The sequence below is a fragment of the Primulina eburnea genome, chromosome 3, assembly GCF_022965805.1.
Source record: "Primulina eburnea isolate SZY01 chromosome 3, ASM2296580v1, whole genome shotgun sequence".
Lineage (NCBI taxonomy): Eukaryota > Viridiplantae > Streptophyta > Magnoliopsida > Lamiales > Gesneriaceae > Primulina > Primulina eburnea.
In genome coordinates this window covers 20,608,026-20,679,148 of record NC_133103.1, presented here as the reverse complement: position 1 = coordinate 20,679,148, position 71,123 = coordinate 20,608,026, and the positions used below count along the sequence as shown (strand labels likewise).

Sequence of the window (71,123 nt, the reverse complement as noted above, 5' to 3'; positions counted from 1 at the left end):
AAACAGGTTTAACCGGAAAAAACCGGTTAAAACCCGGTTCAACCGGAAAAACCGGAAACCGGCCGGTCTTCAGGAACCGGCCGGTCTGTGAAATTATAAAAAAAATTGCCCAGAGATCGGCGACGGTTATTTCAAAAACCGTCGCTATATAGCGACAGTTAAGGAATAACCGTCGCTATTTAGCGACGGTTTTTTTAAAACTGTCGCTAAATAGCGACGGTTTTTGCAACTAGAAACTTTTTTTTATAAGAAACTTGATGTTTGCTACTGTTTTTATAATTAATCTTGATGTTTACTTGGGCACTTAAACTTGGTCATCACTATTTGGTTACATGTTATGTGTAATTTTGATTTTTGAATTTGAAAAGTGATGTTTATTTTGATATTTGTTGTAATTTTCATCTTAAAAATTAAATAAAAACTATAAAAACATAAATAATCAATATTTTACTATTTTATTTATTATATAAAATAAATAAAATATTAATTTTATTGATCCTGTTCGACCGTCCGGTGGAACCATTTTTTAAAGCTTGATCGGTTCGATTAACGGTCCGGTTATAAAAACACTGATTTCCAAAAATACAAGCACCCCCGGGTGGGCATAAGTTTCTGCCCGGGGCGATGGCTTGCGCAGATTTGTTTTTCACTTTTTCTTTGACTCGCCCGAGTGGATATAAGTATCCATCCGGACGGATGACTCTAGCAAAAACTCCTTCTCCCTTACCTTGTAGGCGCCTGGGCGGACATAAATATGCGTCCGGGCGGAGGTCTCTCGAATTTCTTCAATTTATGCACGAATTTCCTGTATTTTCACCAACTAAACACATGAGCAATAAGAAAACATAAATTATGCTAAAATAACACATAATGCATGCAATCTAAATGATTAAAGGCAACAAAATGCGACATAACATGATATGAAAAACAAGTAAAATCCACCTATATCACACACCAAGTATTATTGAATTGATGACATAATTTGAGACTTTTTGTGATTTTTATTTGATATTGAAACAAATGTTAAGTGATATAGGCATTAATTGAGTTTCTTTGGGCCCATTTAAATTTGTATAACATATCATTTCAAGCTCTTTGAGTCTAACAAAAAGAAGATGTGTAATTGAATTTATTTTAAAACTATCATATCATTATTTTGATGCACATGGTCGGTTTGTATAAGTTGATTAGTGAATGAAAAGTAGTCTAAAACTTGGTTTAACACTCTTCGAGGTGAATACAGATATAATGTGACTTCGGGATAATTTAGGCGATTTTTGGGTCGTTTGAGGACTCCTCACAGCTTACCACTAAAGAGATGTGTTGAACCCCATATTAGTTATAGAACCAATTCCTATAATTATGAAACACATATGTGATCCAGAGGTTTCGTTCGTACATTTTTCTTTGTCTCATGTCAACTACCAAAAATCTTAAGCCTATAAACTAATTCATGCCTGAATGTGAGATAAATGAACCTCTTTAACGCTTGTAAAATGAAAAGAAAAAAAAACTCGTGGGAGAAAAGAGAGTAAAATAGAAAAAAGTGTTAAGAAAAATGAAGAATGTAGAACATGAGAAAAGAAGAAACTGTAGATGAAAAGAAAAAAAAAGGTGAAAAAAATCGATGAAAGGTGGAATATGAATGAGGGAGAGTTGCCGAAAAAAAATTGTTTGTTTTCTCTTATCTTTGATTTACTTACCTTTATTGAAGCTGTGAGCCGTAGTCTAACGATATAAGCTTACAATACCTATTAACTAAGTCACACATATCTAATATACTAGTGGAGAAGAGTTGTTAAAGTTAAGTCTATGGACAGTTCAGAAGCATTGTCAACAAGTATGGAATTCGATCATTTACACATACACATCATGACATCATGTTACACTTTGGTATGATTCTCTTTTATATCTTTTGAACCAAATGTTTAACCAAAAATCCCGGTGATCTATGTGCTAAGATAATTATTTTCATAGATGATAGTTTGAAACTTGAGTTAAACATTGTATGTTTCTATGAGGTAAACTTGAAGCTTAAATCTATAACTATGTTGGGTTGGGTAGATGAGATTGACGATCCACGCATACATGAACTGCTAAGTAATGGGTGTATGCATCGAACCTGAAAACTTAGACATGTGATATTTGAGGTCATAATGATTACTCTCTTCCATCGTTTGCGTTTAGTTAATTTCCTAGTACAACATTGAATGTAATTTTTACAATTTTCTCGGGACTAGCACCCGACTATTAAATGAGGGAGTGGTGATTCCTCGAGAAGCGCCTAAGTCATCCTGGTACTCGAGCATGAGATAGATCAGAAAGATAGGAGAAGTCGGGGTAAAAACCAGCCCAGCAGTGCTCTTTTTTAAACCACCACAAGGTTTGCAATAACCAGAGAAGCTGATCAGACCAGCGCAAGCTCAAGTGAGCCTGGACTCTCAGATTAACTCAAGCAATATAAGAATACTTAATGGATCAGGATAAGTGCTTCGGATTTGTTAAAATTTGCTTATTTCATACTTGTAAGAGTTTTCAAAATTATAATAGCAAAGAAAATTACAAATCCGAAATCTAAAGCAATGATTAACAAATCCATCCGTCCATAACATTGAATTATCGGAAAACATATATATGTTCAGGAAAGATTATGAGTTACAGGGTTGGGTGCCCAACGAAATCCTTATGATGTTAGGTTAAAAACTGAAAATGAAAAACATACGTGAATTGTGGTATTTTGCTTACACAATAATTAACGTATTTAATGTATAAAATAGGTAGAGTATTATAAAAAATATTCATTTTATAAAGCAATGAAATATTTATATCCTTCATTGCCCCCGATGAATAAAGTGATGGAAGAACGTTTGACAGAGTGATATCAATCATGCGATATGATTATCTTTGAGCCATAATTAATTGATAGCAAAAACTTGTATGAGACGGTCTCACGGTTCGTATTTTTTGAGACGGATATCTTATTTAGGTTATCAATGAAAAAATATTACTTTTTATGCTAAGAGTATTACTTTTTATTGTGAATATCAGTAGAGTTGACCCGACTCACAGATAAAGATTCGTGAGACCGTCTCATAAGACACATACTCTTGATTGATACGGTGTGACCAAATGAACCATTAATGACTTTTGAGAGAGGGCTATATGTCATCTCGAATTATTCATAAAATTTGAAGGGATTCACAGTATCACAAAATATAATATCAAGCGAGAATAGTGTCACAAATCATGCAAAAGAAATCTGAGACGACACCAAAAGTTATGCATGTTACTGACAATATCTCACATCGGTTGGATTACATATTTGAAAGTTTTATACATGAACTTGGATAATTCTCTATCTGAAGTAAACTTTTGAGATCGAATTATGTCTAAATCTCAATTTTAACATGGTATCATAGCCAAAACCACTGTTATGCGTTGGACTGTTCTATAGGTCACCCGATAATGTCTTGTAAAATTAACGTTCCAGATGTTAATTTTTGGATGCATTGAGGTGTGTTAAATGTCTCAGCTTGATTAAGTTGATGAGGGTTGTATATATAAACTTAGACGATTCTTTTTTTCGAGCAAGTTTTTGGTTGAATTAAGTTCAAGTTTCAATTTTAACATGTTATCTAATGTATTTTATTATGCTGGAATTTTTTTTATTTTTTTTGACAAACAGCTAGATTTCTCTGGACCAAAGTCGATTTTATGTTCTAACATAAAGTTTCAAACATCAAGCTCAAGCTATATTTCATTTAAGTTTCAAGTTGACTACCCCATGATTCATGGCTAGTCGACTTGAATGCTAGGTTGTCATGATATTTGATGTCACGTCCAGAAACCGAGACGTGCCATCGACGTTGTTTAACAATTTAAAATCGTATAAAAACAAGACACATAGTACATCAAATAACCAAAAGCCAGTCTATTACACAAATCAATAATCGTCTTTACAATGCGGTTAAAACGAAATGCGGAAACGTAAAACACGATAAAACAACTAAAAAACCGAATGACAAGATTTTTCTTGCATTGAATTAGCTTCATCACCATCCCCAAAAATATTCTTGTCCTTTATCTTCGATTTGTTTCTCGTTCTTATCTGGGCTGGTAATGTAAGAGTGAGTATTTGAGAAATACTCAGTAAATGGGGGCTATCGGGCATAACAAATATCAATGTTATAATTATACGAATATGTTATCATAATTTCAATCATAAGCATGTTGAATTGAATACGAACAATATACAAATATAGCACTGAAAATCATATCCTTTTCATAGTTTACTGATCAGTCCCCTATATGTTACTCCTCTAAGGGACGAGGCCAAAAGAACGGCTATTATATCCCATCGCATCAGGACCTTAAAAAAAAAATATCAAATATCAGAATTTCCTTGTCATTTCTATTTCGAATCATTACAATGTATTTCAAATATTTCAAACATGCTTTCAAATATTATAACTAATATCCAACAACAAATTGTTCAAGAATATTTATAACAAATAGGAACGAATATATCATGCCGATCGAATTTCAAGAAACATACAGAACGTATTTTACGCATATGTGGACATAGTTATAAAGAACAAGTATGTCGATATATATATCAAGTAGTACACTTATGAAATGCAAGTGTACATAAGAGTATAGCAAAAACTCACTTACTTGAAAGATTGTTTCAAAAATCTTGGAATGAACAAGTTGGAGCTCGACGCCGAAAAACCAGTAACTTTGCAAAAATGTTTGCGCATAATTGAACCGTTGGATCGATCTGAATTTTAGTTATGTTTCTCAAAACACATGTAGGTGTATTCTGAACAGTGAAGATTAGATTTCGATGTGTAAAACTATGAGCAAAACCTTCTGAAATTGTGTAGAATATTTGGTACTCGAAAATTGCAACTTTTGGAGATAACTTTTGATGTTGTTTTGGTGTGATTTTCATTCATTCCTTTGCCACTATTTATAGGCACCAATATGACTTTAGGACTTACTCCTTCATGCCAAAGGTTGCATGATTTATGACATGTAATTTATTCTCCTCTATGCCAAAGGTTGTGTGGTTTATTGCATGTAATTTTTTTTATCCTCCATGAAATAATTCATCTCCAATGCATAACTAAAATCAACTTGCACTTTGTCTCTTGGTATAGTAAAATTTTGGGTCTTCACATCCTTCCCTCATTGTTTAAAGTTTCGTTCTCGAAACTTGAATTAGTTTAATCTTTGAAAAGATATGGGTGATATCTGCGCATTCTTTCTTCAAGTTCCCAATCAGCATATCTTTTAGTATGATTAAACCATTATACTTTGACATATGGAATGGTTCGTCGCCAAAGTATTTGGTCTTTGGTGTCCACTAGTCGAATAGGAACTTCTTAATACTTCAGCTCCTCGTTCATATTTCCTTCGATTAGTAGCAGTGCAACTTCAAGAATGTGACTTGGATCTGAGACATACTTCCTTAGCTATGAGACGTGGAAGACGTTGTGAATCCTTGACATGCCTGGTGGTAAAGCCAACGATAGGCTAGGTTTCCTACTTTTCCCAGTATTTCGAAGGGTCTGACATACCTTGGATTTAGCTTTTTATATTTGCTGAATCGAATCACTCCTTTCATAAGAGAAACTTTAACATAAGCTTTCTCACCGATTTCAAACTCTAACGGTCTTCGCTTTAAATCAGCCAAGCTCTTTTGTCGATCTTGAGCTTTCTTGAGTTTTTTCTTGATAATAGATACTTTATCAACAATTACTTGAACAGTTCAGGTATCATGATAGCTTTCTCTCCTATTTTTATACTTTCATGATAATTATTGTTATCGGCAAATTCAATTAAAGGGGTGTTTACTTCAATTTCTTCTTAAGTCTATGGCACATGTCCTAAGAATATTTTCAAGATTATGTATTTTTATTCTCGATTTGTCCATCATTTTGGGATTGACAAGCAGTGCTTAGAGTGATCTTGGTACTCATGGTTTTCTGAAAACATTTTCCAAAACCGGGAAAAAAAAACTTTGGGTCTCTGTTGGACAAAATTCTTGTCGTAACACTGTGTAGTCCTTTTGGCTTAGCGCATTATATATCTTGTTATCCTTATGTCATAATCTTTCAATAGTTCTATCCACCATCTTTGCATCATGTTTAATTCTTTGTGTGAACAGTATTTGAGGCTTTGGTAATCGGTAATATCTCATTTGATACCAAAGAAGTTGATTCTCCGGATACTTGGCACAAATATAATTTTGGCTAATTCAGTATCATGTGTTGGATAATTTTGCTCACATGGTTTTAATTTCCTCGATGCATATGCAATTATTTGTCCCTCTTGAATGAGAACACATCACAATCCTCTTTTGATGCATCATTGTAAATTGTGAAATTCATGCCTCATTCGGGAAGTACTAATAATAGCGTAGAAGCGAGTTTCTTTTTTCAGGATCTAAAACTCTTCTCACATTCTTCACTCTATTTGAATTTAGAGTTCTTCGGAGTGAGCGGGAGAAAATCTTTCAACACATTTTCTTAATAGCCAACTCATCCCAGAAAGCTTCAAATTTCTATTCCAGTTTTCAGTCAAGGCCAATCCATGATTGTCTCCACCTTCTTGTGACCCACTGATATGCCCATTTCAGAGATTATATGACCCAGGAATGTTACGCTTCTCAGTCAAAATTCACATTTCTTACATTTAGTATATAGTTATTTTTCTCCGAGCATCTGCAGAGTAAAACCAAGATCTTCCTTGCGGTCTTTCTCACTAGTTGAATATGCAAGAATGTCATTACCACAAACTTGTCGAGGAATTTTTTGAACATTTTATTCATGAGGTCTATGAATGCTGCTGGAGCATTGGTCAGACAAAAAGGTAATATCGTGAACTCATAGTGTCAATACCGTGTTTTGAAGGCTGTTTTAGGAATATCCTCTGCCTTCACCTTTAGTTGTCGTAGCCTGAACTTAGATTGAGCTTTGAAAAGATCTTAGCTCCTTTTAACTGATTGAAAAGGTAATCTATTCTTGAAAGATGACATTTTTTCTTGATCTTATTGAGTTTGTAGATCGACACACTATTTTGTACCTTCACCATTTTTCTGTACCAATAAGACTGAAGCTCCCCAAGGAGAGGCACTTGGTCTGATTCGTTTTTGTCTAACAAATCTTGGAATTTATCTTTTAGCTCCTTGAGTTCAACTGAATAAGTCATTCGCGGGTTCCTTAGATATTGGTGCAGCACGAGCTATCAAGTTACTTTCGAATTCTACTTAATGGTCTGGGATAATTCAAAGTAACGCTTCCGGAGCTCTCGTACCACATGAATATTTTATATCTTGAGCTCAATTCCTTCTTTTGCTTCTCTCATTATTGCTAGTTAGACTTCTTAGCCATAATACATGGCGTTCTATGTCTAAGAAGCAGAAAAGAAGGATTTATGTTCCTTATCCTTGCCATGAAATACGATTTATTCTTGGATTGGAGTTTGGCATTCTTACCCCGACAATCTACCATTGCATGATTCTTGTCCAACAAATCAATTCTCATAGTACATTGAATAAAATAGACACTGATTATATGCGTATACACATTGCATGATTCTTGTCCAACAAATCAATTCTCATAGTACATTGAATAAAATAGACACTGATTATATGCGTATACACACTTATTTTATCATGATTACTATCCCTAAACTTAAAACCAATATAGAATCTTAGAACATAACTCTTAATCAGCCTATTCACCCAAGTCCCAAGAATTATAACCTAATTAAAATTTCTTTCAACTTTGTACGGAAGAAACTAATTCTTCAAACAATTCTTCTATTATTAAATCTTTGTTTTTTTTTTCACAACTATGAGCCTAGCATGCTTTAACACAAACAAGTTTCGTTGGATGTATTTCTCCTCAAATCTTCTCCTTATTTATTATTATTATTTTTCTGTATATAAGGAGAGTCAAAACTTATTATGCATGTTACACTTTCCTCGATGTCCGCCAATATCTCATAACTCTCTTTATTTACCTAAGGTAATTATCTTAATTTCTTAACTTAAGTTATTGTTTCTTACCTTCATTAAATATTCCAAAATCCTACATATTTAAATTTATCGCTTAGCATCCCAAATTTAATGTCCATACCGTTAATTCTACATCTGAATATCAAAGCTTGTATAATTTTTATATCATATTTCCATAAATAATTTATTATCCCCGAGTCAAACATTTCATCTTAAGTCGAAAGCTTATCTTCGATAGGTAAATTCCCAAAATGTAAGCCAACTTATATCAGATAGGTGTATTCCCAAAATTACAAGTCAACTTATCTCTGATAAGTATATTCCCAAAAATATAATCAACTTATCTCTGTATGTTCCCAAAGAAATGTTACACTTCTTTTTTTTCATATCATATAACCGTAATACCAGTCTAGCCTACTGCTCTTTTTCCACTACATCCATATGTACTTTTTCTTTCACATTTTCCACGACAAGGTGCATATAGTTATTTTATTCTTGCAGTCTATGCATAGCGCCATGAAGCTTGGCGATATAATGTTCTTATTTGCTAGCAAGTTCTTCTTGTTGATGACGGGAGTGGTTAGCAAGATCCTTCTCGGTTTCAATCCTTACTATAAACTTTCGGTTAGGGGAAACAAGTCATACCACATGAGATATGTTATGTAGGATTAGGAAGAGCTGGCTCTCTGCTCGATTAAAATGATGGGTGAGACATTGTACATCAATTTGAAGCAGATTCCTAATCTCCAAGAGTTCTTGTTTCTCTTGTTTTCCTCTATCGAGTTGAGCTTTTAGGGTTTCATTTTTTCATAGTTTTCAATAGTAAGTTGAAGCATGCGAAGGACGACTTGATCACGAGTACAAGGGGTGGCCATTTCCAATACACATCGAATGAAAAATGGATCAAAGTTTCATTATCAGAAAAGCAATGTATTTGGATCGAACAGAATGAGATTTTCCAAAAGTGGGAAGAAGTGGTAATTTCGCACAGATTGAAAGAAATTGACAAGATTGAGTATCGAGAATCTATGCGAAAGTATAAGCCATCCAATTATGATGACAACTTAAATTCGAAGATTTAAAAAAACGAAGATGATTGTGATATATCAGCATGATTTGGATGGGAAGGCATGCGCTTTTGCCAAAATTTGACTTCGCCAAATTTTGTCTATCAAACTCTCAGTCGGATTATGAACCTGGTGGCTCTGATACCACTAAAATGTCATGTCCCGAAATCGAGACGTGTCATCGGCATTGTTTAACAATTTAAAATCGTATAACAACAAGCCACATAGTACATCAAATAACTAAAAACCAGTCTATTACAAAATCAATAATCATCTTTACAATGCGGTTGAAACGACATGCAGAAACGTAAAACATGATAAAACAACTAAAAGACCGAGTGACAAGACTTGTCTTGAATTGGATTAGCTTCATCACCATCCCCAAAAATATTTTTGTTCTTTATCTTCGATTTGTGTTTTTTTTCTTATCTGGGGTTGGAATGTAAGGGATGAGTATTTGGGAAATACTCAGTAAATGGGGGCGATCAGGCATAACAAATATCAAGGTTATAATTATACGAATATGTTATCATAATTTCAATCATAAGCATATTGAATCGAATACGAACAAGATACAAACATAGCACTGAAATCATCTCATTTTCATGGTTTACTGATCAGTCTCCTATATGTTATTCCTCTAAGGGGCGAGGCCAAAAGAACGACTATTATATCCCCACCGCATCAGGGCCTTAAACAAAACATATCAAATATCATAATTTCCTTGTCATTTCTAATTTGAATCATTACAGTGCATTTCAAATATGACAAACATGCTTTCAAATATTATAAATAATATCCAACAACAAATTGTTCGAGAACGTTCATAACAAATAGGAACGAATATATCATGCCGATCGAATTTCAAAAACATACATAACGTATTTTTAAGCAAATGTTGATATACTGACAAAAAACAAGTATGTCGATATATATATCAAGTAGTACACTTATGAAATGCAAATGTACATAAGAGTATAGCAAAAACTCACTTACTTGAAAGATTGTTCCAAAAATCTTGGAATGAACAAGTTGGAGCTCGACGCCGAAGAACCAGTCACTTTGCAAAAATATTTGCGCCTAATTGAACCGTTGGATCGATCTGAATTTTGGATATGTTGCTCAAAACACGTGTAGGTGCATTCTGAACGATGGAGATCGGATTTCGATTTGTAAAGCTATTAGCAAACCTTCTGAAATTGTGCAGAATATTTGGTACTTGAAAATTGCAACTTTTGGAGAGAACTTTTGATGTTGTTTTGGTGTGATTTTCATTCGTTCTTTTGCCACTATTTATAGGCACCAATATGACTTTAGGTCTTCCTTTTCCATGCCAAAGGTTGAACGATTTATGACATGTAATTTATTTTCCTCCATGCCAAAGGTTGTGTGGTTTATTGCATGCTATTTATTATCATCCATGCCAAAGGTTGCATGATTTATTACATGTAATTTTTTTATCCTCCATGAAATAATTCATCTACAATGCAAAACTAAAATCAACTTGCATTTTGTCTCTTTGTATAGTAAAATTTTGGATCTTCACATTTGAGACAATGATAAGTCAGCTTCCTAAAATAGATTCGTTCATTCATGAGCGAGCTCAACTCATCATGATCCATGGGCTAGTTGACTTGAAAGCAAAGTGGCCATGATCTTTGAGATAATGATGAGTCAGCCTTCTTAAAATAAAATAAGCTCGGGCGGTCGTTAGTGAGCTCGACTCGTCATTATGGAAAAACTTTATGTTATATCGAGTGTGTTTCATCATATCCGATGTAACATACATCATTCATTTGGTGTCGTGTAGACCCTACACCAAATGAATAACCTATAATCCACCGAGAGATATACACCCGTACGTGGAGCATAGCATTTCCCATACTTGTGGTGGTCCTGAGTTTCTGAAATACAGCAAACTTAAACTAATTGTTAACGAACACTGATTTAATTTGTACAGGACAACCCGTACCAAGAAACTAGACGTTAAATACATTTGGAGAGATGTTCACCAAACTTTATTTTTTCATAGAATAAAATGTATGCCACAGTGCCAAATAATGTGGTTATTTTATAGCAGTACAAGATATCACCTGTAGTACCAGGTTTCGATAGTTATGCCACATAAAACGGTCAGATAAGAAAGTATCCAACCAAGTGGTTACTCAATGAGCCAGTCCAGAGTAAAACACTCTTCAGGGACATGAACACTTAGGCCCGGTACAATCTTCTCCATTTCTTTCCACAGCCAAGAAACATCTTCATCACATATAACACGTCGTAGAGACTGAAATCTTGCCAACGACGTGGGTAAATTCTTCATTTTTGGGCACCCGCTCATATCAATCTTCTCCATACTCGTACAACCACCCATTCCCTCAGGGAGCCCTTCCATGTTCACACATTGGGAAATATCGAGATACTTCAAAGAAACCAAGTTTCCGGCTCCTGAAGGAAGCCTCCTCAAATTTGGGCAAGCATTAAGTCTCAAAATTTGTAGGAACTTCAGTCCACCCAAATCAAATGGAAGTTCTTGAAGACTGTCACAATTGGTGACACTTAGGCTCTTGAGTGTGTGCATTCTACATATGCTTGAGGGTAAATGGATCAAGTTGATACAGTGATTCATTGCAAGTTCTGAAAGATTTGGGAAGAGACGAGGAAGCTCGACTATAGAACGATCAAAAGCATTGCTTACATCGCATAGAATTAGTGAAATCTTTTTCAAGTTTTTGAGGGGTACAGCGGTGTCGGGCAATAGAAGGTCCGAGACCAATATCTTTTCAATCCACAGGCTTCTCAAGTTAGTTAAGCTGCTAAAAACCGATGTATTGTGAAGAATTGCTGTTGATGCGCTGTAGTTTATTAGTATAAGTGCCCTGAGTCTGGGCATGTTCTCAAGAAACGGTGGTAGGAAGTACTCATTTGATGAAAAATTTAGTACAAGCACTTCAGCTTTTGGACACTGGATCCTTAACCAGTCCATCTCTCTCATTTCACCTAGAACCGAACATTCAGTATAAGTACTTTTTTATTCCTTTTTTATATGTATGATGCGTGAAGGTTACAATACCTGTATGTGCTGAAATAACTCGAGCATTGAACGGCTCATCAACTTTTCTCCCCCATTCTTTAGGGAGGCCTGCTTCACTGCTTGGCATAAGCAGTCTTCTTCTTTTAGTTACGCAATCAAGATTGCTTAAATGTATAGCTAGATCCCTCAAAACATCATGCTGATAGACTGAAATCTCGTAGTAACTGCTATACTTATCTCCAGCCCTACAAAAACCACATCAAGAACACTTTCACAAAACGATTTAAAGATTACAAAAATTTATTTTCAAATTTGAGGAGCATAACCTTGAATCTTTCACAAGCGTCAAGAGATTTTTGTAAGAAAGCTCAACTAAGATGGCGAAAGCCTCGTCTTCCTCAATATCATGTAGTTCCACCCACATATTAACAAGAATGTCGAGTGGAATTTTCTTGTCTTCGGGAAAAGCACCCAAATCGAGGAAACACTCCCTCTCCTTCTCTGATAGATAATCGATACTTATTTTCATCCGCTCGAGTAATTGAACTTCATGGGATTCACAAAAAGCTTGGCTTCGTGATAACCGATTTCTAGCACTAATCCAAAACATCTCGGATTGACCATTTAGTGAAGCTCCAACCACCTTAAGTGCCAGTGGAAGCCCTTTACATTCATCCACAATCTAAATACATTCGAATTGGTTATCAAAGAATGGCTAACAAATAAACAAAAACACGTGTCAAATCAGTTTTCTCCCGTTACCTGCTTAACTAATTGTTTATCAGCACCGAGAGGTATGGAAGTTTGTCCAAAAGCGGAGTAGCAAAACAAGGAAATGGCCTCATTTTCACTCAACAACTCTAATCCATAGGAACGCTGTACAATCGATGGAGGGAATTTAGAACGCGAAACTACGAGGAATTTGCAACCAGGAATCTTGATGATCAGTTGTTCGAGAACTGATTGAGACCAAACATCATCAAGGACAACGAGTGATTGCACAGGATTCTCAGCATCAAGTTGTAGTTTTGCTTGGGGAAACATTTCACCATAGCCCAAAATATTGAATCCTGGTATCAGACAGCATATACTTCTTCTCAATTCCTCCACATTTGGAGATTGAGATACAGTAAGGAAAAGGACCCTGTTCTTGAAATAACCTGGAACATACAGTATCAGAATCAAAGTTCATGTTTCTTCTTTATATCAAATCTAAATCTTTTCCATGATCCCATATCAAATAAGATATAATTGACATAAAGGGCTTACTCCTGATTTGATCATCTCTACAAATTTCTCTGGCGAGGGTAGTTTTGCCGCTGCCACCAATTCCATGAATTCCGATTACACTGAAACACTCACTTCCCACCAGCAGCATATCTTTCAGTTTTCGCTTTCCCAGCTCCAATCCCGAGCCACACGTATTGACAAAATTACATTCCCACCACCTTACCTCGTCCTCCACCGTTTTGACGGCGGCTCCCAACCACCCGCCGTCCCTATCCACCCCAATCTTCATGGCTTCCAGTTGCCTACCCACACGATCAAATCCCTCATCCAACCCCACCCTGACATGATGAACGTCGGCTAGCACGTGTGCAGGTAGGAGTCCTTCCATGAATCTGGAGACGGTTTTCTCGAACTTCTCCATTTTTCTCGCCAGGTTAAATTGTTGGTACACGTTCCAACGGGAAGATTTGAGGACCTTTGTGGCTAACTGCTGGCCGTTTGATAGAATCTGGGAGAAGTTGTAAAGCTGGCGCTGACGGTGCTGAGGTAGCTCGACTCCAGAGAACTTGATTTCCTGGATGATTGGAAGGAGTTCTTCGATGTAGTCGACGAGTAGCAGAGCGCTCGAGCGGCAGCTGATGCATTTCTGGGATATGGCTATGAGTTGTTTGAGGAGTTCGGTGACGACTTCTCCGGCAAAGAAGTCTGTCAAACCCATATCCACGGGGAGAAAAGGGTCCGCCACCGTAGAGTACGAGAAGCTGAATAGCAGAAGTTAAGTATACATACTAGCAATTGTCCCAAATGGAGTTTAAAAAAAGCATTTAAAATTTTTAAAGCAAGAATTTTTTAAATAAAATTTAAGAATATATTTTATTATTTTTAATATATTTTATAATTCAATTTGTAATTTTCATTATACATATATCAATTTTTCACCACTCACTGCCACATTTACAATCCCCTTATGTCCTTTATTTATATATATATATATATATATATATATATATATATTATATATCTATATTTATATATATATATATATATATATATATAAATCATGTTTTTATATATATTTAAGTCTGGAATCAAATATTATTTCGAAGTTATAAATCATGTTTTATATATATTTAAGCCTGGAATCAAATATTATTTCGAAGCTTTTATATATATTTAAGCCTCGAATTAAATATTATTTCATGTTTTTATATATATTTAAGCCTGGAATCAAATAATTATTTCGAAGCTATTATATATTTATTTATATATATATATATTAATATATATATATATATATATATATATATAAATATTCATGTTTTAAATATATATTTAATCCTGAAATCTAATATTATTTTAAGGTTTTTTAAAATAATTAACTTCAAGATCGAAGAGAAGATTTCTTGTGAGATGATCTAACGAATCTTTATCTATGAGACGGGTCAATCATACCGATATTCACAATAAAAAATAATACTTTTAGCATAAAAAGTAATATTTTTTTATGGTTGACTCAAATAAGATATATGTATCACAAAATACGACAAGTGAGACCGTCTCATACAAGTTTTCGTCCTTAATGAATATATTAAATTTTAAAGCGATTCCTAATATATATAAAATCTTTTTGAGCTTAAATTCAACTTAAAACATTTTTTTAATTATTTATGTTCAATTTTTTTTAAATTATTTGCAGCTGTCCATTCAATTTTATCATTACCACAATTATAAAAAAAAAAAAACAAAAAACAAGGGACAATCGTAGTATCATTGTCTAATCAAGGAGGGGAGAATCAGTATTCTACACGTTTTCTTCGCCGAGTCGCCTAACATTGAATAATAGGAATTGTCACTGTGATTTTATTTTAAAGCATGATATTCGTATATTAGTGTAAACACGTCATATCTTTTTTTAAATTAAATTTTTAACTCAAATTAATTCATAAAAAATATATTTTTTAAACCAAAATATTGTTTTTTTATGATAGAGGGGTCAGGTCGACATATCTCATTGATATAAATATTTAAACGAACCCACAAAAAACGTACTTTTTTTTGAAAATATAATCTAAGAATGAATCCATTCGAGTTTTTATTACAGACATAATCGATACATTAAATTAAGAGGATGAAATGATGTGTGGTGTTCTTAGAGAAACCCGATGTTGACCGACGTTGGACTGATGGAGCCGTAGAGGACACGGCGTCTACGAGTCAACCAGTGAATATAGACATGTAGGCCCTTTTATTTATCAATTTTTTTATATTTTAAAAATTATTATTATTATTTTTATATAAAAAAATATTTTGAAACATTTCTTAGACTTTAAATAATAATAATAACAGACACAATTAAATTAAATATAAGAATCCAGTTTGCAGAACACAATAAGCTTATCTAATTAGAATCCAGCTATGCATAACGGTATAAAAGCAATTGTTCGATCAAATGACAATAATGAACGTTGCAGCAGAGCTTAAAGTCAATACGTTCAAGAATAACTGTCAGAAAGTACAAGACACAAATTTCAAGGAACGAATTCAAACTGCAACGAACATATTTCACAAGTTTTGATGTACGGTCACATTGCTTCTATAAATATAATATCAAACCATCAACAAGGGTGTGAAGAAAAGGTGTGGAAAAAAGGTGTGGAAAAACAAGTGTGCATATCAGCTTACAAGAAGCAACCTAGCACAGCTTTGAGGGAACACTTCAACGTGTTAACAGCTTAGATTAGAAGCATAATTCTCTCAGTGTGTGAGAACACTTTTGTGTTGTATTCATAGATCAGTTTTCACACATGCACCCACCATCACTCACATATACACATAGAATCGAGCGTATTGAAATGCTGAGTGAGTCTTGTACAAAGACATTAAACATGTGTATGTAGTCTTTGACACATAGACGTTAAACAAGTGTTGGCTGAAAGGTGCTGCCTTCAGTCTAGACTAGGAGATCATTTAGGCAGTAGCGTAAGTCCTAAGCTGTGTCGATTTGTACAAGTGTTGTATCAATCAAAGTCCTCCAGTGGATCCTACCCGAGGAGGTATAAGGGGTGACGTAGAAGCAGTTGAAGTCTCCGAACATCCATAATTATATCTTGGATATTTAACTGTTTAACTATTGTTTCAAACTGATTTGATCAGTTAGAGCTGATTAAGAGCCCAACTGACTAGTTCAACTGAATCAGTGAAATCAGTTTAGCTGACGAGCCAAATCAATTCAAGACCAGTTCAACTGACTAGTTCAGAGCATCAGTTAGGAGCCGATCAGTTTGCAAAACACGATAAGCTTATCTAAGTGGAATATAGCTGCGCACAATGGTATAAAAGCAATTGTCCGATCAAATGATAATAATGAACGTGCAGCAGAGCTTAAAGTCAATACGTTCAAGAATGACTATCAGAAAGTACAAGACACAAATTTCTAGGAACGAATTCAAACTGCAACGAATATATTTGATGGATCTTGATATACGGTCACATTGCTTTTATAAATTCAAGATCGAGACCATCAACAAAGGTGTGAAGAAAGGGTATGAAAAAAGAGTGTGGAAAAACAAGTGCGCATATTAGCTTACAAGAAACAACTAGCCCAGATTTGAGGGAACACTTCAACGTGTTATCAGCTTAGAATAGAAGCACAATTCCCTCAGTGTGTGAGAACACTTTCGTTTTGTATTCATAGATCAGTTCTCACACACTCACATATACACAGAGAATCGAGCTTATTGAAAAGTTGAGTGAGTCTTGTACAAAGACATTAAACTTGTGTATGAAATTTTTGACACATAGACGTTAAAAAAGTGTTGGCTGAAAGGTGCTGCCTTTTCAGTCTAGACTAGGAGTTCAGTTAGACAGTAGCGTAAGTCTTAAGCTGAGTGGGTTTGTTCAAGGTATTGTATAAATCAAAGTCTTTTAGTGGATCCTACCCGAGGTGGTAGAAAGGTTGACGTAAGAGCGGTTGAAGTCTCATAACATCCATAAACATATATTGTGTATTTAACTGTTTAACTATTGTTTTAAACTGATTTGATCATTCCGAGCTGATATCAGTTCAGCCCTCACCATAACGAACTGATATAAACAAGAATTGATTCACTTGTCTCAGTTAATCAGTTGACAAAAACTAAAAGTTTTAAACAGATCAGCTTTCTTAATGAATTGTTATTTTGAGTATTTTCTACTTGGTTTAAAACTAAATTCGATTTAATTAATCGGTGTTTACATTCTTAGAACACGAGCATTGTGTCTCATTGATAATATTGTGTTTGAAACATCTTCGTAGGTGCTCATAATCGATCCCATCAGTGTGATTGTACTGTGCGGAACAATCTATAAAACTCGGTGGATACAACCTGACGACACTCAAATCAAAGAGGTAAACTGTTTTATTTATTATACGGAAGAATGGTGTGCCATTTAACAGAAAAAAATCAATCATTTGAAACATGATATATAGGCTAGAAATCTTGTTTAGCTGCATATATTTGGGCTATATGTATTTAAGAACATGCTCGATAGGTATAATAATGTCACATGCCATAATAATGAAGATTGATGATATTTTTGAAAATTTTAAATGAGTAGGGAACTCAAACAAATATTTGTAGAAATAAGAAGTTTGAAAAAAAAAATTATATTTGATGAAAAACAATTATTAATATCATGCTCTAAATTGATTTTTTTTGTCAGAAGCTAAAAAACAACTAAATCGTGTAGTCTTTGAGAGGAAATCTTCCTCATCTAAACTAATACCTGCCTGAACGATATAATGCAGGTATCGGTTTACGTTGGGCTTAACAGATTTAGGCCCACATTCTAAAATCCAAGTAAGAGGCTAGTGGGCTGATTCCATGAATCAATACAAAACAAAATTTAAATTCACAGGTCATTCACATGATTAATAAAACGGGTCAATATGATATATGTTAAGTGGTGGAGCCAAAAATCCGACATTCGGGTTAGAATTTTAAACTCTAAAATCTTTTAATATTTAAATTGATCTACCCGAGATAATATCCAAAATTATAAAAAAAAAGTTACATATAAAAAAATTTTAATTTTTTTTTGGAACAAGCTCGGATGAAAAATGGTGTGGCTCCGCCTCTTATATATTTAGAGAAAAATTAATTATTTTAACGTAAAAAAAATATTTTTATTAGATAGTCGACTTATAAAAGAGATACGTCTGACAAAATTATGTCATATATACCCACATAAATGTAATATTTTTGTGCAAAATTACTGTGGATTGAGTTTGGCACGTTTAGAATATGAAGACGAAGAATGCGCATTGTCGATTGTGTAAATTCATGAAATAAATCGAGCGGGAACATTCATTCATTCCCTTTGACAACGACAACATATTCCCAACACCACCAATCACATTGACCATACATTTCATCAAATTTGTCAAGAGAGTTGGGCTGCTTTCTATTTTCTTCTTTCAATTTTTCAAATTTTAATCTTAGTTTTGTAATTTTGGTTTTTCATTTGTTTCAATATTATTTCATTAAGGACTTACACTACAAAAAAAATGATTTTTCACAGCACGTTACCAACAGCGTGCATTAAAAGCACGTTAAATATTACTTTTGACGGCGTGCACCCATATGTGCGCTGTTAATATTGTTGCACTTGACAGAAATAACGGCGTGTATTAAAAGCACCCTGCGGATAGTAAAAATATAATTTTAAAAAAGTTATACAACTAAATACGTACAATAGTGATAAAAATTACTCCATTAAGGCTACGTTTGGTTGGAGGATAGAGTAAACTAATGATTAGTACGTAAATGATAAAGAAAATGATTGTGATAGGATTGTAATATATGGTGTAAAATAATATTATGTTTGGTACGATTTTTAAGTGTAGGATAATTTTGAATTTTTTGATGAAAAGACCAATTTGCCCTTCCCCTTTTTTGAGCAACCGGCAAACCGTCGCTATCAGCGACAGTTTATGAAAAAACTGTCGCTATTAGCGACGGATTTGTACAAACCGTCGTTATTTGCGACGGATTTTTATAGCAACAGTTTTTGAGAAACCGTCGCCGATCTTATTAGATCGGCGACAGGTTCTTGCAAACCGTCGCTATTAGCGACGGTTTATGAAAAAACTGTCGCTATTAGCGACGGATATTTTTACAAACCGTCGCTAACCGGTTGGCCGGTGGTCAGCCGCACGGACCGCCTACGGCGGTCGTGGCGGTAAGTGGTGGTGAGTTTGAATTTAGGAGAAGGGTACAATTGGAAAAATAGGAGGTATTAAGAATGGGATAAGTTATCACACCTAAATTATCAGTATTATTTGTCCAACAAATTGTAGCTACAGTGCGGGCTTCTTCCTATTATCACGGGCCCTCTGATTTGATAAAAATCCAACCAAACAGGTGATTAGCCGGGATAAAATAATCTATCCCGACTAATCACCCGAACCAAACGCAGCCTAACTGACTAAGCATGATTTAACAAGTAATTAATTATTAGAAAAGAAAACCCTTCAGGCCAGAACTCTCGGTCACGTACTGCCTCACCTCACTCGCTATCACATTCCTCATCCCATCCCAGAACTCCGGAGGCATACTGCCCGGAGGAGCCAACGTCAACGTCGTCATCGGATCGTACGCATCACAATGACTGCTCTCGCAGCTCTCATATTTCTCAGTAGTTCTCCGTTCACCTGCACCCTGTTTCTGAAATCTTCTCCTCAGAGTGGAATTCCAGTGATTTTTCACGGCATTGTCCGTGCGCCCAGGGAGCAGCCTGGCGATTGTAGCCCACCGGTTCCCATACTTGTCGTGAGCCGTTAAGATGATCTCATCCTCCTCCGGGGAGAAGGGGCTGTGCTCCACGTTTGGGCTGAGCTGGTTACACCATCGCAGGCGGCAAGATTTTCCGGACCGACCCTTTATGTATTTACTTATCAGAGACCAGTTTCGAGCTCCGTACCGCTCCACCAATCCAGTCAGGATCCTGTCTTCCTCGGCACTCCACGGGCCTTTGATAGGAGTTCTATTGATCTCCGAAGAATCGAAGTACGAATCGGAGCAAGAAGAACTGGTTGGCGAACACCTATTAAATATGTCCATCGTGTCCTGTGGTCGTTCAAGAATTGAGAAATTGTTGCAGAGGGCGATCGAGCCAGTTGGTAAGTAAAGAATGAACACGAGTATTTATAGATGAAATTCTGTATGGTTTTTAAGCAGCTGGTCTGGTTCTTGGAAAGTGGCTCGTGTAAGGTTGGTGGGGTATTAGAGCATTTCAAACTATTAATTGCATGTGCTTATTATGGTTTATGTTTATGTACAAATTTATTTATAATATCACATATATTTATGCTGTGTAATATTTACTACATATCTCACATAATTTCAAGCAGACTTGACATGGGATCGACATTTTTAGCATTCGATCAGATGGATTTTTCATACTATATGGTTAATTGGTAGTCATTGGATGATCCGCACGTGATGTTCTTGGATGCAATAATTGTCTCGTTCGAATAAAACAATCGAAATATATCGTTAAGGTTGGTGTACTGTTTACAAGATTTAAGTTCCACTGTTCTCACCAATTATAATTTTTGGTAAAATGACAAGTGTTCGATATTACAAATTCTATTAAAATTTATGAGTCTCACATAATCTAATATGACCGAGATACGAAGAAAATTTATTACCCATAGATGATAAACTAAATCCTCAAATCTTACTCAAAATCGATAAGATTAATTACTCAATTCAGTGCAATAAATAATTCTTGATTTATTAAAAAAAAAAAAAAAACTTGTATCCAATTTTTATATTGAGTGAGTGTAATGCCCGGAAATTTAATCCTAGTAATCGGTAATTATTGATTTATAATTTGATATGATTACGAAAGGATTAATCGGGACACGAAATAAAAATTATATTTGAAGGGTGCAATTGTTGGACAGAAACATTGGCGCCCGAGCAGTAAGAAATGACCGCTCGAGCGCCAAAGTCCAATAGGAACACATCTTGGACAGAAGAAGTGGCGCCCGGGCGGTAGCTTTTGACCGCCCGAGCGCCAATGTGTAATCCGAAAGGAATCGTACAGAAACTGCCGCGCTCGAGCGGTAGTTTATTACCGCACGAGCGCCAGCCGAGATTCAAGAAAAGGTGACACGTTTTTCCAACATGCAGCTTAGGATATATATATACATCTTTACGTTGGTTTCTTCAGAAAAATCGAGAAAAGGGTCAGAATATATGTGTTGAAAATCCTTACGCCTTTTCTGAGAAATCCGTCCGTCTGATTTTAAATCCGACTTCAGTACCGAGTTCCTAGCAACGTAGGCTACAACTTGACGTAAGTTTTACTACGTTTGGACATGCTTTGAAATTATGCTATTGTCAGAATTGAATGGAATTCATATATGACGTTCTTGACATCATAGACATCATAGAATCGAAGTCAGATTAAGAAACGGACTGATTATGGAATTGTTATGAATTTTTAGGGTATATTGATTTATACCGGACAGATTTGGATTATGAATCGATTACAGTTTATATTGGATATGGGTTATAGATTGTAATTGATAGATGTTGAGATGGTATTGACGGGAATAGTGAAATGATACTGTTATGCCGTTGATTTTGAATTAAATTCAGATTGATCAGATTGTTATCGATTTGGGAGGTATATTGATATGAGATTATTGATATTGTGATTACCAGACAGAATGTGAATTCAGGACTTCGATTGAGCGGGAAACCGAGACTGCAACGAAAGGTATAAGTCAATTATTTTATTGCATGGATATTTGCATTACATTGATTAATGTACTTGTTCTCTTGTATTTAGATGACAGGTATTAGACAAGTTATCTTGTGACAGAAGTGCCGGATAGTGGTGGTATCGCCACGGCACATTGCACTATGTCTCAAAATAGGATGCTAGCGATAGAGCTACAGTCCTTGACGGTTAGGTTAGGACACTGGATGTTTGGTTATATCGAGTAATGGAATATATTACGGAATTCGATATAGGAACACCATATTTGGTTATATCGAGTAAAGGGTATTGGAATTCTTCTATTACGGAATTCGATATAGGAATACCAGGGCACTGGTTATATCGAGTAATAGAGATTATGGTTCCATCCTTTACGGAATTCGATATAGGAATACCACATCTGGAAACCGGGATCCCTAGACTAGGATGGAGTCTAGTCTGAATTATGTGTCGACAGTTTGATTTAATATTGTTTATGTTTCAGATTTGGATTCATATTCATGTTACCTGATTACATGCTTTATATTGTTTATATGATTGCATGTTTCATTGATTTATACTGGGGATTATATTCTCACCGGTATATCCGGCTGTTGTCTTGTCTGTATGTGTACTTGACAACAGGTGGGACAGGTCCAGGGTCGAGGAGATGAAGAGCTAGATCGTGATTAGAGTGGTGGCACCGGACTTGGACTAGATGTAGGGTTAAACACTTGACTTTAGTTTTAAACCCTAGTTTGAATAAATGTTGAAATACAGGATTTGTATTTTATATACTGATATGTATATATGTTGTATGTCACTACGTTCCGCTTTTAAAAAAAAAAAAAAAATTTTTAGACCCTGTTTTAATTGATTAATTAGTCCCAATGATGATTAAGAACTTGATTAGCGTCCGGGTCCCCACAACAGGTGGTATCAGAGCGATAGATCCTTGAGATTGAGATAGGAGATAGTGAGCGAGGTAGAATGTGTTTTCTTTCCTGCTTTTGATTGCTAGCATGATTCATGTGTTAATACATGTTACCTGACTTATCTGCTATTGATATGGTATTGTGTATTATGGGAATGGATCAGCTGTAAGATGATCCAGGGAGGCTTGAAATAGGATTATTGTTGGAAGTGCTAACCCTTTTGGTTATCAGATATGCCTCCGAGGAGAATGCCAGAACAGGGGAGTACCTCGAATCCTCCCATGGATGTGACACCTACAGCAATGGAGAAATTGCTGAAACGGTTTCAGTCATTTCATCCACCGACTTTGAAAGGAACGGAGAACTCCGTGGAATGTGAGAGTTGGTTGGACGACATTGAATCACTGTTTGACTCGTTGGAGTATACGGAGGAAAAGAGGGCAAAACTGATAATACACCAATTGCATGACGTTGCTAAACATTGGTGGATCACGACGAAACGGGCATTGGAACAACGAGGTACGGCCATTACCTGGAATGTGTTTAAGACTGAATTCTATCTACGGTTCTTTCCAGTTTCTTATAGGAAGGACAAGGGAGCCGAGTTTGCGAACCTGAAACAAGGCCAGTTGAACATTGAGGATTATGTGGCTAAGTTTTCTACTCTGCTCCGATTTGCCCCTCATGTGGCAGGAAGTGATGAGGCCGTAGCAGACCAGTTCATAAATGGCCTAAATCCTGAAATTTTTACTCTGGTGAATACTGGGAGGCCGAACAACTTCACCGATGCCCTAAACAGAGCCAAGGGAGCTGAGGCAGGCCTGATGAGGCAGAGAGAGGCTTCGTTTGTGCTTCCAGTATCGGGACAATAACCACCTCCTCGATTTGAAGGGGGCAGCAGCAGTAGTACCGGGAAGAAGGATTTCTTGAAGGCTAGAGGAAAGCAATTCAAGAAATCAGGGACTACCTCGTCCAGTTCGAGTGGCTCTAGACAGACCGGCCAGAGCCAGAGCTATGCAGGACCATACTGTTGTACTTGTGGAGGAAGACATTCCACAGATCAGTGCCGAGGAGTAGTTGGCAGCTGTCGTATCTGTAAACAGCAGGGACACTTTGCCCGAGTGTGTCCCCAGAAGAGTGCCCAGGGATCACAGGCAGCTGAGTCATCGGGATCCGTGGCTCAGGCAGGGAGACGATCTTCTGCCGTTCATTCCTTTCAGCCAGCACCATCTACTCTGTCACAGCAGAGGCCAGGAGGGGGCCAGATCGCGAGCCAGCCTCCGAGACAGCAGGCCAGAGTTTTTGCTTTGACCGAGGAGCAGGCACAAGATGCACCTGATGATGTAGTTGCAGGTAACTGTTTTATTTCTGGTTATCCTGCTTATGTACTGATTGATACTGGTGCATCACATACTTTTATGTCTGAGCGATTTGCTTTAATGCATTCATTGCCTGTTGAGTCCTTAGCTACTGTAGTATCTGTCACGTCTCCGTTAGGGACATGATTAATATCAGTGAAGTCTGTTAAATCTTGTAAACTGCAGTACGATGGGCATACGATTGAGTTGGACTGTATTGTGCTTGGGATATCTGACTTTGACTGTATTATCGGTATTGATACATTGACCAAGTACCGGGCTACAGTCGATTGTTTCCACAAGATAGTTCGATTCAGACCTGAGTTGGCTGAGGAGTGGAAATTTTATGGTAAGGGTTCGCGTGCTAGAATTCCTTTGATATCTGCCATAAATATGACTCGATTATTGCAGAAGGGAGCGGATGGATTCCTGGTATATTCAGTTGACTTACTGAAAACGAGCCCATCATTGGCAGATTTGCCAGTGGTGTGCGAATTTGCTGATGTCTTCCCGGATGAGATTCCTGGATTACCTCCGATTCGAGAAATAGACTTCAGCATTGAATTGATGCCAGGAACAGTTCCGATTTCAAGGGCTCCTTACCGGATGGCACCAATCGAATTGAAGGAGTTGAAAGAACAGTTGGAGGATCTACTGGCCAAGGGATATATCAGACCGAGTGTATCTCCTTGGGGTGCTCCAGTACTGTTCGTGAGAAAGAAAGACGGGTCGATGAGACTTTGTATCGACTACCGGCAGCTGAACAAAGCAACGGTAAAGAATAAATACCCATTGCCTCGTATTGATGATTTATTTGATCAGCTGCAGGGTTCATCTGTATATTCCAAGATCGATCTGAGATCTGGATACCATCAATTGAGAGTCAGGGACTCTGATATCTCAAAGACAGCATTCAGAACGAGGTATGGACATTATGAGTTTATTGTCATGCCATTTGGATTGACGAATGCACCAGCGGTATTTATGGGATTGATGAACCGCGTCTTTCAGAAATATTTGGATGATTTTGTTATCATATTCATTGATGATATATTGATTTATTCGAAGAATATGATGGAGCATGCTAATCATCTGAGGACTGTGTTGAGAATTTTGAGGGCAGAGAAACTGTATGCTAAATTGTCGAAATTCGAGTTCTGGTTGAAACAGGTGATATTTTTGGGACATATTATATCCGGAGATGGTATATCAGTTGATCCCAGTAAGGTTGAGGCAGTGATTTCTTGGCCAAGACCGACATCTGTACCAGAAATTCGTAGTTTTATGGGTTTGGCGGGGTATTATCGCCGCTTTATTCAAGATTTCTCGAGTATTGCCAAACCAATTACTCAGCTAACCCAGAAAAATGCTCCATTTGTCTGGTCTGAGGAATGTGAGACCAGTTTTCTTGAGCTAAAGAAGAGATTAACCAGTGCTCCTGTGTTGACGATTCCTTCAAGCACTGATGGATTTGTTGTTTACTGCGATGCATCTCACCGAGGATTGGGTTGTGTATTGATGCAACGGGGGCATGTGATTGCTTATGCCTCGAGACAGTTGAAACCCCATGAAACTCGATATCCAATTCATGATCTTGAATTAGCAGCTATAGTCTTTGCATTAAAGATATGGCGACATTATCTGTACGGTGAGAAATTCGAAATTTATTCTGATCATAAAAGCTTGAAATATCTGTTTTCCCAATCAGAGTTGAATATGAGACAGCGAAGATGGCTGGATTTATTGAAAGACTTTGATTGTGAGATTAAATACTATCCAGGGAAATCCAACGCAGCAGCAGATGCGCTGAGTCGAAAGGTATGTGCACTATCCTTATCGACGATAGGTGTTTCGAATTTGATTGAAGACTGCTGTTTGTCTAGATTAGTATTTGAGACAGATCAGAGACCAATGAGATTATATACTATTCAAGCGGAACCAGAGCTGATTTTGAAAATTAAAGCGGCTCAAAGAGTCGATCAGAATGTGCAGAAGTCGATTGCTTTGGTCAAAGCTGGACATCGGTCAGAATATCAGGTCCAAAATGGTACTTTGTATGTGAATAATCGTCTTGCTGTACCGAATGTTTCGGAGTTGAGACAGCGGATACTGATAGAAGCACACAACAGTCGATTTAGCATTCATCCTGGTGGCAGGAAAATGTATAATGATTTGAAGACACAGTATTGGTGGAAACAAATGAAATCTGATGTGACTAAATTTGTAGCCAAGTGTCTGAATTGCCAATAGGTGAAAGCTGAAAGAAAGAAACCAGGAGGATTGTTACAGAGTTTGTCTATTTCTGAATGGAAATGAGATAATATTTCCATGGATTTTGTAACACAATTACCGAGATCCTCCCGAGGTTATGATGCGATTTGGGTCGTGATTGATCGATTGACCAAATCGGCATGTTTCATTCCATACAAGATGACCTACAGATACGATCAGATGGCCGATATCTACGTCAAGGAAGTTGTCAGACTGCACGGAGTGCCGAAGTCGATTGTTTCAGACCGTGATTCTCGGTTTACTTCGCACTTCTGGCAGAGTTTGCAGCAAGCTCTCGGTACGAAGTTGCATTTGAGTACCGCATATCATCCAAAAACTGAAGGACAGTCAGAACGTACGATCCAGACATTAGAAGATATGCTGAGAGCTGTAGTGCTGGATTTTAGCACTAATTGGCAAGATGCATTGCCTCTTTGCGAGTTTTCGTACAACAATAGCTATCAAACAAGTATTGAGATGGCTCCATTCGAAGCGTTGTACGGAAAGAAATGTCGATCGCCTCTTTACTGGGATGATATCTCTGAAGTTCCGGAGACTGGACCTGACATGATCAGAGATATGAATGAAAAAGTAAAGTTGATTCAGTAAAAAATGAGGGCAGCTCAGGACCGACAAGCCAAATATGTCAACCTCAGACGACGACCGTTGGTATTTGAGGCAGGAGACCGAGTATTCCTGAAGATTTCTCCTTTCAGGGGTGTTGTGCGATTTGGGAAGAAAGGGAAATTGTCTCCACGATATGTGGGTCCATATGAGATTCTAGAAAAGATAGGAGATCGTGCCTATCGACTCGCTTTGCCGCCTTCATTATCAGGAATACATGATGTTTTTCATGTATCAATGCTGCGGAAGTATCTCCCCGATGATTCTCACGTGATTCAACCAGACGAGACTGAGCTGGATGAGACTTTGAGTTATGTCGAGAAACCGATCCGGATTATCTATCGTAAAGAAAAACAGCTCAGAACGAAAATGATTCCGTTAGTAAAAGTACAATGGACTCGTCATGGTGTTGAAGAAGCTACGTGGGAGACTGAGTCTGATATGAGACAAGAATTCCCAGCATTATTTCACTGATGTAAATTTCGAATACATTTCTGTATATACTCCTTGTTGATATGATAGATTGCTTGTGATTTCGAGGACGAAATCGTATCTTAGGGGGGGAGAAATGTAATGCCCGGAAATTTAATCCTAATAATCGGTAATTATTGATTTATAATTTGATATGATTACGAAAGGATTAATCGGGACACGAAATAAAAATTATATTTGAAGGGTGCAATTGTTGGACAGAAACATTGGCGCCCGAGCGGTAAGAAATGACCGCTCGAGCGCCAAAGTCCAATAGGAACACATCTTGGACAGAAGAAGTGGCGCCCAGGCGGTAGTTTTTGACCGCCCGAGCGCCAATGTGTAATCCGAAAGGAATCGGACAGAAACTGCCGCGCTCGAGCGGTAGTTTATTACCGCTCGAGCGCCAGCCGAGATTCAAGAAAAGGTGACACGTTTTTCCAACATGCAGCTTAGGATATATATATACATCTTTACGTTGGTTTCTTCAGAAAAATCGAGAAAAGGGTCAGAATATATGTGTTGAAAATCCTTACGCATTTTCTGAGAAATCCGTCCGTCTGATTTTAAATCCGACTTCAGTACCGAGTTCCTAGCAACGTAGGCTACAACTTGACGTAAGTTTTACTACGTTTGGACATTCTTTGAAATTATGCTATTGTCAGAATTGAATGGAATTCATATATGACGTTCTTGACATCATAGACATCATAGAATCGAAGTCAGATTAAGAAACGGACTGATTATGGAATTGTTATGAATTTTTAGGGTATATTGATTTATACCGGACAGATTTGGATTATGAATCGATTACAGTTTATATTGGATATGGGTTATAGATTGTAATTGATAGATGTTGAGATGGTATTGACGGGAATAGTGAAATGATACTGTTATGCCGTTGATTTTGAATTAAATTCAGATTGATCAGATTGTTATCGATTTGGGAGGTATATTGATATGAGATTATTGATATTGTGATTACCAGACAGACTGTGAATTCAGGACTTCGACTGAGCGGGAAACCGAGACTGCAACGAAATGTATAAGTCAATTATTTTATTGCATGGATATTTGCATTACATTGATTAATGTACTTGTTCTCTTGTATTTAGATGACAGGTATTAGACAAGTTATCTTGTGACAGAAGTGCCGGATAGTGGTGGTATCGCCACGGCACATTGCACTATGTCTCAAGATAGGATGCTAGCGATAGAGCTACAGTCCTTGACGGTTAGGTTAGGACACTGGATGTTTGGTTATATCGAGTAATGGAATATATTACGGAATTCGATATAGGAACACCATATTTGGTTATATCGAGTAAAGGGTATTGTAATTCTTCTATTACGGAATTCGATATAGGAATACCAGGGCACTGGTTATATCGAGTAATAGAGATTATAGTTCCATCCTTTACGGAATTCGATATAGGAATACCACATCTGGAAACCGGGATCCCTAGACTAGGATGGAGTCTAGTCTGAATTATGTGTCGACAGTTTGATTTAATATTGTTTATGTTTCAGATTTGGATTCATATTCATGTTACCTGATTACATGCTTTATATTGTTTATATGATTGCATGTTTCATTGATTTATACTGGGGATTATATTCTCACCGGTATATCCGGCTGTTGTCTTGTCTGTATGTGTACTTGACAACAGGTGGGACAGGTCCAGGGTCGAGGAGATGAAGAGCTAGATCGTGATTAGAGTGGTGGCACCGGACTTGGACTAGATGTAGGGTTAAACACTTGACTTTAGTTTTAAACCCTAGTTTGAATAAATGTTGAAATACATGATTTGTATTTTATATACTGATATGTATATATGTTGTATGTCACTACGTTCCGCTTTTAAAAAAAAAAAAAAAAAAAATTTAGACCCTGTTTTAATTGATTAATTAGTCCCAATGATGATTAAGAACTTGATTAACGTCCGGGTCCCCACAGTGAGTCTCATGTGAGACCGTCTGATCCGTGAGATGGGTCAACCCTACCCATATTCATAATAAAAAGTAATACTTTTAGCATGAAAAGTAATAATTTTTCATGGTTGACCCAAACAAGAGATCCGTCTCACAGATACGACCCGTGAGACTGCCTCACACAAGTTTTTGTCTTTTATATTTTTGAACTATTCAATGAACTCACTATCTTAAATTTTGAAACCACTTTCAAAACTTGAGTGATCAGGAATAAATCAATTTAATCAGATCAGATTCATTGAATCACGAGTTTACTATAAACAATGTATCGCCCACCCTTGTTGGGGTCCAATATCAGACACTGTCCTCTGCCCGTACGACAATGTGCAATGCTTCTTGCGATAAATAGTCGGATAACCAAGTACCAAATACGACATATGCTCTCTGCCTTTCATTTTAATATTTTTCCAATATGGATTTTATATCAAACTTGGTTGTGTTTTCAGTGTACCAAATCATCAAATAAATATGATCGATTTGAATTGTGAACTTGAATGAAATCTTCCAATTTAAATATTTTCCATCAAAATAAAATAGTTGTTCCAACATTTTCCAAATCAAATATTTTATTTTATTTTATTTTATCATACAAAAGTGGAATAATGGAAAAAGGGCAAAAGTGGGATTTCAATATTGGAAGGGCATCTTTGTGGAAGTAACATAGGAAATCATTGTGATGTCAATAATTGCCTTACCACGCCCTCATTTAAAACATGACGGTAACGAATCTAGTCGTGGAAATATTTTAATACCAAACTACAGAATTTCCAATAAAAAAAAACGTCAATGATGGGCACTGCTTTTTTACTTACATCCCCCTTAATTTTAAATTTTTTTTTTTTTTAATATAATCTTTTGGAATCGGGAAAGAATTTAGAGTGGGTAAATAAACTCTTTGAAAAATATTTGCTTTAAATTTTTTTTTTCCAACCGTTTTAGGCGATTGCAAGTTTTTCTCAAACGGTTATAAATATGAACCACTTGAAAAGTGCTGAAAACGGTTATATATTTCTAATGATAGTTTCAAACGGTTGGCAGTCTAATCAACAAAATATATGATATGAAATATAAAAGTTTGCGAAAAATAAAGACACGAGATTTTTATGGATGTTCGGGGAAAAAACTCCTACTTCGCCCCTTCTTCCTCCGTAGGAAAGATTCAACTAAAGGACTTTGACTTTACAAAACTCTTTGCAAGCAGCCCACTCCAATCAGAACTTATCACACTGCCTGCTTTAGAACTTTTAGTAATCACTTTACACTTATGGATTTTAAGAACCTTTGCTTCACCAGACCCCACTATTAATAAAATAACCAAAAGATTACTGATGTAATTAAACAATCTATTTTAGTAACACGAATATGATCTTTGAATAATCAGATAACTTTCTGTTGAGTACGTGCTTGATGAGGGATGAGGTGTGTGATCTTTGATTGCGCTAAAATTCTTTAAATATGCAGGCTTGTAGTAATCATATTGTTGAAAGCTTGACGATTGTGTCTTTCTTGCATACTTCAAGCTCTTTTTATATCAACTGCCATTCCAATAATCGGAAAGAGATGAGTAATCTTAACATGTAACCTTGGAATGATGTGTCACTATCAGCTGCAAATACATTAAATGTTCTTCAGAAAAGCATTTAATGTTATCTTTGCTAGCATAGCTTTGAATTTCGTTCCTTGAAGAGTTGCTACTGAGTATTCTATGGAAACTATTTTTACCATCAGAACTTGTAGGATATAAGCAATCTTTCTTTTCTGGGATAGTGAAATAAATGCATATCAATATCAGGACTGGTGTAGGACATGGTTGACTTGTAGTGGTGCAAAACCATTGAATGTCCTGAACAGGTCAGAGAATGTCTTTTATTAAGTGAGCAATAAATTGCTCTTTAATGACTCGTTTTAAAGTCTTCGAACAGCCGGTTGGAAAGTTACTTTAATAAGTTTAAACTTCTTTTGTTTCAAACGGTTGAATGGTAGACGGTCTGAAATTCAAGCGGTTGAAAACTAGGCGGTTGTAAGTTTATACGGTTGAAATGGTTCCTGTTATACACAGAAGATTGCAGCTATTTCCTGAAATAGTTAAGTGATGTTTTGATTTTGTCGATCATCGAAATTCTTAGGTAATAGTAATTCCTTAACATAATCGTTAAATTTTTTATCAACACAGTAGTCTTCAAAACATTTTAATCAAATAAACTGCATAAGACATGTTTGTATTGTTTCGCTTTGACTAGGAACAAACTATCTTGGACGAATCTCGCATGCTTAGAGTTCCAATTAAACATGAAAAAGCCTAGAATTACCAAATGTTGGTCTCTCATTTTTTTTTAAAAAAATCTAAACATTCATTCTGAACATATTTAATGTACATTACAATATTAACTCCGGGCTTAATCTGACTAATTTATCAGATATTGCTACAAAACATAGGTCCACCATTTACAATAAGCCCAGGTATAGAGCCTGATCATCCCCTAAAGTAGGGCCGACCGCAGCTGGTTTGAATATGATGTTGTTAGAGTAAATGCTCAGTGAACCAATTTGTGGTTTTGAGTTTGTTTATTTTTGTGTAAAAATAATATTAATTTTAATAATATTTCATGATTTTATTCGGTTATGATATTTACTTTATTTTATACACATGCAAGTTACATAGATAAAGCCCTCGAATATACAAAAGGTACCGTAAAGTATGTCTCTTCATGCAAGATCACGAAACATATTAGAAAGCGTACCGTATATTTTTAAAAAGTTCCTAGTCGATCCAGCCACCTAAAATGAGGATAAAAGTCGCTCGAGTTGGAGACCAGTATCTGTAATTTAAACGTCACATTTAATTGATAAGGGCATGTAGATGCTCATTTATACAAAGAGTGATCAGTTGATAAAACACTGAACAACCCTCCCTTGGTGTTTCCAAGTGGTTACCACATATCGAATGGAAAAGTATGAGGTTTGTAGAACCCGTAAATTAGACTACGTATAAGCCATGCATAATTCTAGCATTTAAATTAAAATGATTTTTATGGCATGAGTATTTAAATTATCTTCTTTAAATTTATTTATTTTATGCAGTATTTTAATTTTTATCTTTTCAGTTAATTCAGTGAGGCCGGACTGGAGTTGGAGTTTTGAGATAAAATTTAAGATTTAAGAAATCATTCCCATATTTTATTTTAGCTAGCTAGTAAGTTGATTTAAGTTAAAAGGAAGTTTAAGGAATTATTTAAGTTACTTGAGGTGAGTAGGAAATAAGTTCATTTAGGTCCCTTAATTGAGGTGTTAATTCACTAAATTATTTAAGGGATAGGTAAGGCTCTTAGGCTGCGTTTGGTTCGGGTGATTAGCCGGGATAGATTATTTTATCCCGGCTAATCACCTGTTTGGTTGGATTTTTATCAAATCAGAGGCCCGTGATAATAGGAAGAAGCCCGCACTGTAGCTACAATTTGTTGGACAAATAATACTGATAATTTAGGTGTGATAACTTATCCCACTCTTAATACCTCCTATTTTTCCAATTGTACCCTTCTCCTAAATTCAAACTCACCACCACTTACCGCCACGACCGCCGCCGGCCGACCATCGACGGACCGACTACCGTGGCCGACCACCGGCCAACCGGTTAGCGACGGTTTGTAAAAAACTCCGTCGCTAATAGCGACAGTTTTTTCGTGAACCGTCGCTAATAGCGACGGTTTTCAAGAAACTGTCGCCGATCTAAACAAGATCGGCGACGGTCTCTCAAAAACCGTTGCTATAAAAATCCGTCGCAAATAACGACAGTTTGTACAAATCCGTCGCTACTAGCGACAGTTTTTTAATAAACCGTCGCTGATAGCGACGGTTTGTAAGAAACTGTCGCCGATCTAAACAAGATCGGCGCCAGTTGCTCAAAAAAAGGGGAAGGGCAAATTGGTCTTTTCATCAAAAAATTCAAAATTATCCTACACTTAAAAATCGTACCAAACATAATATTATTTTACACCATATATTACAATCCTATCACAATCATTTTCTTTATCATTTACGTACTAATCATTAGTTTACTCTATCCTCCAACCAAACGTAGCCTAAAGGTATTAAAATTTATCAACTAAACAACATTTCCCCTTCATTTTTATTGTGTAATTTCGGCCACCCTTAATTGATTAAGCATTGATATGCCAACTCACCCTTTGACCCATTCTTTGTTATTTTAGCATGCTAACCTTTTTAATTATTAATCAACCTTAATTAACTAATTATTAAGCTTTATCCTAGTCTAGATTTGCATGAGAGAATCAGCCACTCATTCTAGATCCATCCAAGAAGCCATTTGATATCAACCAATTCAAATTTCAAAAAGAGAAGACTTGGTCATACCTTTGCATCCCTTTATTTTTGGATCTCCCTCACACTCCTAACCATCATTCCCCCACCCTCATTCACGAAATTCAGAGTAATTTTGAGAGAAAAATCGTGGCTAGCACTAGAGAAAAAAATAGAGAGAAAATCGAGTAGAAGGAAGGAAGGTAGAGCGCTCCACCTCCTCCGCGCCGAATCGTCTCATTCTTTCGTTTTCTTTCAAACGAAACCAAGCATGCATATATTCTTCCTTGACTCTTCAATCAAGTCCTACTATCATTATTTTTATATTTCATGATCACCATTTCATGCAAAAATCGAAATATATCAAACATTTTTCAGAAAATAAAAGGTGCAGATTTTCGGCCTTCATGATGCTCTTCACGGTTTCTCTTGTTTTGATGTTTCAGGTGGATGGTTCGACTCCAGGCTCACTAGGCTACATCTAGACACATACTAGGGTGTGTCAAGACCATGATGGTCCATTCAAACAAGCCCCATGCATGATAGAAACCGAAATTTACAGCAGTTTCTCATTCTTAGCCATTTGTGTTTTTCGAAATTTCTGTTTTTATGTCAAGGTAGAAGTTTCGGATTATGGCTGCCCAAAAGGCCTATAGCCATGGTTAGATCACTTCCCTAGCATGTTAAAGACGTGACTAAGTCGCCCTTTTTGTGGCTTGGTCCATGGTTAATCGGTTTTTATATAAAACTCAAGAACAGCCCCCCCCCCCCACACTTTCGCCCCTCTCATTTTACAGCATGTATGGTTCGGTTTTGGTGGTTTGGTGTGGATCTTGGTTGGCCTATGGCCCTTAGCCATGGTTTATACCATACCCAAGATTTCTAGATCGTGCCATGGTCAATTAAATGGCCACTGGAACGAGACGAGACAGCAAGCAAAGCACAACACCACACACGCATGCAAGGTGTTCTCGGTTGGAGTTTCTCTGGTGTTTGCTGAATGCTGCGAATTTTGACTGGTCTAGGGACATAGCCATGGTTCAAATCATTCCTTAGGATGTTGGTAATAGGTTCTGGTCGGTGGTTCAAGCCCCAATGGCCATTAGCCTCGCAAACGACACAAGCAACCCATAGCGCAGCTGCTGGAATTTCTGGACAGCAGCTTGCTGTGTCGGTTCGGTGGCTCGTTCTAGTTCTCGGTTGGCTTTTAGCCTATGGTACTTGGACTGGACAGTGCCTAATTGAGTTGGGAAGGTCATGTTTTTGACCGTTTGTCATTCGGATCATTTTTGAGGTCGTACGAGAATTTACGGTGCTATGTGCCAAATTGACTCTCGAAAGAGCGTTTCATGTTTTGGCCTCCATTCACCTAGATTTCGGCCCTCACCATTTTAGGAGCATTATTTAATCATTTTAGGCGTATTTTAATCATGAATTCATGATGGTTCAGTGTTGGTTCGGGTTGGTTCGGAGTCATGATTAAATACGAAGTCGGTAGGCGTAATTGTCACATTTTTGAAGGTTATTACATAGTTTGGTCCCATAAATCTATTGCATATTTTTTATGGCATATTTAGGTTGCAACGAGCCAGGGAGCGATCCAATCGAATCAGTAAATGGGTATTGGATATTTAATTCAGTTATTTCATTATATTACGTGCATAAAATACAAATTTTGAGATTTATGCGATATTGCTTGCGGTCACTTTACTATCATTATTAAATCCGGTCCCCGGTATCGGTCCGGTCACCAGTTACCGGTTAGTTCAGTTGTTTCACCCAGTACTGTGGTAGTAGTCTGATCAGACGTAAATCCGATCCCCAGTATCGGTCCGGTCCCCAGTATCGGTCAGCTCAGTTCAGTTCAGTTCAGGGACCACTTGCGTAGACCATAATCTCACCAAAAAATCATTACAAGCTATGTCAGTACAGGGTTCCAAGGAGTTACTATGTTTTTTTTCAGTTCATCATGCACGTATTATAATTGCTCATGACAAGTTATTTTCACGTATGCCTCATGACATGATATTTTTATCCCATGCAAATTTTACTATATTATTTACTTGTTATTTACGATATATGCATGTTGAGTCTTTAGACTCACTAGACTTGATTGTTGTATGTACTGATGATGTCGGGATCAAGGGCGGGGACCAGTGAGCTAGCTTGGGTTGGCAGTAGTGACACCCGAGGACCTCAGTTTCAGCAGTTGATGCTCAAATATTTTATCAGTTGTTGAATACTTTAACTTGTTATTTTGGCAAGTAATAACTTCTTCTGCTGCTATTTTGAACGTTAAACATTTTATCAGTTTTTGGTATGAATGAAGCACTCCGTTTATTTTAAAAGAAAATTTTTAAATTTCCCGCAAATTTTCAAAGTAAGAATTTTCAGGCCTTTATAGATGGTATCAGAGCCAGGTTCTGTAAAGGGTTGTACTACTACTGACCACGAGAAGCTCATGAAGTCACGTCTTCGGTCTGTAAGTTTTACATTTATGCATTTTATTTAAAGCATGAATTATTTTATCAGCATGATTTCATGAAATATTTTACGTTCATATTTTAATTGTTCAGTGTTTATTTAAATTTAAAAATAAATTATGGAATTATGCATGTTGGGTACGTTTGGAATTGGACATGTCAAAGAATTCGGATATTGGGCTTTAGGAGAGGTTGAAAATGATTTGACTATATTAATTTTTAGGTCAGTGGTGTTGATGTCCTCCTTATGGGTTATAAGTTAATCTTGAAAATTATGAATGCTTTTGAGACTTGTAGAATTTCTAAGAAATTATTGATGGTTCTTGGTTGCTAGTCGAGTAAATTTTTGAGGATTTCATATAAGCAATAGCGATTCGAAGACTACGACAATCTTTAGGATTATAAATGTACAATTTGAGGATTTTAATTATCTAGGGAAATGTAAGATTAATTATGAGAATTTATTTAGGATGCATGCTCTACATAGTTGGATTTAAGGATTGAATTGCAAGAATTGAGAATTTTAAGGACCTAATTGTAATAACCAATGATTTGAGGACCTAGGTTCAAAAATAAAATTCTAAGGGAGTATTTTCGAATTTACCAAATTTTGGGATTAAATTTTGAGTTCGAGAATCTAAAAGTTTAATGAGGTAAAGATGGAAAATTTTATGCGGACAATGATGCAAATTTCGAAGAGTTGTAGGGTCAAAATGTAAATTTGGAGAACTGTAAGGGTCAGATTGCAATTTTCAAAATTTTAAGGATTAAATGCGAACTTTTGAGGAATTGGAATTTTAAGTATTTATAGGAATGTAAGACGTGTTATGAGAATTAAGTTTGGGTTTAATAAACTTAAGGCTATTGAACCTTATGATGCGGGAAATCCATAAAATGAAATTGGGAATACTGAGGACTAATGGGTAATTGTGGAATTTCGAGATTTAGGGAAAAATTGGATGATATTCGAGGAAAGTAAGAATTAATTTTACAATTTTAAGAAATTTGAGAACTTATTTAGTAGTAAGTGAGAATTGAACGGTTTAAATGGTAGGAATTTTCGGTTATTTAGGCTCGAAGGAAATATAGAATATTTAGATATTTGGGTTATAATGTTATAATGAATGGTAACTAAGGACATTATAGGATGAATCAATATTAGGTGTGAAAATTTAAGCGTTAGTGAAATAATGTTGTGGCAAATTAAGAATTTAAAGTGATGACGATTTAAGGTAAATTTGATCGGTTAGTTAAGTTATAAGGATAAACATTGACTTAGTAAATTTTTGGGAACATAAGTTTGATGTGTCACAAGTTTTAGTCATGATCTTAACAGTTAAGATTATTTTAATTGGTAGACGCACGTAAGAGGTGAGGTGGACACCTTGTCTTGAGAAATTTTGGAAGTCATTAACAAACTTGGGACTAAACGGATATGCGTATTGGAATTATTTTATTCAATGCTATTTGGGTTAGGTTAGTTTGAATTTCAAATTTATGGGATATTTGTTCATACGGAAATTTTGTCTGAAATAAAAACAAAATGGAATTAGTTGTGTTCAATATAAGTTATCAATTGATGAATATTAAGATTTTTTTTATCAAGTAAGGAATCTAAAAGCTTGATATAGGGGATTCTAGAACTCTATGGGTTATAAGTGAAATTGATTTATTAAGGTTAGTCTAATGCTACCATGAGCTAACTTATTAAGTTTATATGCTAGAATTAAGTAAGCATTAAGGATACATAAGAATGCGACGCTTGTTCCAATGAGGAAGTTCAGAGTCCTAGGCCTCAACTAGATTGTAATTGGGAAGATGATAGTTTGAGCAGGTAATTGATGCTAGAAGTGTTATTATTAAGGTAGAAGGTCGAAGTTGTATAATTGAGTTTTATGGATTAACGTTATTCGAGGTTTAAGATTTACAACGATTTCACACCCGGGATGCACTTGTAAATAATAAGTTACGTAAGTTTAGTGCCGTAAGATAAAGATTCGATTCAAGGATTTTAGGCTAATACTACTATGAGATTGAAATAAGGTATAACCTCTAAGCGTTCTACTGAGAATATAAGTCGATCCGTAAATTCTGGTACAAATGTTTCTTAAGTCGAACTGCATAAATGCTAATATAATAAGTCGATGAATATTACGAGTATAATATAAGAAAATTAAGGTGCGATAAGTTTAGACATCCCTCTCTAGTATAAGAAACTGTGGGATAAGTAAAAATTCGGGGCTATAGTTGAACAGAACTAAATCACCATAAGTTGTTTTAAGTTGCGATTCACAACGAGGATTTTGGTAGACAAATTTATTTAGGATTGAGGAGACGTAAGGACAGCCTAATATTTATCTTATCAGAGTAGCGCATCGGAAGCGTGGATTATTAGGATTCTAGAATTAAGAGTCTAAACTTTTTGTTTATCAAGAATAAGCGAATTTCGAGGACGAAATTTCTTTTAAGGGGGGAAGGATTGTAGAACCCGTAAATTAGACTACGTATAAGCCATGCATAATTCTAGTATTTAAATTAAAATGATTTTTATGGCATGAGTATTTAAATTCTCTTCTTTAAATTTATTTATTTTATGCAGTAGTTTAATTTTTATCTTTTAAGTTAATTTAGTGAGGCCGGACTGGAGTTGGAGTTTTGAGATAAAATTTAAGATTTAAGAAATCATTCCCATATTTTATTTTAGCTAGCTAGTAAGTTGATTTAAGTTAAAAGGAAGTTTAAGGAATTATTTAAGTTACTTGAGGTGAGTAGGAAATAAGTTCATTTAGGTCCTTTAATTGAGGTGTTAATTCACTAAATTATTTAAGGGATAGGTAAGGCTCTTAAAGTATTAAAATTTATCAACTAAACAACATTTCCCCTTCATTTTTATTGTGTAATTTCGGCCACACTTAATTGATTAAGCATTGATATGCCAACTCACCCTTTGACCCATTCTTTGTTATTTTAGCATGCTAACCTTTTTAATTATTAATCAACCTTAATTAACTAATTATTAAGCTTTATCCTAGTCTAGATTTGCATGAGAGAATCGACCACTCATTCTATATCCATCTAAGAAGCCATTTGATATCAACCAATTCAAATTTCAAAAAGAGAAGACTTGATCATACCTTTGCATCCCTTTATTTTTGGATCTCCCTCACACTCCTAACCATCATTCCCCCACCCTCATTCACGAAATTCAGAGTAATTTTGAGAGAAAAATCGTGGCTAGCACTAGAGAAAAAAATAGAGAGAAAATCGAGTAGAAGGAAGGAAGGTAGAGCGCTCCACCTCCTCCGCGCCGAATCGTCTCATTCTTTCGTTTTCTTTCAAACGAAACCAAGCATGCATATATTCTTCCTTGACTCTTCAATCAAGTCCTACTATCATTATTTTTATATTTCATGATCACCATTTCATGCAAAAATCGAAATATATCAAACATTTTTCAGAAAATAAAAGGTGCAGATTTTCGGCCTTCATGATGCTCTTCACGGTTTCTCTTGTTTTGATGTTTCAGGTGGATGGTTTGACTCCAGGCTCACTAGGCTACATCTAGACACATACTAGGGTGTTTCAAGACCATGATGGTCCATTCAAACAAGCCCCATGCATGATAGAAACCGAAATTTACAGCAGCTTCTCATTCTTAGCCATTTGTGTTTTTCGAAAATTCTGTTTTTATGTCAAGGAAGAAGTTTCTGATTATGGCTGCCCAAAAGGCCTATAGCCATGGTTAGATCACTTCCCTAGCATGTTCAAGACGTCCAAGATGTGAGTAAGTCGAAATTTTTGGGGCTTGGTCCATGGTTAATCGGTTTTTACATAAAACTCAAGAACAGCGCCCCCCCCCCCCCCCCCCCCCCCCCCCCCCCCCCCCCCCCCCCCCCCCCCCCCACTTTCGCCCCTCTCATTTTACAGCATGTATGGTTCGGTTTTGGTGGTTTGGTGTGGATCTTGGTTGGCCTATGGCCCTTAGCCATGGTTCATACCATACCCCAAGATGTCCAGATTGTGCCATGGTCAATCAAATGGCCACTGGAACGAGACGAGACAGCAAGCGAAGCACAACACCACACACACATGCAAGGTGTTCTCGGTTGGAGTTTCTCTGGTGTTTGCTGAATGGTGTGAATTGTGGCTGGTCTATGGACATAGCCTTGGTTCAAATCATTCCTTAGGATGTTGGTAAGAGGTTCTTGTCGGTGGTTCAAGCCCTAATGGCCATTAGCCTCGCAAACGACACAAGCAACCCAAGCGCAGCTGCTGGAATTTCTGGACAGCAGCTTGCTGTGTCGGTTCGGTGGCTCGTTCGAGTTCTCGGTTGGCTTTTAGCCTATGGCCTTGGATTGGACAGTTCCTCATTGAGTTGGGAAGGTCATGTTTTTGACCAGTTCGTCATTCGGATAATTTTTGAGGTCGTACGAGAATTTACGGTGCTATGTGTCAAATTGACTCTCGAAAGAGCGTTTCATGTTTTGGCCTCCATTCACCTAGATTTCGGCCCTCACCATTTTAGGAGCATTATTTAATCATTTTAGGCGTATTTTAATCATGAATACATGATGGTTCAGTGTTGGTTTGGGTTGGTTCGGAGTCATGATTAAATACGAAGTCGGTAGGCGTAATTGTCACATTTTTAAGGTTATTGCATAGTTTGGTCCCATAAATCTATTGCATATTTTTCATGGCATATTTAGGTTGCAACGATCCAGGGAGCGATCCAATCGAATTAGTAAATGGGTACAGGATATTTAATTCAGTTATTTCATTATATTACGTGAATAAAATACAAATTTTGAGATTTATGCGATATTGCTTGCGGTCACTTTACTATCAATATTAAATCCGGTCCCCAGTATCGGTCCGGTCACAAGTTACCAGGTTAGTTCAGTTGTTTCACCCAGTACTGTGGCAGTAGTCTGATCAGACGTAAATCCGATCCCAGTATCGGTCAGCTCAGTTCAGTTCAGTTCAGGGACCACTTGCGTAGACCATAATCTCACCAGAAAATCATTACAAGCTATGTCAGTACAGGGCTCCAAGGAGCAAACATTTTTACTATGATTTTTTTCAGTTCAGCATGCACGTATTATAATTGCTCATGACAAGTTATTTTCACCTATGCCTCATGACATGATATTTTTATCCCATGCAAATTTTACTATATTATTTACTTGTTATTTACGATATATGCATGTTGAGTCTTTAGACTCACTAGACTTGATTGTTGTAGGTACTGATGATGTCGGGATCGAGGGCGGGGACCAGTGAGCTAGCTTGGGTCGGCAGTAGTGACACCCGAGGACCTCAGTTTTAGCACTTGCCATTTTATTTTTGATGTTCAAATATTTTATCAGTTGTGGAATACTTTAATTTGTTATTTTGGCAAGTAATAACTTCTTCCGCTGTTATTTTGAACGGTAAACATTTTATCAGTTTTTGGTATGAATGAAGCACTCCATTTATTTTAAAAGAAAAATTTTAAATTTCCCACAAATTTTCAAAGTAAGAATTTTCAGGCCTTTATAAGGTTATAGTTGTATATCATTAGAGGATATAAGTCCATCTAATCATCTTTAAATACAAATAAGAAAGGGTGAGAAAGAAGAACACAAATCTATATAGCAAATCTAAAATATAAATTAATTTTTTACTTGTATAGTTTTTATTTTTATGAAATAAAAGTCACTTCGATGTGATAGTCCAATTATTCATGGGTATGAATTTTGATTTATAATCATGTTTCAAAACAAAATAAGAGGGAAAAAAGGAAACAATGAAGAGAATTAAGAATAAAAAAATAACAATATTTTTATTTTTTGAAATAAAAAATATTTTTTCAACATTTTCATGGAATCAATGATATTAAAATAATCTATCAATTGACAACTCAATATTCCACTACAATTATAATTGCTTAATAATAAAAAAGAATAATAATTATATATACATTTCTATTTGAATGAAAAATAAAAACTCTGATTTGAAGTCTAAAAAAATCTAAAACATAAAGAGCCATAAAAGTCATATAATTTCTTTAAATAATTTTAACTTAACACATTGCTAATTTAAAATAAATTAAACACTTTTAAGTATCCAATCTCGGGGGGAAACAATTTGAACATGTGTTATAGAAAATTTAATTGTTTGGATAAAATGAAGGAAAACAATACAATATTGCGTTGAGAAGTCTGTATTGATCGACAAAAAACTGATTCAAAATACCTGAATCATCATATGAAATTATAATAAAACGAAAAGAACATAATCGAATATATCTATTTTATAAGAATAATAATAAGAAGAATATGCATTAGTTACATAAAAAACCAAGCAATTTTTTGTCGATAAAATACATGGAATTAAAATATGATTTTAAAAAAGTTTAATGCTCATTAAGTGTATTAAAAAAAATTTGTGAATTAAATAATATAAATCATCATAATATGATCATTATGGAAATTGAAATTTTTTTGATAAGTAGTTCACCTTGAACATGTTTTATTTTAAATGACATTATATTTTAATTGACTCAAATCCAAATGACAATAGTAGATATTGAATTTTTTAACATTGTAACAAAATACACAAACTATAATAGCAAGAAGACATATATATTAAGGATAAACCTAGTGTTTATGGGAAATATGACAAAATCTAATGTAGCTGAATGCAACTTACTGATTCAATTTTGGTACAAAAAAGTTATATCTATAATTATAAACATAAAAATCTATGTACCCAACAAACAAAAAAGTAGGTGAATAAAAAATAAAAACACATCAATTATACCTAGCTTAATCAAACAATACACATTAGATTAAAACTAATATGATTTCCTCCATTTTGAATGTTTTGTGAAATAGAAGTATATTAATTTATTTGACTAAAAAAATCAAGATCTTCACATGAGAATGGAAATAATAATCATTGTTAACAAAATTTTATTCAAATTAAAGTTTTAAATTGAAACTATATATATTTAAATATGGTTGTTTTTTTAACATAACCAAAGTCGAAAAACTTCCAAGTCTCCAAAGTAACAAATATAATAGAAAAATTGAACCTTGAGACTCGATATATAATTATATAATTAAATTGTCTGACCAAAAAATGAAGAAGGAAGATAATTCAAAGCTAAATATCTGACAAATAACAAAATTACAAAACTATGATATAGTTATAGAAACAATACATGTAAGTGGATCGACCCGTCAACTTTCTATTGAAATACGATCCATAAAAGGAAAAAAAACTTGTCATTTATTGGTTATTAGCGGCATCCCTAAAACGTTGAAGTCGAAATACGACTTTCAAATTATGTTTCGAATTAGTGGGTGCTATAAAAAATATGGCAATGCAAAGATTGAATTTCGATATGCAACTCTTGAATTGAACCCTGGATCCAAAAACAAAAGACAAGAAAATTCAAAGTTAAATAGAAAAATGACATAATAATCATATTGACACCAAAAGACAAACATAAGGCATATCAAAACACAAACATAAAACACGAGGACAATTTATTAAACAAACAATGAAATCTCACACTTTTATAATAGATAATAGATGTATTCAATAGTTGCATATGAAGAAATAGAGAGTGAGCGAAAAGCTCAAGTCGCAGTGTTGTAAAACTGAATAAAGAATACAAAGAGAATATGTTTATATAGCTTGGATAAACACAAAAAGAATAAAATGACTAATCTACCTTTGAGAGATAACAATAATATATTCTAACATCCCTCCTCAAACTCACGATGCTACAACTAAAAGTATGGAGAGTTTGTCAGACAAAAAACGGAAGCGCGAAGCAGAATGTGCCTTGGTAAACATATCAGCTATCTGCAGAGAAGAAGGAACGAAAGGTAACATGATGGTGCCAAGCTGGAGATGATGACGAGTGATGTGATAATCGATCTCAATATGCTTTGTCTTATCATGAAAAACTGAATTGCGCACAATCTGAATTGCACTCTGATTAGCACAATATAACGGAGTAGGATGACGAAGAAGGATACCGAAATCCGCAATGCAACCAACGTAACCAAACAATCTCGCAAGTAGTTGAAGCCATAGCACGATACTCGGCTTCGGTAGAAGATCTAGAGATAACAACTTGTTTCTTACTTTTCCAAGAGATAAGAGAATCTCCAAGAAAAATACAGAAGCCAGTGATTGACTTACGATCCGTGGGATCGCCAACCCAATCAGCATCTGAGTATGCACGCAACTCTAAGGAGGAAGTAGAAGGAAACAAAAGACTCTGAAACTGAGTTCCTCGAAGATACCTGAGAATACGAATAACAGCAGCCCAATGAACTATAGTTGGTACAGTGACAAACTGACTTACTACATGAATAGAATGCGCAATATCTGGACGAATCACAGTGAGATAAACCAAGCTGCCAACAATAGTACAGTATAAGGTAGGATCTGGCAAAGGAGGTCCATTTGACAAAGAGTACCGAGCATTGGTCTCAAGAGGAGTATCAACTATCCTGTTATCAGTTAGACGTGCACGCTCAAGCAGATCTGCTATGTACTTTGACTGAGATAAAAGATGACCTTTTGGAGAATAGGCAACTTCAATTCCTAGAAAGTAACGTAGAAAACCTAAATCCTTTATAGCAAAACAGCGAGCTAACTCAGACTTCAAAGCCTCAATATCATCACCGGTGATTATCATGTCATCAACATATAAAGATAAAAGTATACGACCTGCACGAGTACACTTGACAAATAATGCGGAATCATGATGACTAGGAATAAACCCAAGAGAAGTAATCACTATAGAAAATTTCTCAAACCAAGCACGAGGAGCTTGTTTGAGACCACAAAGAGCCTTACGAAGTCTACAAACTTCACCAGGTTGGTGAGCAACACCAGGAGGAGGAGCCATAAAAACTTCTTCATGAAGATCACCATTCAAGAAAGCATTCTTGACATCCATCTGAGATATTTTCCATCGACGAACAGAAGCAACATAAATTAGAATACGAACTGTCGTCATTTTAGCAACAGGGGTAAATGTTTCCTCATAATCCATGCCATGCTTCTGAGAGTAACCTTTAGCAACAAGATGAGCTTTGTAGCGTTCAATAGATCGATCAGATTTGGTCTTGATCTTGTAGACCCAACGAGAGCCAATGGTGTGCTTTCCTTGTGGCAACAGAACCAAATTCCATGTATGAGTCTGATGAAGAGCAGTCAGTTCCTCAGCCATAGCCTTCTGCCAAAGTGGATTACCAACAGCTTCGCTATAAGATAAAATCTCAGAGAAATGATGAACAGAGGCAACAAATGAAGCGAAAGAGATAGAATAACACGAGTAAGCAAAATCAGGTAGTCGAGTAGACTTACGAACCCGAGTGGACTGACGGAGTGGAGGATTATCCACGATGCCAGGAGATGATTGGGTTGTCGTAGGGGGGATTTGGAGGAGCATGAGTCTCGGGTGTGGTTGTGGGCAAAGTCTCGTCGGTGTCGGAGGTAAAAGGGCCAATATGAAAAAGATCTGCATGTGTCATATTATGCGAACTAACAGGTATAGAAAAGAATGGAACATGTTCAAGAAACACAACATGACGAGAGACAAACAGTTTTTGACTAATTGGATCAAAACAACGATACCCTTTTTGACCAATACCATAACCCAGGAAAACACACAGAGCAGAACGCGGAGACAAATTATTGCGCTCGAATCTGTGGTCGGAGAACAAAACAGGCACAACCAAAAACACGTAATGAAGAATAATCAAGAGCATGAACATACATTTTTTTGAAAGGGTGACAAACCTGAATTGTCTGAAGTTGGAATTCTATTGATAACGTGAACAGCAGTAAGAATTGCTTCACCCCAAAATGCACTAGGAACATTAGAAGACATTAAGAAAGAGCGAGATGTTTCAACAATATGTCTATGTTTTCTTTTGGCAACACCATTTTGTTCAGGAGTTTCGCTACACGAGGTTTGACGTACGGTACCATCAAAATCAAGCAAACGCGAGAAATCATTAGAAGTGTATTCACCCCCCAAATCACAACGAAAACACTTGATGTCAGCTAAATGTTGATTTTTCACAAGAGCTTTAAAATCATTGAAAATAGCAAGATAATTAGACCTATATTTCATCATATAAACCCAACAATAACAAGCGCAATCATCAATAAAAGAAACATAATATCTCGACCCCCCTTTTGTGGGAACATGAGATGGTTCCCACACATCTGAATGAACAAGATCAAAATGAGTAGGAGAAAAAGATAGAATTTTATGCCAAAAATTTTGCCAGTTTACAACCACTACTGTAATGCCCCAGAATTGTCGTAGAATTGATCAGACAAGATTAATGAAATATCCCAAGACTTGTAGAATTGATCAGATAAGATTTTGGGATGTTGCTCGGAGCAAAATATAATTTTTCAGAACGTGCAAGACCGCACCCGTGCCCTTGCATACACCGCACCCGCGGTGCCAGACCGCACCCACGGTATTGGAAGAGCCGCACCCGCGGTCATGAATTGTGCATTTTAGATAGAATTGCCGAGACTGAAGCGCACCCGCGGTGCTGCAGGGACCGCACCCGCGGTGCGACGTGCAGTGCGAATGACTACGCCACGTTTTATAGAGATGCATGCAATATATATAGATAGATTGCACGTGGATGTCCTCAGAAATTCAGAGAATGGTCGAAGGGTTGAGGGGAAAATCCTTACACCTTTTAAACTCGCGATTGTGAGAAATCCGTCTATCAGAATTCAAATCCGACTTCAGTTTTGAGCGTCTCTCGACTAGAGCTACACAAGGACGTAAGTTTTATTACGTTTTGCAGTGTTTTGGAAATATGATGTTGTCAGAACTGTATGTGATTCAGATATGGCGTTTATACTACCGTAGATATTATATAATCGAAGTCAGATTTCAGAATAGACTATTTCTGTGATTGTTATGAATTGTGAAAGATATTGATTGAGATTTTGATATCAGAATTGTGTATTACTGATTTTGAATATACCGATATTCAGATTATGAGTTCTGGTAGTATATATGTGATGTTCAGATTGACGGGGTATTCAGATTGTATGGTTATACCGTCGAAACATCAGTTGATTTAGATTGATCAGATTCAGATATGATTTCGATTAGATTGTGATATTATTGATATGACTCAGATTGTATCTTGTTCAGACATTGATCAGATTGTATACTGAATTGAGTATTGATCAGAACAGATTGTGAATTGAGTTACACATTGATACAGTGTATTTATATTGTCATTTAAGATCGGATATGGACAGACTGGACTTCAAGACTTCGTCTTCCTCAGAGGGGGACGACAAAGGTATAATTCATGTGATATTCGGGAAGAAACAACTCAATTGAGATCACAATTGAGTTGCCCAATAAAATCACATACTTGTTCATTGTTTTATTTTGAGATGATTATGATATATCTTGACATGATTAGATTTGTTTATAGATCTGGTATGCAAATTATGTTAAGATGATTATGCTTTGTTTACAGATCATGTTACATCGCATTAAGATGATTATGCTTGTTTACAGATTTTGTATTCATGCATTAAGATAGGACAGTCTGGAGATCAGGCAGACTTCTAGACGTTCGGCGATATCACAGCTTAGGGGAAGATCACCGCCCCTATTGTAGATGCGGATACAGATCAGGCCGAAGTCTAGGAATAAGACTTACCGTCACCCCGATTGGAGAGTAGGTGATAGATCGTCTTATTCACCCCGGGATCCCTAGAGTTATAGATCGAGTCAAGTCTAGACATGATTTGATTAGGACTTCATGCTTATATGGATGTGGCTCCTAGATCATGGGACCCATCGTTATTGCTTTCAGTTGTGCTAGCATGTTTTATGATTTAGATTGTTTATATGCATGTTTATCTGATTTGAAATTTCATAGATTATGAAATATATTGTGTTTATACATGATAGCATGTTTTATGAATCAGTTTGTTTGTATACATGCTTACCATGTTTTATACTGTGATTTATTCTCACCGGAGTTATCCGGCTGTTGTCTTGTTTTGTATGTGTGCATGACAACAGGTGGGGCTGGATCAGGGTCGAGATGACGATGAGAGAAGACGAGTTAGCGTGGTGATTCCGGACTTGTAGCAGACTTGGTTTATTACTTGAATTTAGTAATTGAACCTTAGACTTAGGTTGTACAGTATTGTACTTTTCTACTGAACTGTAGTTTTTATACAGAGATGTATATTGTTTAGATTCCATTACCTTCCGCAGTTACATTTTAAAAAAAAAAGAAAAGAAAAATTTTTAGACCCTGTTGATCAGAACTGATAATTAAATCCCAATAATGAGTAAGAAGATGATTAGCGTCCGGGTCCCCACAACAGGTGGTATCAGAGCGATAGATCCTTTAGAATGAGATAGTCAGAATTGATAGATCTTTTAGATTGAGAGAGTCAGAACTGATAGATCTTTTAGACTGAGATAGCAGAGAATGAGCGGGGTAGATTGATTTGTCTTTCCTTGCATGTGATTGCTAGCATGAGATTTATTGCAATGTTGATTTACATTATGTGTGCTAGCATGATTTATTGCTTTCCCTATTACATGTTGGTTGTTATCTGAGTTGACTACAACATGTAATTACTAAGACTGAATCAGAACCGAGTCTGGATCAGAGGTATATGATCAGAGGAGGGCTGAGACAGATTATACAGATTGTGTATTGTTGTTTGACATTCAGATATACCGCCTCGGAGATTTCCAGAAAGGGGTAGTACTTCGTCGGAACAGATAGAGGCAGCAGAAACTCAGCTAGAAGAAAAGATGAAAGAATTTGAGTTATTACAGCCGCCGATTCTGAGTGGTACCGAGACATCTGAAGATTGTCAGAACTGGTTTGATGATATAGAAATCTTGTTCGATTTACTTGATTGTACAAATGAACAAAGAGTTAAAATGGTACCTTATCAGTTACGAGAAGCCGCCAGGAATTGGTGGATCACCAGTAGAAGAATGTGGGAACAGAGAGGTACAGTGATGTCATGGGAAATATTCAGAACTGAATTCTATCGAAGATTTTTCTCAGCTTCATACCGAGAGGACAAGAAATTAGAGTTTGAGAATTTGAGCCAAGGGCAGCTAAATATTGACGCATATATTGCTAAATTCTCGACTCTAATGCGTTTTGCTCCTCATTTAGCTGGAAATGATGAAGCTATAATAAATCAATTTATCAGAGGGTTGAATTCAGAGGTAGTTGCATTCATGAATTTGCAACGACCTTACCATTTTGCTGACATCCTGAGTAGAGCGAAGAGAGCGGAGGCGAGTCTGATTAGACAATTGACAAGGTTGTGTGTGAAGCCACCCCAGACACAGCAATCCCCTCTTCGATATGAGCGTGGCAGTACGAGTGAGAAACAAGAGTTGCTGAAAACTCGTAAGAAGCCATTCAAGAAGTTGGGAAGTGGCTCCTCTAGCTCAAGTGGTTCGAGTCCAAGCCATACTGATGTCTATTGTAGGACTTGCGGAGGAAGACATCCCACGGAGCTACGCCAGGGAGTTACTGGTAGTTGTCGTATCTGTCGACAGCCGGGGCACTTTGCTAGAGTTTGTCCCCAGAGAGGTTCCCGAAGATTTCAGGGAGCAGGACCATCTGGATATGGTGATCGAAGAACAGCCCCGGGAGACACTTGATGATATAGTGACAGGTACTGTTACTCTATGATTATGTTGCATATGTATTGATGTATACTAATGCATTCATTATGAGTATCTTTGAAAGAACTGGATTGATATATGCTGTACCTGTTAAGTCTGGTTGTACTGTAGTATTGATTCCTGTATTCTGGGAAAAGAAAGATAGATATCAGAGATTTCTGTGAAATATCATAAACTACAGTAAGATAAGAATGAGATCGAGTTAGATTAGGATGTATTTGTGTTTCAGATTTGATTGCATTATTGATAATAATATGCTAAACAAGTACAGAACTCGAGTATAAGATTTAGACCAGACATGGCTGATGCGTGAAGATTTCACGATAAGGATTCTAGAGTTAGAACTCCTGTAATATTTAGATTGTCTATGACTCAATTTATACCGAAAGGAACAGATGGTATCCTTATGTATTCAATAGATGTACTGGAATCGAGTCTGGCATTGGCAGATTTGCCAATGATGTATGAGTTGACTGATGATTTTTAGATAAGATTGCAGATTTGCTTAATATCAGAATTAAATCGAGATCAGGTACTGTTTATTTGATTAGAATTCAGTACAGACTGATATCGAAGATACAGAATGAGTTGAAAGAATTGACAGAAAAGAACATTAGCTGAGAAATCCAGTTGATTGAGTACTTCTCTGGAAGATAGTTCAGTTCTGTTTCTAAATTGATAGATTTTATGTTCAGAGGTATTCTGAAAATTATGCTTGGTATATCTATGATTTATTGATATATTGCAGCATTTTATTGATTATATTGAATATTTGAAGATTGGGTTAAATATTCAGAGAACTATGATCATTGTATACAGAAATGGGTCAGGTATGAATCCGGTATGCAGTTATTGATACAGTGTTTATTCAGAATATGCAGTATCTGAAGATCGATTGATTTAGACAGTTAAGACAGAAGATCAAGAATTTCAGAAATGTCAGAAATTTATTATCTGCAGATTATCTTATTCTGATTATTTATTCTCTCATTGATATATATATTTGTTGAGTATTGTTATTGTTCTACATCAGTAATTACGATATCTTATATTGTTGGGAGCATATGTTATTTGCAGATAAGATATAACAGTTGATCTGGGCAGTATGAGGATTGGTCAGATAGCCAGAATTTACAGATTGCCTGATTTTGCTATTTTATGAGTTTTCTTAAACTCACTAGATCTGTGTAGGTTCTTTCTGTTCGGAATCTGTGTAAACAGTCAGACATGTGATCAAAATGTTCAGAACTTGTTTGTAATAATCAGAACAGAACATCAGTCAGATTAACAGATATGTGATTTTGTGTTGTATCAGATTGATTATTTTATGATATCAGATGTTTCAGAATTGTTTACAGATTTTGATATTGATAGTCAGAGCCGAATACCAGGTAGGTATTTCTTCTTTATTTTATGTTATTAACTGATTGTTTATACAGAATGGTTCGAATCTGAATTCACAGATAACGTCCGAACCGAACAGTTATGGATTCAGTTTTCATTCAGATAGTTGAGAATGTATGATATTCGAACAGACAGTAGTGATATAAACAGATTAGATCAGTTATAACAGAATGTGTACATAAATGTTGGCAGAAATTGTACTGACAAGTCTGAATTGCTAACAGAAGAAGACAAAAAGATAGAAATCAGAAGATTATTACAGAATTTGTATATTTCTGAATAGATATGGAAGTACATTTCTATGGCTTTCGTAATGAAATTACCGTCATTTTCTTTAGATTATGATATGATTATGATTGACAGATTATTCAATCTATATCTATCAGTTTGTACCAGATTACGTACAAACAGAACCAGATGACATAGATCAATGTCAAAGAAATAGTTAGATTGACGTGAATGCAAGAATTAGATGATATCAGATTGTGATTTTGATGGAATTATATTTGTGATAGATTATATCCTAAGCTCTTTTGTGCAGATTTATTACAGATGGACAGGTAGTCAGAGTATATTACCAGATATTGACCGATAATTGTAGAGCTTTGGTACTGGATGTTAGTACTAGTTGATATAGATTATTGTCATGACATGATTGATTGTATGACAGTAGCTATCAAGATAGTTCAGAATGGACAGATTTAAGAAACCAACGTTGGATAATAACGATTGGTAATTGAAGATGAAGATTGATTATGTTCTAGATTGGGATAAACAGATAGGATAACAACTACAGATGGTATTGTTTTGTTATAGATTACAGGTTGGTATATACGGATGTTGTATAACCAATATTGTGAGAAGTATTGTGATAGGATACTTCTTGATTTTGTATTCCTGATTAGAATCAAGAAGGGATACAAGGGAGATATTGCCGAATGATGTTATTAAAACGAGTTTGGATGTTAAACTCTGTTATACATTTCCTCTATTAGATTTGGATTGATTGGTTGCGAGTTCGAGGACGAACTCAGATCTAAGAGGAGGAGAAATGCAATGCCCCAGAATTGTCGTAGAATTGATCAGACAAGATTAATGAAATATCCCAAGACTTGTAGAATTGATCAGATAAGATTTTGGGATGTTGCTCGGAGCAAAATATAATTTTTCAGAACGTGCAAGACCGTACCCGCGCCCTTGCATACACCGCACCCGCGGTGCCATACCGCACCCGCGGTATTGGAAGAGCCGCACCCGCGGTCATGAATTGTGCATTTTAGATAGAATTGCCGAGACTGAAGCGCACCCGCGGTGCTGCAGGGACCGCACCCGCGGTGCGACGTGCAGTGCGAATGACTACGCCACGTTTTATAGAGATGCATGCAATATATATAGATAGATTGCACGTGGATGTCCTCAGAAATTCAGAGAATGGTCGAAGGGTTGAGGGGAAAATCCTTACACCTTTTAAACTCGCGATTGTGAGAAATCCGTCTATCAGAATTCAAATCCGACTTCAGTTTTGAGCGTCTCTCGACTAGAGCTACACAAGGACGTAAGTTTTATTACGTTTTGCAGTGTTTTGGAAATATGATGTTGTCAGAACCGTATGTGAGTCAGATATGGCGTTTATACTACCGTAGATATTGTATAATCGAAGTCAGATTTCAGAATAGACTATTTCTGTGATTGTTATGAATTGTGAAAGATATTGATTGAGATTTTGATATCAGAATTGTGTATTACTGATTTTGAATATACCGATATTCAGATTATGAGTTCTGGTAGTATATATGTGATGTTCAGATTGACGGGGTATTCAGATTGTATGGTCATACCGTCGAAACATCAGTTGATTTAGATTGATCAGATTCAGATATGATTTCGATTAGATTGTGATATTATTGATATGACTCAGATTGTATCTTGTTCAGACATTGATCAGATTGTATACTGAATTGAGTATTGATCAGAACAGATTGTGAATTGAGTTACACATTGATACAGTGTATTTATATTGTCATTTCAGATCGGATATGGACAGACTGGACTTCAAGACTTCGTCTTCCTCAGAGGGGGACGACAAAGGTATAATTCATGTGATATTCGGGAAGAAACAACTCAATTGAGATCACAATTGAGTTGCTCAATAAAATCACATACTCGTTCATTGTTTTATTTTGAGATGATTATGATATATCTTGACATGATTAGATTTGTTTATAGATCTGGTATGCAAATTATGTTAAGATGATTATGCTTTGTTAACAGATCATGTTACATCGCATTAAGATGATTATGCTTGTTTACAGATTTTGTATTCATGCATTAAGATAGGACAGTCTAGAGATCAGGCAGACTTCTAGACGTTCGGCGATATCACAGCTTAGGGGAAGATCACCGCCCCTATTGTAGATGCGGATACAGATCAGGCCGAAGTCTAGGAATAAGACGTACCGTCACCCCGATTGGAGAGTAGGTGATAGATCGTCTTATTCACCCCGGGATCCCTAGAGTTATAGATCGAGTCAAGTCTAGACATGATTTGATTAGGACTTCATGCTTATATGGATGTGGCTCCTAGATCATGGGACCCATCGTTATTGCTTTCAGTTGTGCTAGCATGTTTTATGATTTAGATTGTTTATATGCATGTTTATTTGATTTGAACTGCATGCTTAATTTCATAGATTATGAAATATATTGTGTTTATACATGATATCATGTTTTATGAATCAGTTTGTTTGTATACATGCTTACCATGTTTTATACTGGGATTTATTCTCACCGGAGTTATCCGACTGTTGTCTTGTTTTGTATGTGTGCATGACAACAGGTGGGGCTGGATCAGGGTCGAGATGACGATGAGAGAAGACGAGTTAGCGTGGTGATTCCGGACTTGTAGCAGACTTGGTTTATTACTTGAATTTAGTAATTGAACCTTAGACTTAGGTTGTACAGTATTGTACTTTTCTACTGAACTGTAGTTTTTATACAGAGATGTATATTGTTTAGATTCCATTACCTTCCGCAGTTACATTTTAAAAAAAAAAAGAAAAGAAAAATTTTTAGACCCTGTTGATCAGAACTGATAATTAAATCCCAATAATGAGTAAGAAGATGATTAGCGTCCGGGTCCCCACAACTACAATCAGAAATATCATGGCTTTTCAAAGCTTCTAGTGCTCCTGTAGACGGTAAAAAATTCAAACGAGACACGGAAACGTGTCCTAAACGATTATGCCATAAATAAAAAACAGAAGACGACTGACTCAAGCAAAAATACTAGAGATCCACACTAGATGCTGCAAAATCTGGTACTCTGAGATAATCCAAAACATAAAGTCCCCCTGTCTACGGCCTGTCCCAATCAGCCTCTGGGATCGCGGGTCCTGCACATAACAATTTGAAGAAAAGAAGTAAATTAAGTATCCTGACTCATATAATTGACTGACCGAAACAAGATTAAGTGTAAGATTGGGAATATAGTATACATCGGGAAGAGATAAACAACACGTAACAAGAGAACCAACGCCTACTAATAGCATCGGTGTACCATCATCAGTCACAATTTCAATGAAAGAATTGTGAGACAAATAAGAAAAAGATGACAAATCAGGAGACATATGATGAGATGCTCCAAAATCCAAGACCCAGATGGAAGAAGATATACTTGAAGTGCCAGAGGATGACAAACCTATATGTGAAGAAGCTGACATAACATGAGGCTGTGAACCGAGGAACTGTTGAAACTGCTCAAACAAATACGGATCCAAAGACGGTGCATCAACTGCATTGTTAGACTGAGTTGGTCAATATGTCCACTGGTTTGATAGATTACCAGGTTTCCATGGAGTGTTCTGAGATGGCTGTTGCTGCTGCTGTGGTTTCCAGGGAGTGTTCAGAGATGGCTGATGTTGTTGTTGTGGTTTCCATGGAGTGTTGTGCGGTCGTTGTTGTTGCTGTTGCGGCTGGAATTTTCCTTTACTCAACAATAGTGGGCATTGAGCTTTCCAGTGCCCCTTCTCTTTACAAAAAGCATACTCATCTTGAGAAACTTTTGTATTTAACCTGTTTTGGTGATTAGCTTGAGGTCGTTGAGGGACTGCAAAGACAAATGGTGTCGTTGGGATTGTCCCTTTGTCAACGTGAGACTTAAGACGAATCTCTTCAGCTAATAATTCACTTACAACCGAGTCATCAGAAGGAAGAGGGTTGTGATGAAGAATCGTCCCACGCAGACCCTCAAAATCATTCCGAAGTGCCATCAAAAACTGTACCAAACAATTTTCTTCTCTCAGAGCAATATAAGGTGAGAATACTCGCAATTCTGCAGATTCTGTTAATGCCAATCGATCCCAGAGTGACGACATAGCAGAATAAAAATCTTGGATGCTCATATCTTTTTGCTGAAGGGCATGAATATCTGTCTCCAATTGATATTGTTTAGCAAAACAAAACTGTGTATACAAGCGTGCCAGATGATCCCAAACCTCCTTAGCAGTCTCGTATTTTGCCAATTGAGCACCTATTGAGTGCGCAAAATAATTATTAATCCACGTGATAATATTCGAATTATCTGCCTCCTAAACATCCAATGATACAGCATAATCAGGGTTCGTCTGGTCTGTAGGCTTGTCTCGCACACCTGTGACATAGCCTCACATCGATTTCTCCCGCAAGAAGTTCTTCATAGCATAAACCCAATACGAATAATTTTTTCCATCCAATTGAACACTAATCGACTGAAGAGAATCGTCTTTACGAGTAGCCATGATGCCAAAACCAAACAAAACCAAACGAGTAAAACAAAACACAATGCAGAGAAAAAATCGATTACCAAAGAGAAACAATACAAACGAAAAGTTGTACGAACACAGCAAAAAAAAAATCGGTCCGCGAAAGCTGTGGATGAGATTAACAGTTCTTCTCTACGATTGACAAATCCATGAGATGGAGGCTCTGATACCATGATGAAATAGAAAGTGAGCGAAAAGCTCAAGTCGTAGTGTTGTAAAACTGAATAAAGAATACAAAAAGAATATGTTTATATAGCTAGGGTAAACACAAAAAGATAAAATGACTAATCTACCCTTGAGAGCTAACAATAATACATTCTAACAGCATAATGCACATAACTTTTACACACAAATTTTGTCCACAAAAATTTCCCGCTCTCTCCCTCACTTTCGGGCGCCACCCTCCTTCAAAGCACAGCCGATGTCGATGCCACGACACCACCACCACCAGAATTTTGATAATTTCGGTGATCAACTCTCGACGCAAATTTTCGTTTAAATCTTTAGTGCAATCTATACGAGAATCTCAGTTTCTGATCGTGTATCTAATTCAGAAAATTAAAGATGGTAGTTGATTCCAGTAGATTATTCGTAGGAAAATACAAGAAAGACTATCTCCACTTAAAATCTGAAATAATTTGGTGTCTAGCGTTTAGAATACAAAGTTAAATATTCTAAAAGCCCTAGAATTATTTTAAATTATACTACACCTAAGAACGTTTTGCACGTCAAATTTTTTTTATAAAAAAATTATGTTACGTCTTGGGTGCGAAAAAATGAAAAACCAACATATGATGTGTCGTTGGATCATATAGAGTCCACGTGATCCAACGACTTTACTGTGCATAAGATCCAAACTCCAATAAGCTGAGATATCAACTCAACTTATGAACATGGACATTCTAAGGCAATCATCATTTATCTCAAATGTATAACTTATATATTTATAATAGCTTAGATAGCTCATTTGTACTTTTGAAAAGACATACTACCAATATTTTAGCAAAGTCATAAATAAATTCAGTTTTGTTGATACGGATATTCTAGCATGCTTCCTAATGTCGTCTTCAAATCGACAAAGAGGCGACCTAGCTCTAAGAACATGGACAAGCAGCTGACCCCCATTTCTAGGGGACAACATGTGTGGCAATTAGGAAGAATTTAGTCAGTCCAACAACACTAGATCGGCAGGCCAACATTTATCAACAAGTAGTGTCCAACTGTTAAAAACATCTATTTGTTTGGGGTTAGTCGCTCCCACCTCTTGCAAAATAATCATTGGGCAACGAGTCTCTCTTACATTTTTGGCTTAATGTTTCAAGTCTACTAACGAAATTGATGCATGCATGTCAAGTTAATTGGAATTAAGGTTCGGTTTAGATAAGTATTTTAAAAATATTTTTGTGTTATATAAGTGAAAAAACTTAAAGTTTGTGTTTGGAAAAGATTTTGTAAATATTTTATAAAAATTTGTGAAAAACACTTTAAAAAAATTATAAATACTTGTCAAAACAAAATGTAAACAAGCAATATATTGATCTTCATGGACAAGCAGGTCGAAAGATTCACAAAATCACGACGGAAAATATAAAATGAAAGGCACACAAATCGATGCACATGAGTGGTCAAATATAATATTTCACATGCTTTAATACAACATGCAATCGATCATCTAGTTGGCCCCATTTATTAAAATTTTGCATTTAAATGATTAGTACAACATATTTATTGTATGATCAAAACCTCGAATATAAAACATAAACTGACCTGGAGCTTGGAAACAATTTTATGAAAGGCACAAAATCCAAGGATGATGACGGCGAATATAAACAATTTTGCTGATAATTTTTCTATTGAATTTTAAGCTTTAATTATGTATAAATCAATGCCAGTTTTAGCACACATGAATACTTTCCAGCGTTAGAGTTTGTTCCCATTAAAATAACTACAAACGAAAAGTAAGAATTACATTAACACAAATATAATCCAGAAAAATCGATCAAGTTAATTTTGAGAGAAACATCTATCTTGGATCTTCTAAATTTGCCACTTTCCGAAATAGAAGTGGTAGAGTACCGTTTCTTCGTACCCAAGTCGTAGCGGAAGTTTTAAAATTTTAGTTTCGATGATCGAAATTTTTCTTGAACGTCGTATGAATTTAAAGATTAATAGGGTGTTTAGAATTATTATCTTCACGTATATTACGTTGGACGCCAAATCATTCCGGGATTAGCGAAGTTGGTTTTTCTTGTATATAATTTCGAACGGATCTCCCTCTTTTGATCGTCAAATTAAGTTCACGATGAGAGATTATATTCCTTGATTGGATTGTAATAAAAATTGCAAGCAATTATTCATATGCATAGAATATTATTTAAAATTAAATAAAAATTATTTAGTTTCTTAATAAACTCATTAGTTAATTAATTCTAGATATTCTAGAATATTTTGTGAGAATTTTGTATGAGTGAGTCTCATGTGATACCGTCTCACGGATCATAATCCGTGAGACAGGTCAACCCTATCCATATTCACAATAAAAAGTAATACTCTTAGCATAAAAAGTAATACTTTTGCATGGAGACCCAAATAAGAGATCCTTCTCACAAATACGACCCATGAGACCGTCTCACACAAGTTTTTGTCATTTTGTATATATTACTATTACTAATCCTTTTATTTAATTAATAAATTCTAAATTCACTAAATAAATCATTGTGAACTCATTATAAATCACGATCAACAATCTGACGGCGTCGATGTACCAAATATACAAATCTTGTTCATATAATGAAAATAAAAAATTTCAAAATTAAAACTTTCATTGTCCATATTTGCAGATGTTAGTTAGTGAACTCATTCACTAAAATAGACCGTTCCACTCTCCTTCTTCAATTGGAAATTAAGTTAACTTTCATTTATTTCATTTTATAAAATCAACTTATAAACTCTTTTATAAGTATTTTTTTTATCTTCATCAAACTATAGTCATCAAATTCAGCTCCTTGAACTTTGACTTTCTCAGCGGGAACACATAATCCAATTTTTGTGTGACCATCAATTGTTCAGAGATACAACTAGGTGTTAGTTCACATTTCCATGTAATTAAAAATAATATTTATTTTTATTCGGGCTTATCCTAATTAGCTCATTCTTTTCATCAATCTTGATTAAGAATGTCAAAACTCATTTCTGATTGCACTCATCGGATCACAGTAAGAGTGTCTAGTAGCATCGCCTCATGATCCCCTAGGTATGACTGATAGTGTCTGCAAGAACCTTAAGTCATGGTTAGCGTACAGTACAGTCTCGTCAACTCATATATCTCAATCGAATTTGCAACCATTACTATATCGAGATTTGTATATGAATTCGATAACGATGTGATGTATCTTTGAGTAATAATAGTAACATGATATGTGCAATTGAGGAAACACAATTCAAAAATGCACATTGTTTACCCTGACCAAATATTTCTTGCACTATTAACTCATCATATCACATATGATATATACACCAGTAGGCAAACATTGAATTCCCGAATACAATGCATTTGCTCCTACTTATTTTGTAACTATACCCAACATCGCCACCCGATGACCCTCTAATAGGATCGGTGCTGGCACCAGCGAGGGTGTTTCAAGCACAAATATTCTCAATGAGCTACAATAGCTCGTGTTCTAAAAATGTAAACACCGATGAATTAAATCAGGTTTGGTTTTTACACCAAGCGAAAAATACTCGAAAAAATCTTTCAGTTAAGAAAACTGAACAATTTAAAACTTTTAACTTTTGCGAATTAAATAACTGAAATAAAGGGGATCGGTTCAAGCTTGTATTAGTTCAGTTATGGTGAGAACTGAACTGATATCAGCTCAACTAATCAAATTAGTTTCAAAGCAATAGTTAAACAGTTAAAAACACGAGATATGTTTATGGATATTCGGAGACTTCAACTGCTCATATGTCACCCCTTCTACACCTCGGATAAGATCCACTAGAAGTCTTTGATTTATACAACACCTTATACAAACTCACTCAACTTAGGACATACGCTACTGCTTAAATGAACTCCTAGTCTAGTCTAAAGGCAGCACCTTCCAGCCAACATATGTTTAACATCTATGTGTGAAATACTACATACACAAGTTTAATGTCTTTGTTCAAGACTCACTCAACTAACCTTTGAAATTCAAATCTCTTGTATATGTGAGTGATTGTGTGTGCGTGTGTGAGAAATGATCTATGAATACAACAGGAAAGTTTTCTCACACACTAAGAGAATTGTGCTTCTAATCTAAGCTGATAACATGTTGAAGTGTTCCCTAAATTTTGGGGTGGTTCTTCTTTTAAGCTGATATGCATTATGCGTGCACTATCTTCTTCCACCCACTTGTATCTTTTCTCTCTTCCTCTTTTTTTTGTTGATGGTCTTGATCTTTTATATATAGGGGCAATGTAACCGTACATCAAGACTCATCAAATATGTCTGTTGCAATTTGAATCTGTTCCTCGAAATTTGTGTCTTGTAATTTCTGACAGCCATTCTGGAAAGTATTGCCTATAAGCTCTGCTGCAACGTTTATTTATTGTCCTTTGATAGGAAATTTGCTTTCCTTAAGGCGCACAACTGGATTCCACTTTGATAAGCTTGTCATGTTTTGGAAACTGGTCAGCTCCTAACTGATGCTTTGAACTTTTCAGCTGAATTGGTCTTGAATGGGTGTGGTGAAATCAGTTGACTCGTCAGCTGAACTGATTTCACTGATTCAGTTGAACTATTCAGTTGTGCTCTTCATTAGTTGAACTCTTTATCAGCTGGCCGGGCTTCTAAAGGTCTTCTACTGAACCACCTATCAGCTGAACAATCAGTTGAACTGTTCTTTGATATATCAGTTTGACTGGTTCAGTTCGGTCAATCAGTTGGTACTTTCAGTTTGCGTCTCGATACCTTCAGTTTTGGCTCGTAAACTTATCAGTTCAAAGCCTAACCAGTTTCAGCTTTCTGCGCACTTCGATAAACTCGTTAGAAACAAAATAACAAGTTTTGTTAACATCAAAATCAAGATTGCGAACCTGAAGTGTTCCAACACCCACAATGGATTTGGTAAACCGATCAAAGTGCATTCTAGTACGTAGATCCTCTACATTGTCTCCGGTCAAAGTCCTAATGGTGTAAAACCACAATCGTATACTATTTCACTCGATAAGTAATAACCACTTGGATAGTTCGAATGAGGGTTGTTCAATTCATCATCAAATAATCACTCATCTATATGAATGGACATCTTCATGTCCTTACCAATGAAACATGATAACAGGTATTACTCTCAAGCTCAAGAGACTTTTATCCTTGTTTTAGGCGGCTGATTCGACTAAGAACATGTTTAAAATATATGATATGCTTCTTAATGAGTTTTATGATTTTACGTTGAGAGACAAAACTCATAGTACTTATTATATATTCAAAGCCTTTATTTAAGCAGCTGTCATATGCATACAGATAAATTAAATGTCATAATTAGATAAAATCGTAAAATATTATTAAAATACAAATAATTTTTATATCAAAGTCAATAAAAACTAAGCTACAATTTGACTAGCTGGACATCTAATCTAACATGAAGTTCTTTTGAAAACGAAATGTTGATCAAAGCTAGATAGATAATCAAATTCCCCGTTGACATCTCCAAGAACCTTCGATTAGAGACATCAAGCATGCATTGAGATCCTTTTCATTCATGTTCTGATATGATTACTACCCTATCAGAAAACAAAAAAAAAATGTGTCAAATTACTACCCTAAAAATTAGCAACAATTTTCCAAGATACATTAGCAATTTTAAAATTTGGCAAATCCGTTGCTAAATTTAACGATGGAATTCAAGAACCGTTGCTAACATCGACAATTTTAATTTTCTATCGCTAATATTAGTAATATTTGTAAAAATAACCATACCGGTACAGATATTTCAATTTGTTGGACTATCAACGGTTTTTAAAATAGTAATGGCTTGTACAAAAACGAAAAATTTAGTAATCGTTTTTAAATATCGTAGTTAAACGGATAGGTAACTTTCATAATAGAATTGAAAATTGTTGTAAAAATTGTAGGTAAAACCATTAATCATTATTCAAAAAATAAAAGGATTGTCAATTACTTCTTTACATTTAAGATTCGAAGTACTTCGTGTACTTCGTGTTTGCACTTGCTAATTTGATAGGTTTATAATAGTGTGTATTTTTGTTGTCATATTTTCCATTATTGCCATTTCAACATGCTTAATTGGTACACTTTTATGTTATTTTGTTGTAGAGGAATTTTTCTAATCTTGAGATAAATAAGAGCTAAAAAGAGTGGTTTTATACAACAATTAAAGTTGCCAATATGAACTGTGTGGAAGACTTGAAGCAGAAAAAATTCAGAATTGGTCTTTCTGCAAGCCGTGATCACGCCTCGTAACTATTCTTCAGCTGCCGGCAAAACTGAATCTGAATTTCGAAAAATGTAAAGATAATATCAGATTTTAGACTCCTAAGTATGATATTTTGATTTGAGAAAAATATTTGGAGAGAGATTTTTTCTTAGTGGGAGAAATAAATATAAGATAGAGTTTTATCCCATAAAAACTTTATCATAGTCTTTTGGTAGTTTTTTTGTACATTAGGGTTTCCTTAAATTTTGGTAGGCTTTTTTCCTTGACCCAATAACCAACTACACATACAAAAGAAGAAAGAGGCACAAAATCGAAATAGATCTGTCTTTTCCCTCTATCTCTTCAATGTGAAGAAACAAAAAGAATGCGTATGAATTTTTCATCTTCTCTCAACAAATTTAGGCTAAGTTTTATTTATGATTCAAGTGATATTTCTTCTATTTCAATTTATTACAGTGAGGCTTTTCGTGCTTAATTTAAGATTTTTGTTTGTTTCAAGTATTTGTTGATTTATAATTAATTTTATAAAATTTGTATTTCGACCAATCTGACAAATTAATTCGATGTCTGAATTTTTCCTGTTATCCATGAATTCATTGATCCGTAATTTTTATGAACGATTGAAACATGAGTAGCGATAGATTAGATGTGTTGTGCTATCATAGCATATTTAGTCTATATAAATCAACAAAACTCGATATATCAATTGCAGCTATCTCGATTGTTAGATTTTATGATTAATTGTTTTCACAAAAAAATAATGTTATCTTCAATTAATATGGAACGTTATCGTACCCAGTTGATTACTGATAAGTTTTGACTAGATGCTAGGTTCAGTCAATTAATTAGTAAAACACAAGAATTTTGGTGGCTATCCCTATAATTCTAAGGTTAATTATTTGGAACTGCATGAATAAATAATTTGTTAGCTAATGACCAATGATACATTGAATAGTAGAACCCCCTTGAATAAGAGCTTGATAATATTAAATTTTACATTTCATTAACAATTTCTTTTGATTAATTATTTCTCTTGCTTTTAATTTTAGTTTTAATATTTTATTTTATTCTTATCAAACAAATCCTCCTTTTAATTGTCTTTCTTCGAAAGAAATAAATATCTCGTTCCATGTGGATTCGACCCTACTCAATGTTGCACTCAGTATATTTTGAAGTAGGAAATTAAGCTTGTTGGCTCATCGACAGCACATCAAATTTTGGCATCGTTGTCAGGGAACGGTTCAAGGTTAGATTTATTTCGAGTTTTGTTATTTTTTTTTTGTCTCATGCTTCTCGTACAGGTGATTCATCAAGAGAATAAGAATTTTTTGTTGTGAAATACTTCGAGATGTTTCATCGACAAGTATTTACAAGTTTAGCTCAACAAAACGGAGAGCCATTAAATGTAACATGGGGGATATTCAATAATTTAGTGAAAAATTTAAGAATGATGATTTTTCTAACTATGTTATTATTCGAATTTTCCTTAAAGGTTTGGATGGAGTTACACAAAAATGAGTATTTAATGGGGCACTGACAACTGATAGCCCATTACTTAGTCGACATGAAGACAATGTGATATATTTGCTAGATGATATGGCCGACTTTGACTACCATCAGTATTGGGATTCTTCGCTGCAGAGTTGGAGCTACCACTACCACCCAAAAATTACCCACCTTGATTTTACAGACCGGTCTTTCGAGCTTCAAAAAGTTGAGGGATATAGTCTTGAATTAATCATAAGTTGACTGAATGATATGGTAAACAAACTTGTGACATTTAATCATTAAACTGTTGAGCCTCAGTCTAAAGAAGTTTTGGAAGAAATATCATACGAAGATGTGCCACCACTGAGGTTAAGAGATGAACAAGCTCCCGGGACTATCGATTTGAGCTCATCGATTATATTATCTTACATACATCTAGGAAATCCTTGTCTTTCTCCATTGTTAATTTCAATAGATTTTGTTTTTCAAGATCCAACGTTGATATTCTCATCCCATGCCTATTATTTAAAGTCACGTTTCATTAAGGGGGCGAACGTACATTGTCTACATCATGCCAACTTGAGGGCACATGGAATCAAGACCCATATGTGATGTCATATGAAAACTACTTTGGGTGTCAGCCGTTCTTTGATGAGTGTTTCTGAGGTTCAAGTTGACGATTAATAAGAGTTGCTGCTTGGGAAGCAACCCAAAGGGAGTTATTTTATGTTCTTTTATTTTATTGTTTTTTTAATATTTATCCTTTCTTAAATTTCATCTTATTGAGGATGATGTCTGATTTAGGTGTAGGAGGGGGTAATAGCTTTATTCTAGTTTCTATTTTTTCAAAAAAAATAATAATAAAAAAAGCTCTGAACACAGTAGATGTCTTCTAACAAAGCGTGATAATGCCTTGTAAGAAAACATATTCTGATATTATAACAAGGAGACATAAACAAAGGGAGTAAGGCAGAATAAAGTTGTTTGGTCCTTAAAGAATCTAGTATTTATTCGTCGTCTCTCTAATTTGAATCCTCAATGCTTCCATTGCAAGTCTATAAAAACTGATTTTTCTTTGCGTGTAACTGATTTTGCATTCTTACTACTGCATTTGAAACATCTACTATTCGTTTTGCTTTAAAACATACTAGAATTTTTTTTTTAAACCTATACTATTCGGCCGATGCATGTACATATATACACAAAAATTTTTTTTGCACCATTTTTAAAATAAATCAACCAACTAATATTTGAAAATCAAAGAGAATAGTCAAATCGTCTAACATTTTACTAAACCTAAAAAGCAATAAACTTGAAAAGTGTCATCCTCTCAAAACCACTCAGAATCATAAATATATAGTCTTGAAAATCTTTAACGTAAACCACAAACCTAAATCATAAGCGCGGAAAATAGAAGCGATGGTCCTCGGGTTATGTGCACATTCAGTCCAGTCAAGTCAACCATCAAGATCTCCCATAACATTATTATCGTAATCCACTGCATCAATCACACCTAGTGAGTCTAAAGACTCAACACATCATATCCTTGATAACAAATAGTACGTATACAGATCACATACAACAGTGACAAATATTTGTACTTAAAATAACATTTTCATGATAATGCATAAACTTTAAATATAAACATTTTCATATCAACATATTTATATTCATATTAACGTATTCATATTCATATTTTTGTTTGTTGAATTCTGATCGTGATTGTGACTCATACTCGTATTCGTATTGGGCGATGGATCCATCTATAAAAAAACAATATTAATGGGCGACGGGGACACCACCAACACTCTCACCGGTCAACTGGGCCTTGGCCGACGTATTAACATATTCGTATCTGTATCCAATGAAATATGATCGTCGGGCTCCCACTGGGATCATAACCTCACGATATCTCCTATCATCGTATTAGTCACAATCCCTTCACATCCTTCAACATTTAGTATTTTCATCACTTAATAAAAACATGTATATAATATCATTTTTCTTTTAAACCAAGCATGCAACATGTCTTTTAAATGTCCATATTTACCAATAAATCTATGAACATTTAAAAATCATAATTTAGTATATAAAAATTCATAAACATGTGAAATAATCATATTATCATATAAAACAGCATTCAGGACACTGCTATGATATTTACTAATTTCTAGGTGTAAAATTACCGTTTTACCCCTGGACGTAAAATTTCGCGTTTTGACTTTTTCTTAATTTCATTGACTCTAACATGTCTCAAATAATTATATAAGCCTAAATTAAAATTTTCATAATTTTATTTAGCTTAAATACTAGACTTTTTAATTTAACTTTAATTATTCGTTTTTAGGGCATTTTAATCCCGAAAAATATCAAACTTTATTATAAAATTCCTAAATTTAAAACTTAGACTTTTTATATTATTTTGGCTCTCGTGAACTATGAATCGACCCCCGTGAGTCGTGTTTCTATTAATTTTCCAACTAGAAAACCCTAGCCGAGCCAAACTTGGAACCCACGAGCCATCTATAATTTTTCTCGAGCCCAGCTCGAACAACCATGAGCCAAACCCGAGCCAACACTTGTCTAGACCCTACTGGACCCTTAGCACCCTTAGGAACCAACCCGACCCCAAAATCAAACCCCCCAACCAAGCACACAAACTGGCCGAGAACTCCAACTTTGGCAAGGACTCTTGCTTACTCGCCTAGGACCTAGCCAACCCAATCATCCCTGAACCAGCCCCTCATGCACCTTCCTAGGATGCTAAGGACTCACCCTAGCCCAGTCCTAAGCCCCCAGGCCGAGCCATCTACCCTGAAAAAGTCGGTGAACCTGCGTGAATCTCCTTGAAGCTCTCGGGTGGCTAGGACTCCTCCCAGCCCTCTCGACTCGAGCCCTAGCATGGCTAGGACTCTTCTCTCAACTCAACCACGACCCTGGCTAGCCTTGGTCCCAAGCCAAGACCAAGCCAACCACCAATCCATGAAAATCGAGCCCTATGATCATCCTATATCAGATTTGGTTCCAGCTTGTGTGTTCTGTTTTTGTGCAGCGTTTTGATGATGTTCTAGGACTCTAAACTCACGTAAATCCATGCTTGATCATGTCCTAATCATGGCAGCCCTTTTAACGTATAAAAACATGATTTTGGAATCAAATAACACAAGTTTAGAACACATATGCACATAATTACGAAAATAAAACTTGTGTGTCATGTTTTTCCTTCAAATTAAGTTTACATAATTACTATGGTGTGATAGATATTGTAAGGGAAGAAATATGTGTGCCTTTGCGTATTTAACGCATGAATTCTCGTTGACGATTGCGAAGAACAAGTGACGAACGACCTTGGCTTGAAAACCCTTGAAGCTTTCGAATTTTTCTTTCAAATTATGGAGTGTGTGTGTCGTGTGAATTGATTGGAGAGAATTGGTGCTGAAATTCTGAAAGTGGCGTGCAAAAAAGAGGGTTTTGGGGTGGAGTTTAGTTAGGCCCATTAGTGTTCATTTAAAATATTAAAATTATTTTGTTTAAATAAGTTTGTGAATTTATTAGCCGGGTTGCCAAAAACATTCGTATTTTTGTTCGCAAACCAACCTTTTACGACTCAAAGGAGTAGTAACGAGGAATCATTTGAGATCAAATACCGATAAAATTTACGTCCTGGCGTATAAAATCACCTCAAAACCCCTTATTTTCAAAAATATAAAAAAGCATCAATCATATTTTAAATAATTAAAAACAATTAGTTAATAAAAATATTTTCTATTTTTCAGCCATCAGTCTTCGTTCCTCGATCACAATTCGAATAACCCTTAAAAATGCATTTTAATGCATGTAAGTAGAAAAACTACAAAAACATTACATAACGTGTCACGTAGTCAGTTTAGCAATTAAAATCATTTAATTACTCATTTTTTATATTTCCTAGATTCGCATGCAGTTGAATTATGCGTCGTCTTAATTTTGGACCTTACAGCATTTATGCATAACTGCTTTTGATGATGGGTTGAAATGACAAGTGTACTGGGCATAACACATATACCATTCTTCTTTGGTGAGTTTTGAGCCTATGAGCAATCATTATATCATGCTCCATTTTCTTTGATTGTGTGTTGATCATGTATTGTTGATTTTTTTTAGAACTTGCATCGTTATACATGTCTTTGTTAACACATTGTGGTGGATTAGGTGCATAAACAAAATTAAAGGGCATTAGGTTCAAACCATTTTCTTTCGCATCATCCGTATCGTTCTTTTGAGCTTACCCTGATTCATTTATCTCTAGCGAGCCAAGTTCGAGACTGAGATTATTCTTTGGAAAATAGCCATATTACAAGCCATGATAAATCTTTTTTTTTTGTTTATTCCTCTCCTGATGAACCTTGAATTGGAGAATCATATAAACATTTCACATTTAGCATCATTTTGATCTAAGAAAGTGCAATATTTTAGATTGGGTGATTCAAGCTGTCGAAGTCATTATCTCAAAAACATTTTTATGCATGAAAAAATGAAAAAAAAAGAAAAAAAAAAGAAAAAAGAAGAAAATAAAAAAAATGATTCTTCTTCATTCATTGATGTTATAATTTATTGAAGAGGTTGTTGTTATCGGATGCAATCATTTTTGTGAAAAGTGTGTATGTTTTCGTCAGTCCATAAACCCATTGTGCCTTCTTTCCTACCTAACCTCTAGCCACGGTACAACCCTTTTACAACCCTTGTTTGTGCATTTTAATCCATTCATTTGGTGGAATAATGTGATATATTTGCAAGCTTATGGTAAAAAATCTTCAGTGTTTTCACATGAGAGTTCCTTTGATACATATCCAGACACTTATGAGTGAAATGAGTTAATCTTGTGAGGAGTATTTGGATCTCATGCATTTTAATTTCTATACGTTCTTATGGAAGCGATTGTTCATGATGTTGCTAAGTTATATGCTCAAAGATTAAATTATTTTGATGCATGAAAAATTTTACGGATAAGTAGAGGAAGTGGAAGGAGGATAAAGAGTTGAGATCATGAATTAAACTCTTTTATACTTGAATACAAGCATAATTTAGGTGTGAGAGATTTTGATAGACTCGTAATAGTTTGTATTTTTGTTGTCATATTTCCTATTTTTGCCACTTACGACGTGCTTAATTGATACACTTTTGTGTTATTTTGTTGTAGGAGGAATTTTTCTACTCTTGGGATAAATATGAGCTAAAAAATGTGATTTTATATCACAAAAAGTTGCCAATATGAACTATGTGGAAGACTTGCAGTAGAAAAAATTCAGAAGTGGTCTTTCTGCAAGGCGTGATCACGCTTTGTGACTATTCTTCAGCTGCCAGCACAACTGAATCTGCATTTCGAAAACTGTAAATATAATATAAGATTTTAGACTCCTAATTATGGTGTTTTGATTCATGAAAAATATTTGGAGAGAGATTTTTTCTTATTGGGAGAAATAAGGATATGAAAGAATTGTATGTTGGTAATATTTTTTTTACATCAGGGTTTCCTTAAATTTGGTGGGCTTTTGTAAGGACCATGAATCGTATTATCGTAAATCATATTTTGATTATCGATAATTCATGAAATTTTCATGTGATCACGTATATGATGTATATCAGGACAATGGAGAGAAAATAGGTGGTAATAATGAAAGATTATATTAGAAATTGAATTGTAGTTGAATGATGTGTTGAACCGCAATAGGAAAGTGACACATTTTACCGTTTTCAGCATAATTATATGCGTATTAGTACAAATTAAATGAACCCAATTTCATTGGAAAGCTAATACATAGTATTAAAACTTCCATGTTTTGAGTTTTGTCCAAATCCATTTGAAAATAGGGGCAAAATCATCCCGAAGTGTAACGTGTACATTGCAGTTTCTACACTGACACATTTTGGAAGAATGAGCATAACTCTCGTGTCCTATATCCAAATTGAGTGAGGTTAGTGGAAAATGAAATCCAATACATAGATCTACAACTTTCATGTTGACCACTTTTGCTCATGTGGAACCTAGGATGTTGGACTGAACACCTCGCGCCCGAGCACGATATTTTACCACCCGAGCGCGGTACAAATTGCATTCGGGGACAGAACGTCTCGCGCTCGAGCACGAGATGTTACCGACCGAGCGTGAAATCGACTTTGGCAAGGTGATAAAGATAAGTTACTTTATGTTATTTTATTCATTCTTCTTACCGCAGCTTCGAGAGAATACGAGAGAAACTAGATTTCTATCGTACGAAATCATCTTGACATGCTATCAGAATTTGAAAAAAATTATATATTCGAAATCCTCGTGTCGAGAGTGTTATTTTTAGGTACGTTTCTTCTATTTTCAACACCTCGATTTATTGAAATTCTGGAATAGAATGTATTTGAAGTCGAGATTCATAATGTGGTAGAATAACCGACTAGAAACTAAGTTTTGAAGTCATAATTGAATTATGTTATGATTTCGATTTGTTATGAATTTTGAAGTTTCAAAATATATTTGAAACTTATATTGTTTAATTTGAATGAAATTAGTGATTGAAATGAATGTGTGATTGATATAGATAGAGTTTCTATAATGAAATCTTTAAGCTACATCGACTGGAAACGAAGAATTGAGGTATGTTGCGACCGAGTAATATACGACAGGTATCTGTATCATATTATATATGTTTGATTGATTTGATTGAGAA

General features: G+C 35.6%; 1 protein-coding gene and 1 long non-coding RNA gene across 2 annotated transcripts; one reads left to right on the top strand and one right to left on the bottom strand.

Annotated features, from left to right (window-relative positions):
- Nucleotides 1–11,079: 11,079 nt before the first annotated feature.
- Nucleotides 11,080–14,153, bottom strand: LOC140827266 (probable disease resistance protein At5g04720). The gene is made up of 5 exons (XM_073189906.1): nucleotides 13,397–14,153; nucleotides 12,890–13,287; nucleotides 12,454–12,809; nucleotides 12,167–12,372; nucleotides 11,080–12,093 (listed from the first exon to the last, which is right to left on the bottom strand). Exons 1-5 carry the CDS (start codon nucleotides 14,073–14,075, stop codon nucleotides 11,255–11,257), a joined length of 2,478 nt encoding a protein of 825 aa, XP_073046007.1. The 5' UTR covers nucleotides 14,076–14,153; the 3' UTR covers nucleotides 11,080–11,254.
- A 5,350-nt stretch (nucleotides 14,154–19,503) lies between these two features.
- LOC140828403 (uncharacterized) lies at nucleotides 19,504–33,843 on the top strand. The gene is made up of 2 exons (XR_012117178.1): nucleotides 19,504–19,669; nucleotides 33,208–33,843. It is a non-coding gene; the product is annotated as an uncharacterized lncRNA (long non-coding RNA).
- Nucleotides 33,844–71,123: the final 37,280 nt, after the last annotated feature.

Bases quoted from the DNA above. Each gene is read 5' to 3' on its own strand.
- LOC140827266 (XM_073189906.1), bottom strand. From the start codon at position 14,075: ATGGGTTTGACAGACTTCTTTGCCGGAGAAGTCGTCACCGAACTCCTC. The intron at 13,288-13,396 runs GTAAGCCCTTTA...TGTATGTTCCAG, and splicing joins TAGAGATGATCAAATCAGGA to GTTATTTCAAGAACAGGGTC. The intron at 12,810-12,889 runs GTAACGGGAGAA...GAATGTATTTAG, and splicing joins ATAAACAATTAGTTAAGCAG to ATTGTGGATGAATGTAAAGG.